This window comes from Stegostoma tigrinum, chromosome 34 (genome assembly GCF_030684315.1).
Source record: "Stegostoma tigrinum isolate sSteTig4 chromosome 34, sSteTig4.hap1, whole genome shotgun sequence".
NCBI classification, from domain to species: Eukaryota; Metazoa; Chordata; class Chondrichthyes; order Orectolobiformes; family Stegostomatidae; genus Stegostoma; species Stegostoma tigrinum.
The window spans coordinates 14399815-14470571 of NC_081387.1; the positions used below are offsets into that span (position 1 = coordinate 14399815).

Consider the following 70757-nt stretch of genomic DNA (forward strand, 5'->3'; position numbering starts at 1 on the left):
ATAACTTAAATAAATAGCAAGACTATAAACAGTTTCTGCAACAAACACAGGAAATGCTGGAGAACCTTAGCAGGTCTGGCAGTCTCTGAAGTGGAAAAGCAGTTAACATTTTGAGCTAGGTAATAATCGTTCAGATCTGAAGTTCACACAGGATTAAATATCATTACTTGATGTAATTTTTCACATCGCGGCATCCAGTACCTTTTTTATAAACAGGTTGATAGCTAATATATAAATAAAAGTACAGATAAATACAGAGATGAAGTGTGTCAGTGAAATGGAGAGAGATGGAAAAGGAAAGTGACAGGTCGAGAGAAGCACGTAGACAGGGAGGAAGGAGATAGCAGTGTCGGGGGGGGAGAGAGAGATGGGGGAGAGAGAGAGATGGGGTGGGACAGGAGGTGGGGGAGAGGAGAGAGAGAGAGTTGGGAAGGGGGGAGCGCGAGTTGGGAAGGGGGGAGCGCGAGTTGGGAAGGGGGAGCGCGAGTTGGGAAGGGGGGAGCGCGAGTTGGGAAGGGGGGGAGCGCGAGTTGGGAAGGGGGGAGCGCGAGTTGGGAAGGGGGAGGGGGAGTGGGGAGGAGGGGAGGGGGGACGGGGCGAGGTGGGGGGTGGAGAGGGGGAGGAGAAGGGGGAGGAGAAGGGGGAGGAGAAGGGGGAGGAGAAGGGGGAGGAGAAGGGGGAGGAGAAGGGGGAGGAGAAGGGGGAGGAGAAGGGGGAGGAGAAGGGGGAGGAGAAGGGGGAGGAGAAGGGGGGAGGGGAGGGGGGAGGGGAGGGGGGAGGGAGGGGGGAGGGGAGGGGGGAGGGGAGGGGGAGGGGAGAGGGGGAGGGGAGAGGGGGAGGGGAGAGGGGGAGGGGGAGGGGGAGGGGGAGGGGGGGAGGGGGAGAGGGGAGGGAGGGGGGAGGAGAGAGGGGGAGGGGGGGGAGGGAGAGAGGGGGAGGGGGAGGGGGGAGGGGGGAGGAGAGAGGGGGAGGGGGGGAGGAGGACAGCGGGGGAGGGCAGGGGAGGGGGAGGAGAGGGGGAGGGGGGAGGAGAGGGGGAGGGGGGAGGAGAGGGGGAGGGAGAGGGGGAGGGGAGGGGGAGGGGAGGGGGAGGGGAGGGGGAGGGGAGGGGGAGGAGAGAGGGGGAGGGGGATGAGAGGGGGAGGGGGGAGGAGAGGGGGAGGGGGAGGAGAGAGGGGGAGGGGGAGGAGAGAGGGGGAGGGGGGAGGGAGAGGGGGAGGGGGGAGGGGGGAGGGGGGGGAGGAGGAGAGAGGGGGAGTGGGAGGGGGGGAGGAGGAGAGAGGGGGAGGGGGAGGGGGGGAGGAGAGAGGGGGAGGAGAGAGGGGGAGAGAGGGGGAGGGGGGGGAGGAGGGGAGGGGGGGGGGAGGAGGGGAGGGGGGGCGGGGGGGGGGAGGAGGGGAGGGGGGGGAGGGGGGGGGGGAGGAGGGGAGGGGGGGAGGGGGGGGAGGAGGGGAGGGGGGAGAGGGGGAGAGGGGGTGGAGGAGGGGGGAGGAGGGGGGAGGAGGAGGGGGGAGGAGGAGGGGGGAGGGAGGAGGGGGGGAGGAGGAGGGGGGAGGAGGGGGGAGGAGGAGGGGGGGGAGGGGAGGGGGGAGGGGGAGGAGTGAGGGGGAGGGGGGAGGAGAGAGGGGGAGGGGGGAGGTGAGAGGGGGAGGGGGGAGGAGAGAGGGGAGGGGGAGGGGAGAGAGGGGGAGGGGGGGAGGAGAGAGGGGGGTGGGGGGGAGGTGGAGAGAGGGGGGAGGGGGGGAGGTGGAGTGGGGGGTGGGGGGGAGGAGGAGTGAGGGGGTGGGGGGGAGGGAGGGGAGGGGGAGGGGGGGGGGAGGGGGAGGGGGAGGGGGGAGGAGGGGGGGGGAGGGGGGGGGGGGGGGGGGGGGGGGGGAGGGGGGGGAGGAGGGGAGGGGGGGGAGGTGGGGAGGAGGTGGGGAGGGGGGGAGGGGGGGGAGGGGGGAGGAGGGGAGGGGGAGGGCAGGGGAGGGGGGAGGAGAGGGGGAGGGCAGGGGAGGGGGAGGAGAGGGGGAGGGGGAGGAGAGGGGGAGGGGGAGGAGAGGGGGGAGAGGGGGAGGGGGAGGAGAGGGGGAGGGGGGGAGGAGAGGAGGGGAGGGGGGAGGAGAGGAGGAGAGGGGGAGGGGAGGAGAGGAGGGGAGGGGGGGAGAGGAGAGGAGGGGAGGGGGGAGAGGAGAGGGGGGGAGTGGGGGGAGGTGGAGAACATAGAACATAGAACATTACAGCAACAGTACAGGCCCTTCGGCCCTCGATGTTGTGCCGACCTGTCATACCGATCTCAAGCCCATCTAACCTACACTATTCCATGTACGTCCATATGCTTATCCAATGACGACTTAAATGTACCTAAAGTTGGCGAATCTACTACCGTTGCAGGCAAAGCGTTCCATTCCCTTACTACTCTCTGAGAGGAGGGAGAAGAAGGCAGAGAAGGCACCAGAGAGAGAGAGAGACAGAAACAGACTAACAGGATGAAGGCGGGGAGAAAGGAGAAAGAAAGAGACAGGGAGGGGGAGATAAAGACACAGAGATGAAGAGAGACAGAAGGGCAGAGGCAGACAGGAAAGAAGTGCGTGTGTGTGTGCAGGGTGGGGGGGGGAAGGGGGAGAATTAGAAAGAGGACAACAGGGTGACCGTCAGTCCTTGCCCCCTTCATGTGCTGCACAGAGCCAGAGTCTCCCAGCGCTCAGAGCGGGCGACGCTCAGGGTTTCGCCGGACGATGGCGGCACGAAGCAGGGGTGAAGGCGCTCGGAGCTCTTGCTGGGCACAGTGAAGATGTGGGACATGTCCCGGGCATCGTAGAAGGAGAGGTAGCCACTGTCGAGGTTGAGGAAGACTCCGATGAGCTGCGGCTTGCTGCTGGCGGCCAGGGTGTGCAGCGGGTAGAAGCACTCGAACGCCCCGTTGTGGAAGGTCAGCGGCCAGTTGCCGGCCTGAGGTGCCAGGGCCAGTCGGCCGCGTTCTAGCGCCGAGCGGCTGCCCACCCCCACTGCCCAGCCCTCCCCCGCCACCGACACCTCCCAGTAGTGGCAGCCCCTGCTGAAGCCCTGCGCCGCCAACGCGCACGGCTCCAGGCTGAGCCGGCTACACACGACCTGCGACAGCTGGGGCGTTTTCAGCCGCACCGAGCTCCCGTCTGCCGAGATCTCCAGGTTCGGGTGGGCGCTCTCTGCATCCAGGCTGAGGGTGGACGGCACTGCGGGACGGAGAGCGGGAGAGACAGAGACTGTTAGTTCCGCAGCCGCTGGGCTGGCTATCATGCACGATGCAGAGTCGCGACCCACACTCACACGCAGTACAGCCTTTTGTACAGAGTTGACGTTCTGCCCTTCACAGGAGTGTCATCAACAAATACGTCAACACTGATCCAGCTCTTTGCTCACCGGACCCCCGCCCAACCCCAACACATCCCCCGCTTTCCTTCCTCTCATCTTTCTATCCCCTCCACCTACCTTTCCCACTCCTCCACCGATATCCCCCTCCAATCTCCTCTCCTTTTCCTCCCTCTCCCTCACACCTTCCGCTCTCTTCTCCCTCTCTTGACCTTCACTCCCCTCCTGTTCCCTCTCCCTCTCCCTCTCTTGACCTTCCACTCCTCCCCGTTCCCTCTCCCTCACTCAACCTTCCACTCCCCCCACCGTTCCCTCTCTCAACCTTCCACTCCCCCCCGTTCCCTCTCTCAACCTTCCACTCCTCCCCCGTTCCCTCTCCTGACCTTCCACTCCCCCCGTTCCCTCTCCCTCTCTCAACCTTCCACTCCTCCCCCATTCCCTCTCTCGACCTTCCACTCCCCGTCCCGTTCCCTTTCTCTCTCTTGATCTTCCACTACCCCCCCGTTCCCTCTCCCTCTCTCAACCTTCCACTCCTCCCCCGTTCCCTCTCTCGACCTTCCACTCCCCGCCCTGTTCCCTTTCCCTCTTTCGACCTTCCACTACCGCACCCCCCCGTCTCCCTCTCCCTCTCTCGACCTTCCCCTCCTCATCTCTATCTCTTTCAACCCTCCCCTGTCTCTCTATCTCAACCATCCCCTTCACCTCATCTCTCTTTATCCTCCTCATCTGTATTCACTGTCTCAGAGTGGGACCAACATGGTTTCTCCAGGAAATGGCTTCCGAGAAGGGTCTGACCTCAAGGGGCTTGTACGGACGGGTAGAGTGATTAAAATCGGTGAACGCGCTCAAGGCTGGATATGGAAGAGCACAGAGATCTCACAGACAGGGAAGGCAGTGAGGCAGGAGGATGTCACAGAGACGGGGAGGCAGGTGGCTGCAGAGATAGGGAGGGGTGTGGACGATGTTGAAGGTTACACAGATGTGGAGCTGTGTAGCACTGCAGGTGGTTTCTTTATAAATGATTTCATGGGTATGGGCCTCAATGGTTAGGCCACAGTCAATGACAGTGTGTGTCTGGAATCTCTGATAGGCCAGATTAGGGAAGGATGGCAGATTTCCTTCTCCCAAGGATATTAACGAACTGGATTGTCACTTTAAAAAAACACTATCTTTAGTACTAAGCTCACATTTAGTTCCATGTCTTATTCAATTCAAATTTCGCCAGGATTCGAACCACGCACCCCAGAACATTACTCTGGGCATCTGGATTACTGGTTGAGTGACGCTATCGTTATGTCATAAGATAAGGAGCAATGCAAGTCTGGAAGAGGTGTGGACAAGGAAGGGTTTGGGACTGGAGGAGGTTATGTACAATGCGTGAACAGATGAGGTAGTAGAAGTAGGCACGAGAAGTAGGGGAGGCGATGGCCTAGTGATATTATCGCTGGACTGTTAATCCGGAGACCCAGGTGAAGGCCTGGGGACCTGGGTTCAAATTCCACCACGGCATTGGAATCCAATAAAAATATGGAATTAAGAGGCTAATGGGGACCATTGCTGGTTATCGGGGGGAAAACCCATTTGGTTCACTCACATCCTTTGGGGAAGTAAACCACTGTCCTTACCTGGTCTAGCCTAAATGTACCTCCAGACCTGCAGCAATTTCCATGAATCAATAAATAAAAAGTAGGCCGCTCGGCCCTTCAAGACCGTTCTGTCATTTAAGCTGATCTCACTGTAACTTCAAATCAACATACTCGCCTCTTTTATTTCCTTGCATGCCAGGAGTATATCTACCTCCCACAATGTGCCTGCACTGGCTCTTCTAACGAATGTCACTATGGACTGCCATTCTCCTGTTCTTACCCCATATCCCTGCACACTATTTTGATCCAAATAATCATCCAATGCCTCCTGAATGTCTCAACTGGGCTTGCCCCACCACATGGAGTGCAATGCACTCCGGACCTGAGCTACTTGCTGAGTGACAAAAGAAAAATTTCTCTTATCACACTTGCATGTGTTGTAAATCTATAGCCCTGCTGTTCTTCTCCAAGGAAAGTAGCTTCTCTCCATCTGCTGTATCCATCCCGCATCTCATTCTGAAAACCTCTATTGGCTGCCTTTTCCCTGAGGAGAACAATCTCAGCTTCTTCAGCTGATCCTCGGTGACTGAGATTTCTACAACTCTGGAACCACTTTTGTATTCAGTTCAATGCCTTTGCATGCTTCTTATAATGTGGCACCATCAGGGAAAGAATCTCCCATCTGTGCCAAAAAGTTGTGACCACCGGTTCTACTTTCTTCTCCCAAGAGGAAGCATCTGTTTCACATCTATCCCACCAACTACTCCTCAGGATCAAAAGTGTCTCAATTAAGGTGCCCTTTCCTCTGCTAGACTCCAGTGGGTAGGAATCCGGCCTCTCCTCGTAAGATAACGTGGCCTGTCCATGAATTAGTCTTATAAAAGGTTTCTTAAATGTTGACACCAATATTGTACATATCACCCCGACATGTGGAGTTACTAATGCCCTGTACAAATGAAGCAAAATCTTCCGAGCATTCTCAATTCCCCTCACAATAAGCTCTAACTATCCATTACCTCTCCTCATTACTTGCTGTTCCTGTGTTCTAACCTTTTGCAATTCATGCACTAGGTCACTCAGATTCTTCTGCATCTCACAGAATTCCCACGGTGCAGAAAGAGGCCATTCAGCCCATCGAGTCCACATGAACCCTCCGAACAGCATCACACCCAGATCTACCCTAACCCTGAAACCCTTCATTTCTCATGGCTAATCCACCTAGCCTGCATGCCATGGGCAATCCACCTAGCCTGCACACCATGGGCAATCCACCGTGCCTGCATGCCATAGGCAATCCAGCTAGCCTGCACGCCATGGCCAATCCACCCAGTCTGCACGCCATGGCCAATCCACCGACCTGCACGCCATGGCCAATCCATCTAGCTTGCATGCCATGGCCAATCCACCTAGGCTGCACGTATTGGACAATCCACCTAGCCTGCACGCCATGGACAATCCACCTAGCCTGCACGCCATGGCTAATCCACCTAGCCTGCACACTATGGGCAATCATACTAGCCTGCACGCCATGGCTAGACCACCTAGCTGGCACGCCATGGCTAATCCACTTAGCCTGCACGCCATGGGCAATCCAACTAGCCTGCACGCCATGGGCAATCCACCATGACTGCATGCCATGGCTAATCCACCTAGCCTGCACGCCATGGCTAATCCACCTAGCCTGCACACCATGGGCAATCCACCGAGCCTGCACGCCATGCCTAATCCACCTAGCTTGCACGCCATGCCTAATCCACCTCGCCTGCACGCCATGACTAATCCACCTCACCTGCATGCCATGGCCAATCCACCTAGCCTGCACGCCATGGCCAATCCACCTAGCCTGCACGCCATGGCCAATCCACCTAGCCTGCATGCCATGGCCAATCCACCTAGCCTGCACGCCATGGCCAATCCACCTAGCCTGCACGCCATGGCTAATCCACCTCGCCTGCACGCCATGGGCAATCCACCTAGCCTGCACGCCATGGGCAATCCACCTAGCCTGCACGCCATGGGCAATCCACCTAGCCTGCACGCCATGGGCAATTCCCCCAGCCTGCACACCATGGGCAATCCACCGAGCCTGCACGCCATGCCTAATCCACCTAGATTGCACGCCATGGCTAATCCACCTTGCCTGCACGCCATGGCTAATCCACCTCACCTGCATGCCATGGCCAATCCACCTAGCCTGCACGCCATGGGCAATCCACCTAGCCTGCACGCCATAGCCAATGCACATAGCCTGCACGCCATGGCTCAACCACATAGCCTTCATGCCATGGCTAATCCACCTAGCCTGCATGACATGGCTAATCCACCTAGCCTGCATGACATGGCTAATCCACGTAGCCTGCACGCCATGGACAATCCACCTAGCCTGCCCGCCGTGGCTAATCCACTTAGCCTGCACGCCGTGGCTAATCCACCTAGCCTGCACGCCATGGCTATTCCACCTAGCCTGCACGCCATGGCTCATCCACCTAGCCTGCACACCATGGCTCATCCACCTAGCCTGCACACCATGGCTCATCCACCTAGCCTGCACACCATGGCTCATCCACCTAGCCTGCACACCATGGGCAATCCACCTAGCCTGCACACCATGGGCAATCCACCTAGCCTGCACACCATGGGCAATCCACCTAGCCTGCACACCATGGGCAATCCACCTAGCCTGCACACCATGGGCAATCCACCTAGCCTGCACACCATGGGCAATCCACCTAGCCTGCACACCATGGGCAATCCACCTAGCCTGCACACCATGGGCAATCCACCTAGCCTGCACACCATGGGCAATCCACCTAGCCTGCACACCATGGGCAATCCACCTAGCCTGCACACCATGGGCAATCCACCTAGCCTGCACACCATGGGCAATCCACCTAGCCTGCACACCATGGGCAACCCACCTAGTCTGCACACCATGGCTAATCCACCTAGCCTGCACACCATGGGCAATCCACCTAGCCTGCACACCATGGGCAACCCACCTAGTCTGCACACCATAGCTAATCCACCTAGCCTGCACGCCATGGCTAATCCACCTAGCCTGCACGCCATGGGCAATCCACCTAGCCTGCATGCCATGGCCAATTCCCCCAGCCTGCACACCATTGGCAATCCACCTAGCCTGCACGCCATAGCCAATGCACATAGCCTGCACGCCATGGCTCATCCACATAGCCTTCATGCCATGGCTAATCCACCTAGCCTGCATGACATGGCTAATCCACCTAGCCTGCATGACATGGCTAATCCACCTAGCCTGCACGCCGTGGCTAATCCACCTAGCCTGCACGCCGTGGCTATTCCACCTAGCCTGCACGCCATGGCTATTCCACCTAGCCTGCACGCCGTGGCTATTCCACCTAGCCTGCACACCATGGCTAATCCACCTAGCCTGCACACCATGGGCAATCCACCTAGCCTGCACACCATGGGCAATCCACCTAGCCTGCACACCATGGGCAACCCACCTAGTCTGCACACCATGGCTAATCCACCTAGTCTGCACACCATGGCTAATCCACCTAGCCTGCACACCATGGGCAATCCACCTAGCCTGCACACCATGGGCAACCCACCTAGTCTGCACACCATGGGCAACCCACCTAGTCTGCACACCATAGCTAATCCACCTAGCCTGCACGCCATGGCTAATCCACCTAGCCTGCACGCCATGGGCAGTCCACCTAGCCTGCATGCCATGGCTATTCCACCTAGCCTGCACACCATGGCTAATCCACCTAGCCTGCACACCATGGGCAATCCACCTAGCCTGCACACCATGGGCAATCCACCTAGCCTGCACACCATGGGCAATCCACCTAGCCTGCACACCATGGGCAATCCACCTAGTCTGCACACCATGGCTAATCCACCTAGCCTGCACGCCATGGGCAGACCACCTAGCCTGCACGCCATGGGCAGACCACCTAGCCTGCACGCCATGGGCAGACCACCTAGCCTGCACACCATGGCTAGTCCACCTAGCCTGCACTCCATGGCTAATCCACCTAGCCTGCACTCCATGGCTAATCCACCTAGCCTGCACGCCATGGCTAATCCACCCGGCCTGCACGCCATGGCTAGTCCACCTAGCCTGCACACCAAGGCTAATCCACCTAGCCTGCACACCATGGGCAGTTCACCTAGCCTGCATGCCACGGCTAATCCACCTAGCCTGCACGCCATGGGCAATCCATCCAGCCTGCACGCCATGGGCAATCCACCTAGCCTGCACGCCATGGCTAATCCACCCAGCCTGCACGCCATGGCTAATCCACCTAGCCTGCACGCCATGGCTAATCCACCCAGCCTGCACGCCATGGCTAATCCACCCAGCCTGCACGCCATGGCTAATCCACCCAGCCTGCACGCCATGGCTAATCCACCCAGCCTGCACGCCATGGCTAATCCACCCAGCCTGCACGCCATGGCTAATCCACCCAGCCTGCACGCCATGGCTAATCCACCCAGCCTTCACGCCATGGCTAATCCACCCAGCCTGCACGCCATGGCTAATCCACCCAGCCTGCACGCCATGGCTAATCCACCCAGCCTGCACGCCATGGCTAATCCACCCAGCCTGCACGCCATGGCTAATCCACCCAGCCTGCACGCCATGGCTAATCCACCTAGCCTGCACGCCATGGCTAATCCACCTAGCCTGCACGCCATGGCTAATCCACCTAGCCTGCACACCATGGGCAATCCACCTAGCCTGCACATCTGTTGGATTGCAGGAGAGAACCACAGCGCCTGGAGGAAACCCACGCAGACACAGGGAGAATGTGCAAACTCCGCACAGACAGTCACTTGAGGATGGAATTGCACCTGGGTTCCGGTGTTATCATCAAATACTTACTTTTAAATAAATAATTTCCTGTCAAAGATGACAATTTCACATTGTTCCACATTATATTTGCCAGATCTTTGCCCACTCTAAAACTGTCTCAATATCCCTTTTGTAGCCTCATTATGTCCTCTCCATAACTTACATTCCTACCAATGTTTATGTCATCAATAAATTTAGGTACTATACCTTCCATCCCTTCATCCAAATCATTGATATACATGTAGAAGGTTTGACGCCCCAGCACCATTCCTTGTGGCAGACCACTCGTTACCCCATTCCTCCCCATAAACAACTATCATCCACAAACAGAAGTAAAATTGCGAGACTTACATCAGCTTCCACTCATACATCACCTACCTGTGTCCACAAACTTCCTCAGATTTTTCCACACTTTATATTCTGTGGGTCCTGCAAACTTCCCAAACGGCACCTTGTGCATTATCAGGACTGGGGTGGGCAGAGTGTGGGCCAGTCTATAAGACATGTCAGCAAATGGGTTAATATTGTGAAGGATCAGACCAGACCTCTCAAAATTTTGAAGATGGTCAGACCCTAACTTTTTCCTATTTTTAAAGGTGAACATAAGGTGTTGCATTTTGGGTGCAATTCGATTGGTCAAACTACTAGATTTAAAACACTTATCGTTAAAAATACAGCAAAAGAAAGAAAGAATTGGAATAACTTAACTCTCTTGGGAAACCTTAACAGAATAACAGACACAGTAACCATTGCTAATTAACTGTTCCCATATCGCAATATCCCATTAACACACCCTCGGCAAAAGGCACATTCCGAACAGGTTGTCTCATGTGCAACTCCTAAACCAAGAAGAGAATCTCTAACTTTTGGCCATAATCTAGCGAGGAGAAAAACAAATAGCTTTCTCTTCTTCAAAACTCCCAGCAATGACTGCTGAAAGCTAAATCTAAAATCCCTTGAGGTGTGGGAGCTTGACCACACTCATTCAGGCTGTTTCTATTGTTCCAACTTCTTTAAGGAAAAAGAGAGCCTGCGGCCTCACAAGCTGTTTACTTTCTTACAGGCGGCTCGTTGCCTCTCACTCAATCTCTCCCTTAATAGTAACTATGACAAAAAGCTTTTAAACCCATCATTACCACCAAGGTGACAAAGTAGTCGATGCAGTTCCATAGTTCTGGTGACTCGGGTTCAAATCCCAACACAGAAGCCTGCTCTGTTGTTTGCTGACTTGGCTGAATGAGACTATTTACCCATCACCACGCCTCAGGATTAAGGGATGCCAGTTTAAGGCTAAAATGAGGAGGAATTTCTTCTCTCAGAGGGTTGAATGGCTTTGGTACACCTTGCCTCAGAGAGCTGTGCACGCAGAGACCTTATGTATATTGCTTGCTGATCAGTTGGGGAATCAAGTTTATCTTTTTATTCATTGATGGAATGAGGATGCTGCCAGCTAGGTCAGCAGTGACATCCCATCTCAGAGGGATGTTATGAGTTAGCCACAGCACTGTGGGTCTGCAGTCACATATAGTCTAGACTAGGTAAGGACGGCAGTTTCCTTCCCCCAATGGGCATCGGCGAATCATATGGGGTTTTCCCCTCAACGTTTGTGGACATCATCAGACTCATAATTCCAGATTTTTACTGAATTCAAATTCTACACCTTCCGTGGCGGGATTCGAACCCAAGTCCCCAGAACATTACCTGGGTCTGTGAATTAACAGTCGAGTGATAATACTGCGAGGCCATTGCCTCACCACTTATGAGGAAAGTGGACATGAAGAGTGTTGAATCAGCCATGATCCTATTGAATAGCAGAGCAGACTTGAGGGGCCTAAAGGCCTACTGCTGTTGCTATTTCTCATGGTCAGAGTTCATGCTGGCTCTCCGAGCAATCAGAGTGATCCTGCCTTTGCTTAATTTATCCAACTCCTCCTGATTTGTGGTCTTGGTCTTACTTCTCTCCATTGACGCCCAAACCTAACGCGGGCATGTCCCCCTTCCGAGCCTGTGTTCAGTGTTGTGTTTTTACTGCAGCTGCCGTCTGGCAAAACATTGCCCGCTCCTGCATGTCCGTGCGCCTCTCCCACACTCTTAGGTGTGAAACAGCCCGTCTTCTGACAGACAGCCCAGAAAATCTAACTTATCTGTTGCAGCTTATCTGCTCTCCATTTCAGCCCCACTTCAGCAGTGGGTCTCCTTCCCCCAACAACTCACTGGGGCATTTTCAGTGGCCCCCCGTCGACCCAAACCACCCAGAAGGAGAAGGCTTGCAGGTTGACAGACCAAAGACTTCACAAGATTCCCAAAGTAGGCCTGTTAAAATGGCCCTTTCATGGACCAGCTCTTCCATTACCCTTTCAAGATCAGAAACTTCATTGCAGCAAACAGCGTTGCTTCATGCCACCTTCTGCTTGCATTGCCAAAGCTGATGATCAATGATTCTGCCAGTGGAACGGGATTTTCCTTATTCCCTCCCACATACAGTCGGAGAGATGTACAGCACGGAAACAGGCCCTTCGGTCCAAATTGTCTGTGCTGCCCAGATATCCTGAATTCATCCAGTCCCATTTGCCAGCATGTGGCCCTTTTCCCTCTAAACCCTCCCCATTCATTACCCATTCAAATGCCTTTTAAATGTTGTCATTGTGCCAGCCTCCACCACAAATTCTGACAGCTCATCCCATGCACCCTCCGCGTACACCTTGTTATCTCAGATTCTCCAGCATTGGCAGTTCCTACTATCTCTTTGCTTTCGTACTTTATTCGTACAATCAAACGATCATATTGGGTCATCTTAGGCAGGCTCCTTGACTCCATTTCCACCACCTTAAAGATCTTTGTATACATATCTCTCCCGGGTCTCTCTATTCCTGCACCTCTTGAACATTTTACCATTTAGTTCACATTGTCTTTCCAAGTTGTGTCATGTTTGTCTGTATTTAATTTCATCTCACCTTGCTTGTATGTCCTTTACACCCTGGAAAATAGAGAAGCGAAAGTCCTTTGTTAGTGCCACTGAACTGTGGGCAAAAGGGCATTTTGAAAAAGGAAGAAGATTCAGTTAAAATAAAACAAAGAACTGCGGACATTGGAGATCTGAACCAGAACAGAAATTGCTGAATTTAAAAAAAAAAGACTCAGCTGCTCTGGCAACATCCGTGGGAAGAAAACAGCGAATTCCAACGAAGAGTCACTGGACTCGAAATGTTAACTCTGCTCCCTTCTGCAGATGCTGCCAGAGCTACTGAGTTTCTCCAGCAACTACTGTTGTTGGACAAGATGCAATGTTGTACCCATTAACGTTCACTAAACCTTCTGCCATTAAAACCAGGCCGCCTTAAATCACTTGTGTAGTCAAGGTGGTGAGTGTTGGAGGTGTAGTCACTGTTGTAACATAGCAGCCAATTGATACGCAACAAACTCTAACACACCAATAATTCATGTCTTTTCTGGTACCGTCTGAAGGGTAAGTAGGGCACCAGGCATATCTTTATTGCCCTCCTTTGTAGCTATGCCTTAGTTCAGGTCTTTAACTATAACAGCTCTTAAGACAAATGCGGAGAGGTTGGCCAGGGGAACACCATCACCTGCAAGTTCCCTTCCAAGCCCTTCTCTGTCCTCCCTTGGAAATATGTCACCGTTCTGTCGCTGTCACTGGATCAACTCCTAGAATTCCCTCTCTAAAGGCACTGGAGGTCTACCTACAGTGCATGGACTGCAGCAGCTCAAGAAGGCAACTCACCGCCACCATCTCAACTGGCAGCCAGGGACGGGCAATGAATGCTGCCCCAAACAGTGATGTCCACATCCCACATGTCATGAGAGAATATCACAAAAAAAAACTTAAAAGTTGCCTGGCTTGGTTATATGCCCAGATAGATTAGCCAAGAAGACCTGCCCCAGTCAATCCACATTGACTATGCTTCATAAAACCCTGTTTTTGTTTCAAACTAATCTCTCTGACTCTCAAGATGGTTTCTATTATCCGGTCTGTCCACAGATGTCAGGTCTCTAATGGTTTGCAGGGTTTCATAACTCACTTCTGCAATGCCAGTCACAGCCCAGTGAGCAACTCTTCTGTCTCTGACCTAGGAGGTCGTGGGTTCAAGTCTCGCTCCAAAGACCTGAACACAACAATTGCCTGAGGGAGTGCTGTACTTCAGCTGCCAATTGAATAAGGCATCAAACCGAGGCTCAAGAGATTCAACATCTGAATTTCAAAGAAGGGCAAGAGAGTTTTTAACCATTGAACCCTTGACTTGTTCCAACCATTTTCACAAAAAAAAATCATCTGATCATTCTCACGTTGCTGTAAAGCTTGCAGGTTATCCCCTGTAATAACGTGTCTGAACTGACGACGCCATCCACACACACACACACACACACACACACACACACACACACATCAGGGCAATAATTGCTGACCTAGCCAGCGATCCCATAAACTTATAAAAAAGAAAAATCACAATTGTCCATTTATGAGTTAGCTAAATACTTTTTTGATCTGAGTAGATTTTGCAAAAGGTCCCTTTGCACTTAATTATTTTAAGTGCCTTTGGGAAGAGCTACAAAAAAACACCATCAGCAGAGGATCATGCCAATTAATCCACAGGATTATTCAGGTAATAGGACAGAAACACACCATCAAACACTTAAATGTCCATTTTAATGCTGCATTTGAGCTTCTTCCCTAATACTCTGTCATTGTAACCATGTTTTTCCTCCTCCCTCACACACAGTGACCTTTTCCCTGAATGCTTTGCATGGTTCACAATCACTTTCCCAATTCGGCAGCATGGTCTACATTCTCACTCCTCTTTGGAACTTACATAGGGCCCATTATTTTGCTTTTATCTTTAAACAAGTTCCGCAGAACTGAACAGTTTGGCTCCCCCTGCCCTGCCCTGTGCCTCCTCACATGGATCGGTGACCGGTTTTATTTGATAAAATAAGCCCTGTGAAGCTTTCCCGTGACATTAAAGTTGCCACACAGACTCAAGTTGTAGCGCACGGTGTGTGCATACACGTCATCCCGAGGCATAGGGGGTTTACAGCACGGAAACAGGCCTTTCGGACCAACATGCCCAGGCCGCCCAGTTTTCACAATTAATCTAGTCCCATTTACCTGCAAATCCCTCCACACCAGCCCCATCCACGTACCTGTCCAATTATTACTTAAATGACAAAATTGTACTCGCCTCCGCTACCACCTCTGACAGCCTGTTCCAGACACTCAACAAACGGTGTGTGAAAAAAATTGCCCTTCTGTACGCTTTTGTATCTCTCCACTCTCACCTTAAAACTATGCCCTCTCGTTTTAGACTCCGCCACCATTAGGAAAAGCTATCTCTCTGATCTATGTCTCTCATGATTTTATAGACCTGTGTAAGGTCATCCCTCAGACTACTATGCGCCAGATGTCACTAGAACCTAGCAACAAGACCTGGTTGTGCTTTCCTGCCAGCAACAGCCCCTCTCTCTCAATCTCTTCTCCTTAAAGTTCTCCCTGCAGTTTCTAAATGGAGAAAGTCTTTGGAAATCTCAACGACAAAGCTAACACGGGAGTCCTCTTAAGGTTAACATGCAGAGCTATTTGGCAGTTAGGAAGGTAAATGCAACGTTGGCATTCACATCTAGAGCAGAGAAGTATTGCTGAAGCTGTAGATGGCTCTGGTGAGATCGCATTTGGTATATTGTGAGCAGTTTTGGGTCCCGTTCCTAAGGAAGGATGTGCTGGACTTAGAGGGGTTCCAGGGGAAATTTACAAGAATGATCCTGGGGCTGAAGGGTTTGTTATATGAGGACTCTGGGTCTGTATTTCACAGAGTTTAGAAGGATTGGGGGCTCAGGGGAGGTGGGATCTCATTGAAACGTACAGAATATCTGGATAGAGTGGATTTGGAGAAGATGTTCCCACGAGTAGGAGCGGGGCCCAAGAGCAGGGCCTCACAGTGAAGGATGACCCTTTAGAGCTGAGATGAGGAGGAATTTCTTCAGCCAGAGGATGGTGAATCTGTGGAGCTCATTGCTGCAGAGGGCTGTGGAGTCCAAGTCGTTGAGTGTCTTTAAGACAGAGATAGGTTCTTGATTAGTAAGGGGATCGTGAGTTATGGGTAGAAGGCAGGAGAATGGGGGAGACAGAGAAACATATCAGTCATGATCGAACAGTGGGGCAGACTCAATGGGCCGAATGGCATAATTGCCTTCCTATATCTGAAGTCTTACGGTCCCTAAGCATTGGAGAAAGACCCTCCTTCTCCAATCTCCTCAGGATACTTCAGTGAGGTCATTGCTTGTTCCTCTAAACTCCAACAGATATTGGCCCAATCTGATCAACTTCTCCTCATAAAAGAAGCTTTGTGTGGAAGAGGTTTCTACTGATTCCAAAACCGGTGAATTCTTTGTTTTTTCCAAGAGAAAGAGACAGCTGGGCCATGTATGCTATTACATGCAACCTGGTCTCCCTAACAATCGTGCAGCCACTAATACTAGCCACTAAGCGGCCAGAAACCCAGATGGGCTGGTCCAGAGGGGACAGAATGCCGACATAGAGGTGGGGACAGCCAATGGGCAGATCCAAACTCAGAGGGCAGGAATTTTAAAAATGGAGGGAACATTGGATTGGGAGCCAGCACAGGTCAGTGAGTGCTGGCAGGGCAGTTTGGGAAGATGAGGTTGACTGGTGGAGCAAGGTGTGCGTTGGGATAGCCAGACTTAAATGCAGCTGAAAAGGTATGGAGGAGAGTCATAGCAGTTGATCAGCCGAGGAAAGGTACCCAGATGTCAGCAAAGGAGAAGCTTAAGAGGGATGGGGGTGGAGGGGGGAATCCATCCATTCTGGATTTCCCTTAGGAAGCCCCAACGGACTGTACCTTCAGGTCGAGGATGCCATCCTGCATCTGCCTCTCGACTTCCTGGATGCTGCTCTGCAGTACCCTCAGTTCCTGGAACACCTCCTCAGTCATGTTCTGCAGCTTGCGGCTGGAATCGCGCTCCTCCTGCCGAACCTGTTGGATCAGGCTGCTCTCCTCATCGTTCAAGTAGACGTGCAGTTTACGAAATGAGTTCTTGATCTGGCTCTCTGTCTGCCGCGCCCAGTCCTGCAGCACACACCGACAATTGGTCACATTTAAAAGGAATTAATGGACTTCCTTCTGACCGACGTCTGCTCTTAAAACACTTCTCCCTCCCTGGCCAGCTCTCAGAGAGCAGCGGACAATTTTGAACATTGGTCGGTGATGGGTGATGTTGAATGGTCACTTGACTCACACAACAGCCAGGAACAGCAGACTATCCAAGTCAACTCATTATAAATAGCTAATGTCATTATCTCACTTTGCAATTCCCTCAGTACTGGCCCTCTGACAGTGCGGCACTCCCTCAGCACTGACCCTCTGACAGTGCGGCCCTCCCTCAGTACTGACCCTCTGACAGTGCGGCGCTCCCTCAGTACTGACTCTCTGACAGTGTGCTCACCCTGTTATAAGAAGGACATTATTAAGCCGGACAGGGTTCGGAAGAGATTTACCAGGATGTTGCCAGCAATGGAAGACTTAAGTTGTAAAGAATGGCTGGGACTCTTTTTCCACTGGAGCATCGGAGGTCGAGAGGTAACCTTATACACAGATTTATAAAACCATGTGGAGTACAGACAGAGTGAATTGGAGGTGTCCTTTCCCTCGGATGCACGATTTCAAGAGTAGGGGACATATTTTTAAAGCGAGAGGAGTGAGATTTTAAACAAAGACACAAAGGGCAAGTTTTTTTTACACAGAGGGTGTTTTGTGTGTGAAACAAACTTCCTGAAGGAGTGGTGGATGTGGGTACAGTTACAATGTTTAAAGGACACTCAGATAAGGACATGAATAGGAAAGGTTTGGAGGGATACAGACCAGGAGCAGGCAGGTGGGACAAATTTAGGCTGGGATTACATTCGGCACAGACTGTTTGGACCAAAGGGTCTGTTCCAATGCTGTATGACTCTATCTAGTCTTGGGTGCCACACTTCAGAAAGGATGTGAACACATTGAATCGAGTGCACAAGAGGTTAATGACTGTACATACATATCGATGGATCTAGGGTTGAGGAATTTTGGGTACGGAGATAACTTGGAGAAGTCGAGACTGTTTACCTTGGAAAAAGGCTGAGAGGATGTCTGATCAAAGTTCTGTCTTCGAGATCAGGAGAGATCAAAGAGGGCGAAAATGTTCACATTCACGAGAGGATCGGTAAGCTGGCTCAGAATTAAAGTAAGTAGTAACAGAAGCGATATCAGGGCTCCCTCTTCTGATGCCTGACTGCATTGTACATTCAGTTACCTGTAATCTTGCCATGTACTTCTCCGATTTAATTTTCAATGCTTCGCATTTGCTTTTTCTGTCCTGAAGTGACTTCAGCGTATTTTCTATTTCCTCCTAAAATCAAAGGAAAAGAGTGGTTTAATCACTGGTCACATTCCATGCGATGACTTCAAATAATTCCAAAAAAAAATCTGACCCCAGGAGCAGGAGTAAACCATTCAGCCCCACTTCTTCCCTGCTGTTATTAGACTTCTGAAAAGCCCTCTCAAATTTCAGATCTAATGCTGGTCTTGCTTATTGTGCACCTTCTTTGCAGCCATAACTCTGTATTCCTCACTCTGTTCTATCACCCTGTGATCTTTGTGTCTTTATACGTTAAGATGTGCCTGTACTGTACACAAAATAAAACTTTTCACTGTATTTGGGTACAAGAAACAATAGCAAATCAAATCAATTATGAGTCTGTTAATCCTTCTCTGAACTACCTTCAATGCATATAATACTTCCCCCTAAATAAGGTGAACAATACCGTACACAGTACTGTAGATTGTACACAGTCCCCTCCTGATAATTGATAACATTCCATGAGCTTTCCTAATGACTTTCTGTCGCTGCACACTAACCTTCTGCAGTTCATCCACCAGGTTTCCTTCTGTATCTCGAGGTAATATACCAACGTTTTGGCATTATAATCCTTTTTTATTCTTTCTGCTAAATGGACAGCTTTACATTTTCTTGCATTGTATTTCATTTGCCACATTCATTCGTTTAACTGATCAGCATCTGTTTGTAACCTTTTGATGTCTTTTTCGTAATTTTCTTTCCTTTTGTGTCATCAGCAGTTATGGTGGCCCTACCTTCTGATCTCTCATCCAATGAGTGAGGTCTCAGCATTGATCCCTGTGGCATACACTCATTTCATCTTGCCAACCTGAAAAAGGTCCATTTGCAGCCACTCTCTGTTTCCCGTCAGGCTGCTAATCTTCTATCCATGCCAATATGCTACCCCCTACTAAGGTCGCACCTTACTTCAAATGCCTTTTCGAAATCAAAGTACGGTATATTCACTGGGTCTCCCTTATCCACAGCATAGGATTTTCCATAAAGAACTCCAGGGGATTGGTCAATCCTGATTTCTCTTTGAAAAAGCCACGTTTAACTTGGCTAACTTATTTGACCTTACCAAACTGACCCTCTGTGACTTCTTTAATCATAGCTTCCAACACTTTCCATCTGACAGATGTTAAGCAAACTGGCCCGTAGTCTTCTGCTTTCTGCTTTCCTCCCTTTAGGAAAAATTGAATTACATGCCAGAGGAAGTGGTGGAGGTGGGGACAGAGTATAACTTTTAAAAGGCATCAGGATGGGTACAGAAAGAGGAAGGGTTTGGAGGGGTATAGGCCAAATGCTGGCAAATGACATTGGATTAATTTAGGATGTCTGGCAGCATGGACAGGTTGGACCGGAGGGTCTGATTCTGTGCTGAGCAACTCTACGACTCTATTCACTATCTTCCAGTCTAACTGGACAATTCCCGAATGACAAGAGTTTTAGAAAATTGAAAATGGAAATGGAAGCCAATGAATCAGTTATCTCACTAGCCACCTTTTTTTCTCACAAATGGGAAGCACGTGGCTCGGTGGTTAGCACTGCTGCCTCACAGTGCCAGGGACCTGGGTTCGATTCCACCATCAGGTGGCCGTCTGTGTGGAGTTTGCACATTCTCCCCGTGTCTGTGCGGGTTTTGTCTCACAGTCCAAAGACATGCAGGTTAGGTGGATTGGCCATGGGGAATGCAAGGTTACAGATACAGGATAGGGGCCTGGGTCTGAGTGGGATGCTCTTTGGAGAATCAGGATGGGCCTAGTGGCCTGCTTCCCCACTGTAGGGATTTGATCCTATTCTGTTCTAAAGCTGAGGCACCCTGTTCAAAAAAATTGCTATTGCATTTATTCAACAACAAATACATTCACAGTATCACGATCATCCCAGTAATAGATGTCAGCTGCAAAATCAAGTTTATTAAATAAAGACATTCAAACCATTAGGATTCTGTTTATTGTACAGTCTTTCCTTGACAACTAGGCTCAGAATTTCAAGTTTTGTTTGTTACCCATGTTGTGCAATGCACAGAATAATAAATCCACAGCGGTTGCCAACGTTCATTTCAAACGTGACACTCTGCTGGCCTTCTAAACAAATTGTGTTTATCTAGCGCCTTTAACATTATTTAAAAAACTTCCCAAAGCACTTTACAGCAGCACTGTGAGACCAGGCCACATGAGCAGATATTTCCAGAGTTTGTTAGAAATGGTGGGGGGGGGGGCGGAGTGGTGCTGTTAGGGAGGGCAGAAACCTGGCTACGTCAGATGGGAGAGTTCCAATGAGTGACGACAGTCAGAGGCTGTTGAGCAAGGAGAGGAGTGGAAGAGGTTAAAGAAAAAGGCAGCATGAGTGAATGCTTTGCCACAAGTAGTAGAGCAGAGAGAAAGACACACACACACACACACACACACACACACACACACACACACACACAGACACACACACACACAGACACACACACACACAGACACACACACACACACACAGACACACACACACACACAGACACACACACAGACACACACAGTGAATTGCGGAGAGACACAGGCACAAACACGTAGAGATGGAGAGATACAGACACAGCGATAGACCGACAAAATAAAGAGAAAGAAGGACTGAAAGACCACATTAGAGGCATTTAAACAGTCCTTGGATAAGCATATGGATAATGAAGGGATAGTGTAGGGGTAGGGGCTTACATTAGTTCACAGGTCAGCGCAACATTGAGGGCCGAAGGGCCTGTTCTCCGCTGTATTGTTCGATGTTCTATGTTCTAAATCATGAAAGAGACGGACAGCCAGAGATACAGAGGGAGATAGATATACAGAGATAGAGAAAGTGAGAGACAGATAATAAGAAACAGGCAGACATAGACAGTGAATGATAGTAAAAGAGACAGAGATAGTGATACAGAGACAGAGACACAGGTAGAGTCAGTGAGAGGGAGACATGCACAGAAACATAGAGAGTGGGAGATACTGATAGGGAGACAGAGGCAGATAGTGCGAAAGGAGGGACCATACATACAGAGACACAGAGTGAGAAACACACGGATACTGACAGAAAAGACAGACAACAGAATCGGGCAGGCAGAGAAGCAGAGGAAGAGGGCTGCAGAGAAAATTGCACATGAGAGATGGAAATGTGGTGTAGAAACCCCATCCTATTGACATTACTCAGGGTAACTTTCAAACAAGGAGCTCTATGTTTAACCCACGCACTCTATGAGTGTATTTCTGCTCAACCTGACAAAAGTGATGATACTTCTGGGAAAGTGGTTAACCAGCTGTCAGGCACTGTGCGCAGTTCTGAGTTGATTCTGTATAAACGTAAATCGAGATTTCTTACTGGTACAAATTCACCAGGCAATCAACCCATAGGCAGAGAAGGCTGAAGTATAACAATAGAAATTGAAGAAAAAAAATTAAAATTAACGTTTCAGGTCTGGAACTGGAGTGCTATGAGTGAGGGTCACAGGACCTGAGACGTTTACATTTTCTTCACAGTTACTGCCAGACCTGCTGAGCTTTTCCAGCAACTCCTGTTTTTGTTCCTGATTTACAGCAGCTGCTGTGCTTTCGGTTTTTATGAGTAATTGAAAGACTGGGAGACATGCATTTGGGTGGAAGCACAGATATGGATGCAAGCGATTGTCGAGATGAACTGAATCACACTTAGACATAAAGACTGCATGGGGGGTGGGGTCGGTGTTGAAATATTACAAACAGGCAAGATCTCAGAACACAGTGAGAAATGTTCACAAACCTAGGGAAGCTGGAGTCCATTTCAAGCTTTCAAATCTGTTTTAGTGTTTAATGAAGTGTTGTTTAGTCTGTACCCCAGACCCACATATCCAGCTTTGATCTTTATCTTGGGACACACTTACCAATTATCATTTGACCTATAGCTCACGGACCCTGCCCTCCCCCCCGACTTGGCATTCAGTATAGGAAGGAGTTCCTGATTTCTAGTGACCATTTTGCGAACAACTTTGTTTTTAGAAGTTCCTATCTTCGAAACATGGTCTGAGCCCCAAAATACATGAATGTAAAATTAGATTTTATTAAAGTGGATGCTAATGCCAGACAGTATTTTCTGTTGCATACCAACCTATCTCACCTTGTCCCAGCTGCTTCTCCTTCCATTCCCTTCTCCTGCATATGGTTCAATTCACACAACCATACTTGGGCTAAAAGAGCTCACTCAAAAACAAAGGACAAAATCGGTTCTGTGGTAGGAGAGTGGTGATGCAGGGTTGTTTTTTTTTTCCAGACTGGAGGCTTGTGGCTAGCGGTGTTCCACAGGGAATGATCCACCTTTGTTTGTCATTTATATAAATGATTTGGATGAGAATATTGGTGGCATGGTTAGTAAGTTTGTGGATCTCACCAAAACTTATGGTATAGTGGACTGCGAAGAAGGTTATCGAAGATTACAAAGACATCGCAATTGGTTGGGTCAATGGGCTGGGGAGTGGGAAATTAAGAAGGCATTTGGCACACTCGCCTTCATTGCCCAGACCTTTTAGAATAGGAGGATGGGACGTCATGTTGAGGCTATAAGGACATCGGTGAGGCCTCTTCTTGAGTACTGTGCACAATTCTGGTCACCCTGTTACAGGAAGGACATTATTAAAACGGAGAGGGTTCAGAAAAGACTTTCCAGGATGTTGTCGGGAATGGAGGTTTGACTTATCAAAATAGACTGGAAAGGCGTCATTGGAGCATAGGAAGTTGAGGGGTGATGTTACTGAGGTTCATAAAATCAGGAGGAGGTATGTGCAATTTTCTCTGCAGCCCTAAAGTGGGTGAGTTCAAAACTAGGGGGCATATTTTTAAGGCGAGAGGAGAAAGATTTAACATGGACATTTGGGGCAGAGAGTGGTTCACATGTGGCATGAGCTACCAGAGGAACTGTTGGATGTAGGTGCAGTTACAATATTTAAAAAATGTTTGGGTAAGTACATGAAAATAAAATAAATAGGAAAGGTTTGGAGGGATATGGGCTACAAGCAGGCAGGTGGGAACATGGTTGACGTGGACTAGTTGTACCAAAGGGTCTATTTCTGTGCTATCTCTACAACATGTTGCTTTAAGTAGGTGCCCTTGAATTCTGGGGGAAAAAAAAGTAAAAGGTGATCTCCTGATGGATATAGTAAGAACTGCTGATGCTGGAATCAAAGAAAACACAATGATGACTCCTGGAAACTGGAGGAGCAGCACCTCATGTTCTGCCTCGGGAGCCTACAACCCAATGGTCTCAATGTCATTTTCACCACTTTCAAAATTTCGCCACCCTCAGCCTCATCCCATGACCAACCCTCCCTCCTTAACCTGACACAATCTGTCCATGTTCTCTCCCACCTATCCGCCCATCCCACCTCACTGACCAATCCCGATCAGTGCCTATCTGCACTCACCTATCACCATCCCACCCACCTTCCCCGGACCCACCCCTCCTCTCTATTTATTTCAAAGCCCCCTTCCCTCTTTCTGAAGAAGGGTCCTCACCCAAAACTCAGTTTTTCTGCTTCTCTGCTGCTGCTGCCTGTCCTGCTACGTTCCTCCAGCTGCACAGTATTATCTCCAAATGGAGGTGTTTTTGATGATCAAAGCAATTGATACGAGTAGATTAAGGGATAGGATTTCCTCTGATGAAATCAGTTGTATTTTTCAAAGAATCTGAAAATCTCTCAAATTGGCCCTGCTAAAAAAAGTGGAATCTTGAAAGCGTTAACGCTAAGAGGATGGAGCGGAGGGAGGCGAGGGACAGAGAGAGGGATGGTCCCAGGGACAAAGGCTTAACATATGAGGAACGTATGAGGTTGCTGGATCTATACTGATTGGAGTTTAGAAGGCTGAGAGGGGACCTAATTGGGGGGGGGGTCGATGGAGGGGATGAGAGGGGTAGACGGACAGGGTGAAGGTGGGGAGAGACGGGGGTAGACTGAGGGGCAATGGGGGTAGACGGAGGGGAAGAATGGGGTATGGGGTAGCTGGATGGGGTGGGTAGACAGAGTGGGAGAGGGGAGATGGGGAGGGGTGAAGGGGGAGATGGGGGGGGACAGTGAAGGGTGTGGAAGCTAGTGGAGATGGAGGGGGTGAGGGGGGGTGACAGGGAGGTGTGGAAGCTGGTGGAGATGGAGGGGGTGAAGAGGGGAGGATGGTGGAGATGGAGGGGGTGAAGGGGCGAGATGGTGGAGATGGAGGGGTGAGGGGGGAGATGGGGGAAGACAGGGAGGGGTGTGGAAGGTGGTGGAGATGGAGGGGGGGTGAGGGGGGCTGGTAGATGCCGTAAAGCAGCAAACTCTTATTCCTCTTCAATCTTGCTTCCTCTTAAAAGACGTCGACATATCGAGTACATCTGACTGTGGGACAGAATAGTGAGGGTCTACTTCCCAGGTGGGTGTCCCAGCCACCAACACCTCACCTTGTAGCGGGCCTTAGCGTCGGTGATGCCCAGCACCGTGTGTCCCTGGTGGCGAGGCGAGTCCCTGCACTGATAGCACAGCAGCTGCTGGTCGTCGCAACAGTAGAGACTCTTCTCCAGATGGTGGGCAGCGCAGAGCTGCACGTCCTCACGCTGGCGGAGCGAGTCGAGGACCCCGGCCAGGGCCCGGTTCCTCAGCAGCTGGGCGGACGGGCAGACCTTGCGGCACAGCGGGCAGATGTTGCGCCGCTGCTGGCCCCAGAACTGGAGCACGCAGCGACGGCAAAAGGTGTGCTCACAGCGGGTCAGCACCGGGTCCTGGAACAGGTCCAGGCACACCGAGCATGTTAGCTCAGCTTTGATGCCCGAGCTGGAAGCCATGGAGAAGCGGAGCTGTGTGTGTGCGTATGTGGAGGATCAGCAGGCGTGTGGTTCCTGCCCCTGTTGCTCCCATTTGCCTGTAGGCTCCACCTGGATGTTAAGTTTCGGTTTCCATTTCTTGATTGAAGCTTCAAGCGGAAGGTCAGAACTGAAACTTCAGTCAGCTCCAGCATTTTCCACATTTCGCACTCCGGTCCCCGCCTCCCACCTTTAACCGTACACGTGATATTTCTGGAGAGGCGTGTGGGCCATCTGCCCTTTCCTTTAAATGCATTCACCCGCCCCTCCCGGTGACTGATCTCTCTGCTGAGTGAAAATGCCCTTTGCTTTTTATCTTATCCGAGACCCTCGTAATCACAGTCATGGAGATGGAGGCAGACCCTTCGCTCCAGCTTGTCCACGTCGACCAGATATCGGATATTAACCCAGTCCCATTTGCCAGCATTTGGCCCATACCCCCTAAACCCTTCCTGTTCATGTACCCATTCCTCTTAAATGTTGCAATTGTACCAGACTCCACCACTTCCTTTGGCAGCTCATTCCAGACACTCACCACCCTCTGCATGAAAAACTTTCCCCTTTTAAATTTCCCTCTAGTTTTGTACTCCCTCTAACTGGAGAGAACATCTTGACTATTTCACCCCATCCATGCCCCTCATGATCTGATAAACCTCTATAAGGTCACCCCTCAGCCACTCATGCTCCAGGGAAAATAGCCCCAGCCTATTCAGCCTCTCCCTGTAGCTCAAAAAAGCTGCCCACCCTGGCAACATGCTTGTAAATCTTTCCTGAGCTCTTTCAAATTTAACAACATCTTTTCTGTAGTGGGGAGACCGGAATCATTTTTGTGCCCCTTTCGTACCCTTATCTAACCAACAAATGCCCAAGCCACTTGGTATCCAGAGTCATCTAGACTCAAAACGTTAGCTCGCTTTCTCTCCACGGATGCTGCCCGACCCGCTGTGATCTCCAGCAATTTTTGTTTTCAGTACAGATTCCAGCATCTGTGGTAATTTGCTTCTCCAAAGATTTCTTGGCAGATTACCTATGATACCAGTTTGCAGCCGTATGTTTGATCCTTAAGTAATGTTAACATATAAACATAGAAGATAGGAGCAGGAGGAGGCCATTCAGCCTTTCAAGCCTCCCCCACTATTTATCACCATCGTGGCTGATTGTCCAACTCAACAGCCTAATCCTGCTTTCTCCCCATAACCTTTGACCCCATTCACCCCAAGTGCTACATCTCATTGTCTCTTGAGCACATTCAATGTTTTGGCATCAACTACCTCCTGTGGTAATGAATTCCACAGGCTCATCAATCTTTGGGTGAAAAAATATTTCCTCGTCCCCATCCTAAATGGTCTACCCAAAGTTCTCATACTGTGAGATAATAAAGTGTGAAGCTGGATGAACACAGCAGGCCAAGCAACATCTCAGGAGCACAAAAGCTGACGTTTTGGGCCTAGACCCTTCATCAGAGAGGGGGATGGGGTGAGGGTTCTGGAATAAATAGGGAGAGAGGGGGAGGTGGACCGAAGATGGAGAGAAAAGAAGATAGGTGGAGAGTAGAGTATAAGTGGGGAGGTAGGGAGGGGATAGGTCAGTCCAGGGAAGACGGACAGGTCAAGGAGGTGGGATGAGGTTAGTAGGTAGGAAATGGAGGTGCGGCTTGGGGTGGGAGGAAGGGATGGGTGAGAGGAAGAACAGGTTAGGGAGGCAGAGACAGGCTGGGCTGGTTGTGTGGTGCAGTGAGGGGAGGGGACGAACTGGGCTGGTTTTGGGATGTGGTGGGGGAAGGGGAGATTTTGAAGCTGGTGAAGTCCACATTGATACCATTGGGCTGTAGGGTTCCCAAGCGCAATATGAGTTGCTGTTCCTGTTCCTGCAACCTACGGGTGGCATCATTGTGGCACTGCAGGAGGCCCATGATGGACATGTCATCTAAAGAATGGGAGGGGGAGTTGAAATGGTTCACGACTGGGAGGTGCAGTTGTCTGTTGCGAACCGAGCGGAGGTGTTCTGCAAAGCGGTCCCCAAGCCTCCGCTTGGTTTCCCCAATGTAGAGGAAGCCACACCAGGTACTATGGATACAGTATACCACATTGGCAGATGTGCAGGTGAACCTCTGCTTAATATGGAAAGTCATCTTGGGGCCTGGGATAGGGGTGAGGGAGGAGGTGTGGAGGCAAGTGTAGCACTTCCTGCGGTTGCAGGGCAAGGTGCTGGGTGTGGTGGGGTTGGAGGGCAGTGTGGAGCGAACAAGGGAGTCACGGAGAGAGTGGTCTCTCCGGAAAGCAGACAGAGGTGGGGATGGAAAAATGTCTTGGGTGGTGGGGTCGGATTGTAGATGGTGGAAGTGTCGGAGGATGATGCGTTGTATCCGGAGGTTGGTGGGGTGGTGTGTGAGAACGAGGGGGATCCTCTTTGCGTGGTTGTGGCGGGGGTGGGGTGTGAGGGATGTGTTGTGGGAAATGTGGGAGACGCGGTCGAGGGCGTTCTCGACCACTGTGGGGGGTAAGTTGCGGTCCTTGAAAAACTTGGACATCTGGGATGTGCGGGAGTGGAATGCCTCATCGTGGGAGCAGATGCGGCGGAGGTGGAGGAATTGGGAATAGGGGATGAAATTTTTGCAGGAGGGTGGGTGGGAGGAGGTGTATTCTAGGTAGCTGCGGGAGTCGGTGGGCTTGAAATGGACGTCAGTTACAAGCTGGTTGCCTGAGATGGAGACTGAGAGGTCCAGGAAGGTGAGGGATGTGCTGGAGATGGCCCAGGTGAACTGAAGGTTGGGGTGGAAGGTGTTGGTGAAGTGGACGAACTGTTCGAGCTCCTCAGGGGAGCAAGAGGCGGTGCCGTTACAGTCATCAATGTACCGGAGGAAGAGGTGGGGTTTGGGGCCTGTGTAGGTGCGGAAGAGGGACTGTTCCACGTAACCTACAAAGAGGCAGGCATAGCTGGGGCCCATGTGGGTGCCCATGGCCACCCCCTTTGTCTGTAGGAAGTGGGAGGAATCGAAAGAGAAGTTGTTGAGGGTGAGGACCGCACCACATCCCAAAACCAGCCCAGTTCGTCCCCTCCCCCCACTGCACCACACAACCAGCCCAGCTCTTCCCCTCCACCCACTGCATCCCAAAACCAGCCCAGCCTGTCTCTGCCTCCCTAACCTGTTCTTCCTCTCACCCACCCCTTCCTCCCACCCCAAGTCGCACCTCCATTTCCTACCTACTAACCTCATCCCACCTCCTTGACCTGTCCGTCTTCCCTGGACTGACCTATCCCCTCCCTACCTCCCCACCTATACTCTCCTCTCCACCTATCTTCTTTTCTCTCCATCTTCGGTCCACCTCCCCCTCTCTCCCTATTTATTCCAGAACCCTCACCCCATTCCCCTCTCTGATGAAGGGTCTAGGCCCGAAACGTCAGCTTTTGTGCTCCTGAGATGCTGCTGGGCCTGCTGTGTTCATCCAGCCTCACATTTTATTATCTTGGATTCTGCAGCATCTGCAGTTCCCATTATCACTCCTACTGTGAGCCCCGGTTCAGGACACACCCACCATCGGGAACATCCTCCCTGCATCTACCCTGCCCAGCCCTGTTATTCATAGGGGGAAAAATATCAGAAAATACTTGGTAATCAATGCACTGGAGCTCCATTTTGAGGTATACAAGACCACATGGACTAGTTCACATTTCATTATCTTTCCAAGTTAGGAGTTGAACCTAGACTACCTTGCCCATATGTTGCAGACAGTACCACTATGCCTCTTGTACATACCCCACAGTTTTTGGACTCTTGAGAGGTAAGAGTGACTGAATGCCCAGAAGGCTGCTTTGTGAATTCATAGATGAAAAGTCAGAAAGGTTTGCGCAAAATTTGCAGTAGACCTGACTGAGCTCAGATATAAGACTTGGAGAAAGACATTAGTTCAGAACTGCGAGTAAATAAGTTACCTTAGTAATTTAAAAATTCAAGACCATGCACGTTTGGGCAGAACCCCGCAGCGTTATTTGAAACTTAAGCAAGTTTAAGATTGGTTGTGTGCATAATTAACGATAAAATCACCATTGCCCCAGAGGACCGCTCTCTCATTAGAAAGAGGCAACTCGGTGGTGGTTTAGAGATAATGGGAACTGCAGATGCTGGAGAATCCGAGATAACAAAGTGTGGAGCTGGATGAACACAGCAGGCCAAGCAGCATCTTAGGAGCACAATAGTTTTTGGGCCTAGACCCTAGGTGAGGAGAAAGGTTGAGAAGGAGAGTCCTTTGTGGTAATCTCAGTCAGGATAGGAATTAAAGTCACACCCTTAACATCACTCTGCATTTCAACCAGCTGCCAATCAATTGAGTAAACACGCATCCTGTATGTAATTAAGGAGGAGACTATATGTTCTCAAGATCAGGAAAAAGAGACAGTTAGATCAACCCTGTAGATGTGTTAGAAAAGGGAACTCTCTGATATTTGAGTATTGTAAAGTGATGGTGTTCAGACAGAATTTTTTTTGGCTAGGTGTTTTGAAATTTTTCACTTTGTATTATGTCATTAGTTTGGTTTGTACTGCTTTGTCTTCATTTCTTAAGTGTAATTAATTTCAGTTTTATTATTAAAAACAAATTTGCAGCATTGTATGCTTGTGGCAGTGTTAAACCATCATATGGGGAAATGGAAAAAAAACCACATGTCACAAGTCAGATTTCAGACTTGTCAAGTGGAAACTTCAGCTGGGATCTTAACAGGATGTCTCTTGCAAGATTTGCTTTCATTGGATTTAAGAGGGAACTGTGTCTTTTGTTTTAAAGCGATGAGAGTCTGTGGAGGTTCAGGATATAAAATGATTGTGTTGAAGTGGAGTTTATTGCATGGATTTTAATGTTACTTAGAGTTTACTGTAAGTGAAGACTATAACAGTGGATTATTTCAAATCTTAAGCCAACAGAGCTAGTGGATAAATTGAAGGTACAAGCAAAAAGCAGGATTTCGTAGGGAGGAGATGCTCCAAGTAATTTTAGATTTGGAAGAAGTCAACCTGAAATTTAGATGTCGCAGCTGGAATTAGCTAAGATTTAGTTAGCGGTTGCAAAAAATACTTGAACTAGAAAGAGAGAAATGAGAAGTCTTGTGTTGGAGGAAAAATAGTGTGAGATGGAAATGAAAAGAAAGCCTGAACTCCGACGAAATAGGCAAATGAGACAATGTGAGCTAGCCACAGAGCACTTTGGATGAAAGAAGAAAAGAAGGAAGTTGGATTACACACAGTTGGATTAAGGAGTAAATTAGTAAATTTAGGGGGAGTACCGAGAGAATTCTTTTTGAAGAAATCGGTTTTACTTTGGGAAATAAATTGGCCAGTTCAAGACTATAGACTTCACCGAGGTTGGTGGCACAACTATTTTGGAGGTGGAGGGAACAAAACGAATTAAAATGTTATAGAAACCACATCCTGGATTGTTTCCTGACTGTACTGTGACCATATCTCAGGCTCCTGCAATTAGATAGGAAGACGGGGAGTCCATGAGACAGGGAATGATTTCAAAATTCAGTTACTGAGGTGACACAGTGCAAGGGACCCGAGTTCAATTCCACCTTTGGTTGTCTATTTGTGTGGAGTTTGCATGTTCTCCTATGTCTGTGTGGGTTTTCTCTGACAGTCCAAAGATGTGCAGGTTAGGGTGGATTGGCCATGCTAAATAGCCCATAGTGTCCAGGGATGTATAGGTTAGGTGGATTAGCCATAGGAGGTGCATGGTTATGTGGTTAGAGTTGGGGGTGGGGGGAAAACTGGGTGGATGCTGTTAGAGGGCTGGTGTGGATTTGATGGATTGAATGGCCTGCTTCCCCACTGTAGGATTCTTAAGAATTTTTCAAACTTTAATTAAGTTAAGATAGAGAGAAATGAGGCTGATATGTTTACACCAACTTCGCTAATAGAAATGCAACAAACCGATCCTGAATTAGAAGAGTTACACTAAACAACTCAGGAACGGAATCAGAAGCAATAGCTGGGTATTATTACTTCAAACATAAACTCCTAAACTGGAAACGGAGACCGTCCCAAATACCAGTTGATGAGGAATGGCAAATGCTCTATCTGGTGGCTCTAAAACAGAGATTACTGGAGAAATTTAACAGGTCTGGTAGCATCTGTGAAGAGAAAAACAGTTGACATTTCGAGCACAGTCTGACTCTTCTTCAGAAATGAAGAAAAATGTTCTGAAGAAGAGTCATACTGGACTTGAAACGCTAACTTTGTTTCTGTCTCCACATGTGCTCTGCATTGATTCTCCAGTCACTTGCTCTATGAGTCTCAGATGCAGGTCCTCATGTACAGAGGAATTGTCAGTGGGTTGGGACTTTGGGTTGGCACACAGGCTCAATTGTTAGCACTGCTGCCTCACAGCATGTTCTCCCTGTGTTTGCGTGGGTTTGCTCTGGATGCTCTGGTTTCCTCCCACAGTCCAGAGATGTGCTGGTTATGGGGATTGGCCAGGCTAAATTGCCGCGTAGTGTTGAGGGAGTGTAAGTTAAGTGGACAGCCATGGGGTATGCAGGGTTTTAGGGTAGACAGGTGAGTCTGGGTGGGATGCTCTTCAGAGGGTCTGCGTGGACCAATGTGCCAAATGGCCTGTTTCCATGCTTTAGGAACTCTATGATTCAGTAACTTCCCACCAAAAGTGCTGATGATGTGCACCAGAACTGACTGCACCATTATCCAAGCTGTTCCAGTACGGCTACAGCACTGGCATTGACCTAATAATATGGAAAATGGTCGCGGTATGTCTGTAAAAAGCAGGACAAGTCCATACCATCCATTTACCAGCCCATCATCTACCCTTGATGTTCAGCAAAGAGGTGGAAAGGGTCATTGACAGTGCCAAGAGGCACTTACTCAGCTGTTGGTGTAGTGGCAACATCGCAGTCCTTTGGAGGACTCTACTGTTATATTTCTGTAATTCCCTTTATTTAAGTAGAAGAGACATCTTTCAGACCCACATTACTCAACTTGAAGCTGAAAATTAAGTTCTATCATGTTATTATCATTCTTGCCAAGAGGATACTTTTGATGAGATTATTGATTATCCCACTTCATTATGTACTACCAGGTTGAAATTCCCTGGCACAGAAGGTATTGTACTAAGAAACCATCCTGAATGCATTCTATGAACACATTTCCACGTCTTCTTTCATCAATTTGATTTATGTGAAGATTAAAATTATTCACTCACAGGGTTAGAGAGATACACAGCATAGAAACAGACCCTTTGATACAAATCGTCCATGCCAACCAGATGTCCTAAATTAACCTAGCCCATTTGCCAGCATTTGGCCCATATTCCTCTAAACCCTTCCTATTCATGTACCCATCCAGATGCCTTTTAAATGCTGTAATCGTACCTCTTCCTCTGGCAGCTCATTCCATACATATACCACCTTCTGCATGCAAGACTTGCCCTTCAGGTCCCTTTTAAATCTTTCCCCTCTCACCTTAAACCTATGCTTTGTACTTTTTGACTCCCCAGTCTGTTCCCCCAGTGATTTTATAAACCTCTACAAGGTTACACCTCCGATGCTCCAGGGAGAACAGCCCCAGTCTATTCAGCGTCTCCCTATAGCTCAATTCCTCCAAACCTGGCAACATCCTGGTAAATGTGGTCTTAACCCTTTGAAGTTTTGCGACATCCATCCAACAGCACAGAGAACAGAAATGCAGCATTATTCCAAAAGTAGTCTAACCAATGTCCTGTTCATGACATCCCAAATCCTATCCTCAAGGCACTGAGCAATAAAGGCACCAATTGCCTTCTTCACTATCCTGTCGACCTGCAATTCCACTTTGAAGTTATTGCCTTTGCTTTCTTGCAAGCTTCGGTTATTTAATCATTTATATACTGTCCAACATAGTTCCCACAGTTGGAGGACAAAAACTACTATTCCCACAAAAGCCTTCTTTCATTTGCTATTTCCAATATTTCTGCGCAAACTGATTCAATACCTCAATCTTCAGAACCACAATAACTTATCGCTGCTGTACTGGTAACGTCGTGTATTGAGAGTGTTACTGTATCAAGACTGCAAAGCCTCATCGTGGGTCATGACGTTCATTGTGGGAAGCTCTAGCCAATTCCTGTAATCTGACCTGACACATCCTTCTGTTCTACAATCATTGATGAATATTGGTATCCATGGAAACAAGCTACCTCAAAAAAGCATACCCCCCTCAAATTGCCTTTATTGTGATGTCGGTCAATTCTGGGACCAAACACGTCAACAGTCTAATTTGGGCAGTGAGCCGCAGGTGTCGAGGCCAGATAGAAACTGGAAGTTGTGTAGGAGCAGTGAGAGCACTGGGGGTAGGGAGCCACCGTACCTGGAGCTGAGGGTGAGTATTGGGGGCTGGGAGAGGGAGTACCAGGAGAGAGCATTGGAATTGGGAGCTGACGGCATATAGGTGGGGGTCGTGCGAAGGCTGGCGCAGGGCGTTTGGGAATTGGGAGGGTAGATAGCTGAGGGAAAGGCTCATTTTTGTCTTATTTAAGCAGAGTCCCCACTTACACATACACAAAATTAGTAAACGATAAATAGGTTATTTATTTGTGGGCTAGAGTAGTTTGGACATGCCACAGGAGAGCTCAAAAAACTACTCTAGGATTTAACATACGTACACAAACAGACAGACAGACACTCACACGGACACACACACACAGACACATGCACCCATGCACACCCATAGACAGACAGACAGACAGACAGACACACACACACACACACACACACACACAGCATCAACCATGGCTGATTCTAACACAAAAATTTAGCTTGCTGGTCACATGCTGCTTTACATCTCCATAAGATATGTACATATAGTCTGCATATTCACTTAAAGTGATATCACTGCATCAGATGAAGAGACTACAAGGGGATGAGAGTGTGTGCAGTGGGATATGGTGCTGATTACCTGGAGTTGAGAGAGTAATGAGAGATTGATGGTAAGGGCCAGGAATTGAATGTACCTTGAACAGCTGGCTCATATTGGGAGCCAGAGAACAGAGTGCTGAGAGCCAATTTGGCTGAGGGCAAGGGAGGGGAACAGTTCAATTTCAGAAAGAGGACGGAGGGTGTGTGGTGACCTGCAATAGTTCTAGGAGACCAACCTGGATTTCAGGAGACTATTCACACTGCACAGGAGGTCGTTGTGTGTATAGGGGGGAGGGGTTGGTGCTGAGGCCATGATGAGAATGTGGGCGGCAGGAGAGAAAGAGAGAGAGGCATGAATTACTGATTAACGTGGAGGGTTTAAAATGTGTGTGTGTGTGTGTTGTGAGGTGTCTTCGTGTTGTGAGGTGTATGTGTTTATCTGTGTGTTGTGAGGTGTGTGTGTGTGTCTGTGTGTGTTGTGAGGTGTGTGTGTGTTTGTCTGTGAGTTGTGAATGTGTGTGTTCTGAGGTGTGTTAGTGTGTCTGTGTATTGTGAGGTGTGTGTGTGTTATGATGTGTGTGTGTGTTTCGTGAGGTGTGTGTGTTTATGTGTTGTGAGGTGCGTGTGTGTCTGTGTGTGTTGTGAGGTGTTTGTGTGTGTGTGTGTGTGTGTGTGTGTGCCTGTGCATTGTGAGGTGTGTGTGTCTGTGTGAGTTGTGAGGTGTTTGTGTGTGTGTGTGTGTGTGTCGGTGTGTGTTGTGAGGTGTTTGTGAATGTGTGTTGTGAGGTGTGTGTGTGTGAATATGTGTTATGAGGTGTGTGTCTGTATGTTGTGAGGTGTTTGTGTGTGTGTCTCTGTGTGTGTGTGTGTGTGTGTGTGTGTGTGTGTGCACGTGTGTGTGTGTTGTGTGGTATCTGTGTGTGTTGTGAGGTGTGTGTCTGTATGTTGTGAGGTGTCTGTGTTTTGTGAGGTGTCTGTGTGTTGTGAGATGTGTGTGTGTGAATATGTGTTATGAGGTGTGTGTCTGTATGTTGTGAGGTGTTTGTGTGTGTGTCTCTGTGTGTGTGTGTGTGTGTGTGTGTGTGTGTGTGTGTGTGTGCACGTGTGTGTGTGTGCACGTGTGTGTGTGTTGTGTGGTATCTGTGTGTGTTGTGAGGTGTGTGTCTGTATGTTGTGAGGTGTCTGTGTTTTGTGAGGTGTCTGTGTGTTGTGAGATGTGTGTGTGTGAATATGTGTTATGAGGTGTGTGTCTGTATGTTGTGAGGCGTCTGTGTGTTGTGATGTGTCTGTGTTTTGTGAGGTGTCTGTGTGTTGTGAGATGTGTGTGTGTGTGTTGTGTGGTATCTGTGTGTGTTGTGAGGTTTGTGTCTGTATGTTGTGAGGTGTCTGTGTTTTGTGAGGTGTCTGTGTGTTGTGAGATGTGTGTGTTGCGAGGTGTGTGTGTTGCGAGGTGTGTGTGTGTTGCGAGGTGTGTGTGTGTGTGTATTTCCATTGTGAGTTGTGTGTGTGTTGTGAGGTATGTGGGTGTGTGTGTGTGTGAGATGTGAGTGTGTCTGTGTTGTGAGGTGTGTGTTTTGAGGTGTGTATGTGTGTTGTGAGGTGTGTGTGTTGTGTAGTATGTATGTGTGTGACGGTTTGTGAGGGTGTGTGTTTGTTTGTGTGTTGTGAGGTGTGCGTGTGTTGTGAGGTGTGTGTGTGTGTGGTGTGTGTGTGTATTTCCATTGTGAGGTGTGTGTGTGTTGTGTGGTGTCTGTGTGTGTTGTGAGGTGTGTGTGTTGTATAGTGTGTATGTTGTGAGGCGTGTGTGTGTGAGAGATTGTGGGTGTGTGTGTGAGGTGTGTGTGTGTGTGAGATGTGAGTGTGTCTGTGTTGTGAGGTGTGTGTTTTGAGGTGTGTATGTGTGTTGTGAGGTGTGTGTGTTGTGTAGTATGTATGTGTGTGACGGTTTGTGGGGGTGTGTGTCTGTTTGTGTGTTGTGAGCTGTGTGTGTGTTGTGAGGTGTGTGTGGTGTGTGTGTGTATTTCCATTGTGAGGTGTGTGTGTGTTGTGTGGTGTCTGTGTGTGTTGTGAGGTGTGTGTGTTGTATAGTGTGTATGTTGTGAGGTGTGTGTGTGTGGGATGTGTGTGTGAGGTGTGTGTGTGTGTGAGAGATGTGTGTGTGTGTGTGTGTGTGTTGTGAGGTGATGGTTTGTGAGGGTGTGTGTGTATGTGTGTTGTGAGGTGTGTGTGTGTGTGGTGTGTATGTGTGTTGTGAGGTGTGTGTGTATTTCCATTGTGTGTGTGTGTGTGTGTGTGTGTGTTGTGAGGTGTGTGTGTGTGAGGGTGTGTGTGTGAGGTGTGTGTGTGAGAGATGTGTGTGTGGTGTGTGTGTGTGAGGGTGTGTGTGAAGTGTGTGTGTGTGTGTGTGTGTGTGTGTGTTGTGAGGTGTGTGTGTGTTGTGAGGTATGTGTGTGTATTTTCATTGTGAGGTGTGTGTGTGTATTTCCATTGTGAGGTGTGTGTGTGTTGTGAGGTGTGTGTGTGTGTGTGAGGGTGTGTGTGTGTGAGAGATGTGTGAGGGTGTGTGTGTGTGAGGGTGTGTGTGTGTGAGAGATGTGTGTGTGTGTGTGTGTGTGTTGTGAGGTGTGTGTGTGTGTTGTGAGGTATGTGTGTGTATTTCCATTGTGAGGTGTGTGTGTGTATATCCATTGTGAGGTGTGTGTGTGTTGTGAGGTGTGTGTCTGTTGTGAGGTGTGTGTGTGTGTTGTGAGGTGTGTGTGTGTGAGGTGTGTGTGTGAGAGATTGTGTGTGTGTGCACACATGCGTGTGCGCGTTGCCCCAACCCACTTACCCACCCACTCCCCCTTTACCGTCACTTTGCTCTGACCGGAAACACGTTGTCCTTCTCCTCCTCAGGCTAGCGAGTGGGCTTGGAGATGGAGTGGAAAAGCGTGAAGGTGCCAACAGCGTCCATTGGGCACAAAGCCTGGCGCGAAAGGGCTATCAAAGCAGTGGGGTTGGCTGAGGCCGCCATCGAGATCACAGCCCACCAATACCAGGACACCCCGTTCCGCTCGGCCACCCTGTACGAGAACCAGGCCCGGCGCCTGGCCAGAAGGAAGGGCTGCAAGTACTTGCCTGGAGTGCTATCGGAGAACCCCGAATCGTTGGAGAAGTTCAAGGCTCGCCAGGACAGGATGCAGCAGCAGAAGGAAGCCCAGATTGAGGCCAAGAAGAACGTGTGCAGCGTCTCACCCTCCAAAAAGGACCCGAGTAGCGACATCCTCTACAAAGTGCCCGAGGGCAAGGACACAGGCTGGGGCTTCAAGATTGAGATGGAGCTGCTGCCCTTCCTGCGGGACCTGTGTGCCATGCAGAGCAATGAGCAGATTGGCAGCTACATGCTGCAGACCCGCTCGGTCATCGGGCACCTCCTGGACCAGATCAACCGCGTCAACAGCGAGATATTCCGGCTGAAGGAGACCCGGGACAAGCTGAGGTTGGCCCTGGCTGACATCCGCAAGGGCCTGGTCCTCAACCGCATGACCAATGATATGCGCAAAATGCGGCCGGCCTTGGAACGGGTGAGTGGGCGTGGCGGCCGGGCGCTACTTGGGGTAACCCCCCTCCCCTTTCCCCCACTCCCCACAGATAAGGTTGGCCACAAACCACCACCCCCATATTGAACAGACAAAATGGGCTGAATGGCCCTTTCTGCTGCTCCGAGCTAGCTCTTATGGGCCAAGGATGGTCCAGCGTGGAAAGAGGCCTCACGGCCTGCTGAGCTGGTACTGGCTCGCTCTCTCTTTCCTCAAGGGTGAGGGTTATATTGGACAACCTCAGCTTCTCCAATCAGGATGGCTCAGTGGTTAGCCCTGCTGCCTTGCAGTGGCCGGGATCCCAGGTTTGATTCCACCCTTGGGCAACTGTCTGTGTGGAGATTGTACGTTCTTCTTGTGTCTGTGCAGGGTTTCCTCCAAGTGCTCCAGTTTCCTCCCACAGTCCAAAGATGTGCAGAGATAATAGTGAACTGCAGATGCTGGAGAATCCGAGATAACAAAGTATGGAGCTGGATGAACACAGCAGGCCAAGCAGCATCTTAGGAGCACAAAAGCTGAGGTTAGGTGGACAGACCATGCTACATTGGCCCACAGTGTCCAATAATGTGTAGGTTAGGTGGGTTAGCCATGGGAAATGCAGCGTGACAGGGATAGGATAAGTGGGTGTGTGTGTGGATGGGATGCTGTTTGGATGGTCAGTATAGACTCAGGCTGAATGGTCTGCTTCCACACTGTAGGGATTCTATGATTATAATCAACCCTCATGCTCGTGGGAAATCCCACATCCCTTGAACCATTCTTTGCATTTCCTCCACCTATCAATACCCTTCCCACTGTGCTCCTAAAGTGCAGCTCACAGAATTGGACCTAATGCTCTCATTGATGCTAAACCAGGATCACAATCTAAGGATATGGTGTAGGCCATATAGGACAGCGATAAGGAGAAAATTCTTCATCCTGAGGGTCTTGAACCTGTGGAATTCTCCTACAGAAAGGAGTTGAGGACAAATTGTTTAATATTTTCAAGAAAGAGATAGATATAGCTCTGAGGGCTAAAAGGATATGGGGAGAAAGTGGGAACAGGGTGCTGCGTTGGACGATCGACAATGATCATATGGAACGGTGCAGCAGGCTTGAAGGACTAATCCTGCATCCATTTTCTATGTTTCAATGTTATAAAAGCTCAGTACAACTTGTTTATTTGTGTCATCTGTGCCATTCTGATAAAGTTCAGGATCCCGTATACCTCATTATTAACCTGTGCTGCCTGTGTTCAATGGTGTGTCCAGATTTACGCTGGGATGCCCAACCACTCATCTTGTTCCGAGGTTACGTCCATGGCTCTGGAGAGGGAAAGGACACAGCCTCTGAGGCACTCCATTGCTGGTCGGCACTGCAGGGACTGGAGTTTATTATCTCTCCCCTCGGGACATTTTAACCTAATTTCTTCTCCTTCCCTCAAAGCTTTGATGCTTTTTGACACAATGTCCCATAAGAGTCTGTCAGTCATTTATTTGGTTTGCCGTGTCTTAACCATTTTCTCAAAAGAGTAGACCATCCGTTTCTGTGTTCCTGCAACTTGTTCCAGGGTGAGGATGGTGTGCTCTGCATAGTCTTGGCCAAAATCAGGAGAGGGAGGGATGAAAGATATCTATTATACTTTTAATCTAAGGCTTTCTTGGCTTTAAAACGTCCTAGAGCATGTTGAGTCCCACTCAATATTCTTCATTTGGTGTTGTCAGTTTAACCATCTGACTGCATGCCATCGCTGAAATAATGGAGCCCAAAAGCATTAGTGCTTACACTCAACATCGTAGAGTCATATAGCACCCTATGTTCCAACTTGCCCATGCCAACCTGGTTTTCCAAACTAAACTATTCCCATTTGCCTGTATCTGGCCCACATCCCTCTGAACCTTTCTTATTCATGTGCCTGTCCAAATGTTCTTTCAAATGTTGTTACTGTACCTGCATCCCATCACTTCCTCTGGTAAAAACCATCAGAACTGCGGATGCTGTAAATCAGGAACGAAAACAAAGTTGCTGGAAAAGCTCAGCAGGTCTGGCAGCATCTGTGAAGGAGAGAACAGAGCTAACGTTGCAGGTCCAGTGACCCTTCCTGGGAACTGGTACTTCCTCTGGTAATTCATTCAACATAACAGCCACTTTCTGTGTGAAGAAGTTTCCCCCTCAGGCCTCTTTCTCCTCTCAGCTTAAAAATATGCGCCCCAGCTTTGAACTCGCCCCACCTCGGAAAAGACCCTTATCTATGCCCCTCGTGATTTTATAAACCTCCATTGGGTCACCTCTCAATCTCCCGTGCTACAGGGAAAAAAAAATCCCAGCCTACCCAGGCTCTCCCTATGACTCAAACTTCCAGCCCTGGCAACATCCTGGTAAATCTTTTCCGCACCCAGTCCAATTCAATAATATCCTTGCTATAGCAGGGCAACCAGAACTGTGCACACAGTGCTCCAAAAGGTGGCCTCACTAACATCCTCTACAACCTTAACATGATGTCTGAACCTGCCCAAGCCTGAACATTCCTTTAAGCTTTTGTGCTCCTGAGATGCTGCTTGGCCTGCTGTGTTCATCCAGCTCCACACTTTGTTATCTCGGATTCTCCAGCAACTGCAGTTCCCATTATCTCTCATTACTTTACATACTGCAGCTTTCTGACTGACATTCTGATCCCAGTTCTACTCACATTTACTTTTCAAAGCTCCTGCCCTCCCTCACAGTGATCAAATGATTCTGTCTGACTGGGGGATCTCCCTTCGATCACATCAGAACAGACCAGATTATGGTGCAGAAATAGGACAGTCAGCCCACAGTGCCTGCACTATCCAGTCCAACTTTATTCTTCAGTGGTGCCTTTCCCCCATCTCCCTGCATGCTGTTACTATCCAAATAGAACACTGCAGCAAGCCAGAGATAGAGATGTTGCCGTAAATGCTCTGCTTGCGGAAAATACCTGCCACTTTACTGCACCACCCTGCTCCCTGGCCAACATCTCTGTCACTGGCTTGCTACAGTGTTCCGGTGAAGCTGGAAGAACAACACCTCATTTTCCGCTTGGGGACCCATAGCCCTCCAGACTCAATATTGAGTTGAATAATTTTAGGGCCTAAACTCTCCCATGTCCCAGCCCCCCGCCCCACACACCATGCCTTGTTACCACAGCCTGCCACTACACACCCCCCGCCGTTAGTCACTAACAGTCCCCATTAACAGCTACTCACCCTCCCAGCCTGATCGTTAACAACTGTCTGTCCAACAGCTCTTATCTCTCCTTGGGATCTATCCTATCGTTTACTCCCTACCCCATCCCCCTCCCTATTTTCTGCGTATAAACTGATGCTTTCCCAGCCACCATCAGTTCTGAGGAAGGGTCACCAGACCTAAAACGGTTTTTTCCTTCACAGATGCTGCTGGACCTGCCGACCGTTTCTAGCGACTTTGTTGCTGATCCCTTTAACCTTTGGAGAGGGGATGAGAGAGTGAGAGAGACAGGGGGATGTGCTGATCCCTTTAATTTTGGAGAGGGGATGAGAGAGTGAGAGAGAGGGGGAGGTGCAGATCCCTTTAGTATCATGGGGAACGGTGGGGAGGGGAACACAGAGAGAGGTGCTGATCTTTTTAATATTGAGGACTGGTTGGAGAGAAATGCTGACCCATTTAATATGGGGGTGGGGGGAGATGCTGATCCTTTTTAATATTGGGGGGGAGAGGGGAGAGAGTGAGGCGGTGATCTCTTCAGTGTTGGAGGGAATGAGGTATGAATCCCTTCAGTGTTGGAAGGAGAGAGTGAGCCATGGATCCCTTCAGTGTTGGAGGGAGAGAGTGAGGCATGGATCTCTTCAGTGTTGGAGGGAGAGAGTGAGCCATGGATCCCTTTAACAACAAGTGGAGGAGGGTGGCAGGAGGTTTGTAAAGATGCCAGCAGTTTTCCCTCCAGCGTTGCGCACTGGTTCTCACTTGTTGCACTCATCTGGCTGTGTCCTGGCCTGTGCAGGAACCCGATGGAGCAGATTTGCTGATTGGCCTGGAGAAGAAGCATCTGTCCGAGATTAAACCGAGCCTGGAGAAGCCTCTGCACACGATAAAGGACGTGCTTCAGGTTAGCAGCTGAAAGGGTCCGGCTGGCCTGACAGGAGCCCGGTCCCCTGCCTTCAGTTTTTACTCTTGCAGCTTTCACCTCTTGCTAGTGGCACCCTCCTTGTTAACTTCACCATCCACATGTTCACTGTCCCTCAGTGAAGGCAACCTGCTGTCTTTCTCTTGTCTGATACTGCCTGTGACACTGGCACCACTGTGATTGCTTCTGATCTCAGGGCCTCCCTAATGTCTCTTGTAACGCGCAAGTTGTGTACACCTGTCGAGAGGCGGGTTCGTTACCAGCAGAGGAGAGCTGTACATACCAGCCCATCTAGTGTCTCTTGCAAAAGAAACATCAGGAACAGCACAGGGTTCGATACAGACGAAAGCTCCTTTGATAATGTCCCATCAAACACTCCCAGGACAGGATAGCATGGGATTAGAAACGGAGTGAAGCTCCCTCCACACTGTCCATCAAACACTCCCAGGACAAGGACAGCATGAGGTTGGATATCGTGAAGCTCTCTCGACACTGTCCCCATCAAACACTCCCAGGACCGGACAGTGTTAGATAAACAGCTTTATTTTGTCTAATCTTTTAAACTGCAAGTAAAGCTTCCTCCACACCATCTCCGTCAAACACTCCCAAGACACAGACTGCATGGGGTTAGAAACAGAGTAACGCCCCCTCTACACTGCCCGTTAAATGATTTCTTGTCAGGGACAGCACGAGGTTAGATATTGAGTAAAGCTCTCTCCTTGTTGTTAGAAACAGAGTAAAGCTGCCACCACTCATTTAAATCAAAAGCAAATGTCCATCAACATTGTCCCAACCAAACACTGCCAGGAAAAGGGACAGAATGAAGTTAGTTACAGGTTAAAACTTCCTGTGCACTCTCTCCATCAAACACTCACTGGAAAGAGAAAGCAAGGGGCTGATTATAGAGCAAAGCTCTCTCTACTCTGTCCCATTAAAGAGTCTCAGGTTGGGGACAGCATGGGGTTAGAGACAGAGTAAAGGCCCCCATTAAACACTCCTGGTGTAGCAAAGCATGGCTAGATGCTACTAATGATTTGCTGTCCATCATTTAGTCTAATGACCCTTCACAGGATACAAATGATCGGTGCTGAATTACCTAATCACAGGTCGGGTAATAGTAATCCCTGTGAATGTTTCATGATGAATCTCATTCCCCACTGCCACATTACCTCGGGGCATGGAGATTTTCATGTGCTGAGCAGTAGACCTGTATTTCAGGATAGAATAACCCCCAGAGTCTTGCTCGTGCCTAAAGTCACGATGAGATTACAGTAAATGTGTGTTGTTTAAGTTGTTTCAGAAGCAAGCAGTGCAACATTTCTGGTAATCTACTCTTTCGCGGTGGTGTGTGCATGTCCTCCTGTTCCAGAAACTGGATGCTGCTCGAATAAAATTGCAAGAATGCTACAAAGAGCGAATGTTGGTTATTGATCTGGTCCCTCAGTTATTGAGCCAGACCACCAAAGAAGCCAGAACAGATTGTCTGACTCCGAGAATAACCAAGGCACTATCAGAAGTCAGGGATGTAGACGTGTTGCCCTCACCAACTCCGACCGGCCCATATACTTACGGTAAGGCGAGAAAGAGCTGCACAATATAGAATGTCCAACACAGTGCCAGGGACATGTGCCCATGTGGTGAGGATTTTATCCCAGCGTCAGGAATAACAGTCGACATGGGGACGACTGTATCACAGAGTCAGGAATAACAGTCGACATGGGGACGACTGTATCACAGTGTTAGGAATAACAATCCACATGGAGATTACAGTATCACGGTGTCAGGAATAACAGTCAACATGGGGAGGACTGTATTGCAGTGTCAGGAATAACATTCGACATGGACAAATCTGTGTGACTGTCTCAGAAATACCTGTCCACTTAGGGAGGCCTGTATTGCAGTGTGAGGAATAACAGTCGACACAGGGAGGGCTGTATCACACTCTCAAGTGAACCGCACTATGGAGAGGGCTGTATTCCACAGCAGTGGCAGGTTCAGAGGCAAGCACGCTACTCAGAGAGAGAATGGCCTGGTGGTATCATCGCTAGACTATTAATGCAAAGAAGCAAGTGATTTTTCCAGGGATCCGTGTTCGAATTCCACTGTGCGGATGGAGGAATTTGAATGCAATAGAAACCTGGAAATCAGATGGCCATGAAGCCGTTGTCGATTGTCAAAGTAAAAAACAAAATCACCTGGTTCACTTTTGTCCTCAAGGGAAGGAAAACTGCTGTCCTTATCTGGTCTGGCCTACATGTGTCTCCCGACCCATAGCAATGTGGTTGATTCGAACGTGCCCTTAGGGATGGGCAATAAATGCTGGCTTAGCCAGTGGAATAATTCCACAGAGGCCGGTATCCCATCACCAAGCCTCACTTTATTTACGTGCGGAGAGTCCTTGACACTGACTCGACTCCCTCAGAGCCAGCTGTCAGAGTGAACAGGGTGTCTGACACTCCTGCTCTTATCCTTCAGCTAGGGCTCCCTGATTGGACCAGGTGAAAAAGCCTCAAACAGGGAACTCATATGATGTTCTCTGAATGACCTCGTTATAATCCTTCCAGCCAGCAGCACCCATAGCCTGTGCATGAATCAGAGAAACACAGCTAAGATCTCCAGTGATGAATGATTGGACTGAGTGTATGGACCATGCGCTTGCAAAGCACTCTGTAATGGTTGCGTCGCTGTGTTTGGTGATGCGATGAAATGAATGGTCCTGTCAGTCCTGGTTCTCGGGACCTGGACTGAGGTGAAGGATAGTGAGTGCCCTGAAAAAGCCAAAGCAAATCTTTCCCGTGAATACGGGTGATGTGCAAGTAATGATCAAATCTCGTCCTGTTACCAGCTTGCGATAAGGCGATGAATAATGCAAAAAGTGTCATTGTCCAGTCCAGGATTCTGCGGGAGAAGAGTGACAAGTTAATAGAGGACTCGGTTGTGGTCATCAAAGGGGCGCAGAAATCCGTCAACGATGGGCTCACTCAGAAAATGGCCGAGAGTGTAGCCATGATGGTAAGAACCAATCACCCAAGAGCAGGCATATAGCTGTTTTTTTTGCGACGTCTGTCTTCTCCTCCTCCCTCCCTCTCCCTTTTTTCTTGTTTACCCATCAGCTTTGCTCCTCCCTACTTTCTGAAAAGTGATGACACTCTTCTGGGCACCTACCAGCCACCAATCGTTATGATGTCACAATTTCTTTGATGAACATGGGTGGCACAGTGGGCTCAGCAATTGGCACTGCTGCCTCTCAGCAACCGGGGACCCGGGTTCGATTCCAGCCTCGGGTGAGCGTGTGGGTGGAGTTTGCACGTTCTCCCCGTGTCTTGCGTGGGTTTCCTCTAGGTGCTCCGGTTTCCTCCCACAGTCCAAAGATACGCAGGTTAGGATGGACTGGCCATGCCGTAGAGTCCAGGGATGTGCAGGCTGGGTGGATTAATGCAGCAGTGAAGTAATGACTAGTATTGAGCTACGTTAAGTCGAAACTTTGCACAGAGAGAGTTGGTTCAGATCCATGGACGTTACCACATGTGATGCTTGTGGAACTGAATTGAATTTCTACTGGAGTTAGTGTAGAACGGTTAATATGGCAGTGTCTCAGATGCTATTATTATATAGACTTCCAGAAGCTGCTTATTAAAGCTTTCAAAGACTATAATGACAGTCTGGAATTGTGACCCCTGACTGAGAGATAAATGTTGATCACTGGGGAAGTCCCCGCTCCTCACTGAAGTAAAGCTTCACCTGAGACTGAGGCTTAATATTTCGCCCTCCGTCAACACAGCGGACGTCAAACCCAAGTGCGCAAGTTCCCAGAGTGAGGATTTAATTCATCACCTTTCAATCCTGAAGAGAGAGTGTGCAACTGGCAAGTGGCTCCTGACCGTCTCTGGGTGATGCTGTCAGAGAGGTCAGTACTCTCTACGTTACACGGTATAATACATCCGTCAGTACAGAGTACCATATCCATAACCCATCACAGCTACTGCTGCAGTCTGCTGGTAAACATTGTCCAAAACATAAACGGGCTGTCAGAGGAGGTGTGGAGGCAGCTATGGTTATGACATTTAAAAGGCATCTGGATGGGTACATGAATGGGAAGGTTTAGGGGGATGCGTGCCAAATGCTGGTAAATGAGGCTAGGTCAGTTTAGCACAGCTGGTTGGTGCAGACAAGATGGACTGAGAAGGTCTGTTTCCGTGCTGTACATCTGTGATCTCAGCGGAGCTGAGAGTAGAACGAAATGTTGCTACGGTTTCAACGTGGGTGGTGGGGGTGGGGGTTCACTAGCTAACTCATGTTGGCTTGAGTTTTCCCTCTCTTTCAGCAACATATGGAGGTCAGCTCTGGGGAAACACGAGCTGCCCTTCAGCGCACGCAGCGCTGGTACGATGACATGGAATTGGCGAGCGGTATCGTTCTGGTAAGTGGGAACCCATGGGAGGCGTGGGGAGAGCTCTAGAGGGTTGTTGGGGTTCATGGGGGGGCTGGTGGTGGTGCAGAATCAGGGAGCGGTGAGATCTGACCCAGCAAAGGCATCGGGGCCAAGAGGTCAACAGAGGGCACCATGAGCCTGTGCGTCTCTGCCTCAATGAACTGCCCCAACCACCACCCTCTCCAGATGACCTCTGACCCTTCCAATGGTCAAATTGCCCACTCTCTTGAAACAGAGGTGTACTTTTACACATTATTACTCTCACTTTTTAAGACGCAGCCTACACAGAGATGACGATTATTGACCACAGCCTGCAGAATTTCCCCTGTTCGCTTTGTGTCCATTTGGCTGCTGCTGGTGATGCCCCCTTCAGAAAAGGTCCCTCTCTCCAGGCAAGCGTTAGTGGGTCAACCTCATCCTAATCCTGCCTTCCCTCTTCAATGTTCACCGTTCAAACACTTTCCTGTTCGGTCTTTCTGGAATTTCACCGTATTTTGTGGTTAAATACTCACTCGCCGATCACGAGCCTTCAGTTACTGGGCCGGCATTTGTTGACCATTCCTGAGCGCCACTGAGAAGGTGGTGGTGAGCTGCCCTCTCGAACTGCTGCAGTCCTTGGGGTATGGGTACACATTCCCACAGTTTTGTTAGGAAGGGAATTTCCATTTTGTGACCCACCATATTAACTGTGACATGAACTGGTTAGCTCAGTTGACCGGACGGCCGGTTTGCGATGTACAGTGACACCAACAGTCCAGTTCCTGTGCTGTTTGATGTCACCAGCAAGGTCCCTCCATTTTAAACTCTCCCCTCATTTGAGGCGTGGTGACCCTCAGGTAAAGCCACAAACAGTCCTCCCTCCCTCTCTCTGTCATGAGAAGCAGCCCGAGGGGGACTATTAGCTCGGTGATTAACACTGCTGCCTCACAGTGCGAGTTTGATCCCTGCCTTGGATAGCTGTCCATGTGGAGCTTGTGCGTTCTCTCCATCGATGTGTGTTTCCTTCATCAGTCTGAAGATGTGCAGGTTTGGGTGGATTGGCCGTGCTAGATTCCCACAGTGTCCAGGCTGCGTGGATTAGCCGTGGGAAGCACAGGGTAGGGATGTGGTTCTGGGCGGATGGTCTTCAGAGGTCCGGTGTGGACTCGATTGGGCTAACAGCCTACACCCTGGGGATTCTGTACTATGATAGTGATGTTATGTTTACTGCAGTTCCAAAATGTGTGACTTTAGAGTTCTTGCACTCCTTCTTTGATCTAAAGCCCAAAGATCAGTGACATGAGCCAGGCATTGGCTGATCTCACTCATGCCTAAACCTTTGAGTGCTTGTTTTCTTACACTTTTTCCATCAGGGCCCAGTGGACAGCAGGCACTTAATGTTGCGTGAACGGCTAGACAGGCCATTGGTGAAAGTTTACCAACGCCACCCAGCGACCCAACTTCCTGAGGCAGCAACTCTTGTCAAGGTCAGTATGCAGTGCAGCAGAAAAATCTTGAACTTCCTTTCCTCCCAGAGGGAAAAGAAAATAGGTCCAGGACAAACTGGGAACTTTCAAAACCTGGGATTATTGCGCTTTCCTTCAGGGAAGGTATGAACGGAACTCGGGCAAAAAGATGGGATGGATTTGCCATGACCTAACTCAGTGGCGATGCAGACCCGAGGGGCTGAATGTCCACCTCTGTCTCAGGCAGTAAGGATGAAAATACGCCATGGAACGTCCTGCCAGAAACAGAGGCAGAATTGGTATCTTCGTGTGGATTTTTGTTTTTTGTTTTGTGACGACCCTGATGAAGAATTAAAACGGAGAAATGGTGGGGTAGGGGTTGGACTGAAAAGGCAGGGACTGATACTAAACTCTCCCAGGAAGCCAGAACGAGAGATCTAGCTCCTGTTTCTGCTGTACCCACTGTTTGATTTAGTGTTCTGTTAGCTGTCGAGCCCTTAGCTCGAATTTTTAGTGAAATTCTGGACTCTCAGGAGATTGTGTCATTGTTCTGGGTATAGCATTTAGTATCTTGTCGTGTGAGTCATACAGCACAGAATAGACACTTTAATCCAACCTGTCCATACCGACCACATTCCCTAAACTGAACTAGTACCATTTGCCTATGTTTGGCCCATATCCTTCTAAACTATTTCCATCCATGGACCTGTCCAAATGTCCACCTATTTGCGGCATACATGCACCACCGTCTTCTGTGGAAAAAGTTGACCCGTAGGTCCGTCTTACATCTTTCCCCTCTCATCTTAAACCTATGCCCATTAGTTTTGGACTTCATGATCCTGGGGGAAAGACCTTGACTGTTCACCTTATCTATGTCCGTCATGATTTTATAAAACTCTACAAGGTCACCCCTCAGCCTCCGATGCTGCAGGGGGAAAAAATGTCCGAGCTTTTTCAAGCTTTCCTCGGAACTCAAACTCAAATTCTACAGTCCCTGACACATGCTGGTAAATCTTTTCTGCACCTTCTCCAATCAGAGAGAATCCCCTGCTGTTCATTCCTAGAATTGAAAAGTCCAGAACTTTTTGAGAAGCGTGGTTTCGCTACCAATTGGAAAGCAGGACTAGAAATGTGAAACGAAAACAGAAAATGCAGGAAATGCTCAGCAGGTTGTGACAGCCTCTGCTAAGAAACAGGGCAAGAGAAGCAGAGTCGTTGTTTAAGGTCTGACCTTTCAGGGCTGGGGGAAGTGAGAGATTCGATGCTGTATGACTCTATGTTGTTAGTTCTGAATTGGGGGGCAGGGGGATTAGGGACAAGGACAGAGGGAAAGGTCATCAACAAGGGCGAAAGACTCAAGAGATCCAGTGATGGGATAAAAGGAATGGAGATGGGACCAGAAAAGTTGCAACGATACAAAAGGTGTGCATGGAGCAGGTGTGTTGCTGACTGAAAACGGAAAACATAAATCCCATACATTTGGGCCACACTAGAAGACTGTGCTGCTCTGGTTTTCGTCTGCTAGAAATGATTTTAAGGCAAAAAAGGAGGTGCAACACAGATTTCCACGGATGATACCAGAACTGAGACAATTTTTTGGTGGTATTTCCGGGAAATGGGGGCCAGTCTGGTTACCATCACTCTATTTCCCTTGAGCAGATGGTGGTGAGCTGCATTCTCGAACTGCTGCAATCTAAGTGGTTCTAGGCAGATCCGTATGTTATTGCAAGTCAGGGTGGCATGCGGGTTGGCGTGGAGTTTGTCAGAGATGGTGTTCCCATGCACCTGCTGCCCTTGTTCTTTTTAGATGACGAGAGGTGGTGAGTTTGGAAGGTGCTGTCCGGGGAGAATTGGTGAAGGTAGGGGTTGAGCAAAATGTTGCCACTTGCGTCTGAAGAGCATCTTTCAACTTAACCCAATCTCTTTTACTTCCCCATCCCTACAAACCAACCCTCACCCCTCATCACCAACTAGGGTATCGGAGTGCTAAAAGACGCAATGGCAGAAACCAATCGAAACATTGAAATGTTGAAGATTGCACGACAGCGACTAAATGAGAACATACAGGACAAAAAAGCTGGAATCCGCGTCGATTCGGGGATAGTCCGATTCCGCAGGCTGAAAGCACCGGCACGGATACATCTGGATGAGTCAAAGCCGCTGAGCAGCAACTAAACGGAGGACCTGGGATATATTTATGTCTTGCTAAGTGGTTTGTGTCCCTTTTCATGGGCAGTAATTAAAACATTTTAATCACTTGTTCCATAATGATTCTTTGCACTGAATTTTGTGCATTCAGTTCCGTCACAATCCAAATGGAGTACAGTTACACCCTGAGCTGGGTGGCAGTCATTGCCATGAGTGTTTTTTCTGTTTGTATTCCCGGTTAATTGCCAAGTTTGCTGTTCCACACTCTCCTGGTCACTTGCGCCGATCACGTAACAATGCAATTTCGAAAGTGTAGACCAGGCTCGATTTCTCGTCGAAAATAATGAATGGACCTCCCCACCTCTTCCCTCCCTACACATGACGTTGCTCAAAACCCTTGCTGCCTGACATCCTTAGCTGCACCAAACCCCCTCTGTTACTCATTGCTGTGTTCACTGGCCTGCACTGGATTCCAGTCAAGCAGTACCTCAAACTCAAAATTCTCATAAGCTGTAATCTCCTTCAGCCCCCAAATCCTCTTGAGATATCTGTGCTTCTCTAATTCTGCCCCCTTGAGCATCTTTGATTTGAAACACTCCAGTACTGAAAGTTCTGCTTTTGGTTAACTGTGAACAAGGCACTCCAAGTTGCTTTAAGACCTTCCTTAAATGTTCAACTTTGACAATTTGTACTAATATCTCCTTTTGTTGCTTGTACTCAAATTTTGCTTCTGCGTTCCTGGCTGTAGAGACTTTATGATTGTTAAATGAATGTAGGTGGTTGGGAGGTGACATTGAGGAGGTTTATAAAATCATGAGGGCTATAGATAGGGTTAAAGGAGGTATGTTTTCCCTAGGATGGGGGGTTTCAAGACACGGAGGGCTTATTTTTAAGGTGAGAGGACAGATATGAAAAAGACATGAGGGACAATTTTTTTAGAGAGTTGTTGGCATGTGGAATGAACTTCCTGAATTGAATTGAATTGAATTAGAATTAGAGGGGGTAAATTTAAAACGGAAATGAGGAGACATTTCTTCAGCCAGAGAGTGGTGGGCTTGGGGAATTCATTGCCACGGATCGCAGTGGAGGCCGGGACGTTAAATGTCTTCAAGGCGGAGATTGATAAATTCTTGATCTCACAAGGAATTAAGGGCTATGGGGAGAGTGCAGGGAAGTGGAGTTGAAATGCCCATCAGCCATGATTAAATGGCAGCGTGGACTTGATGGGCCGAATGGCCTCACTTCCACGCCTATGTCTTATGGTCTCATGGAATTAGCTTTATTGTCACGTACTCAAATAAGTGCAGTGAAAAGTTTATAATTTGCCACTTACAGTGCCATCTTAGGTCCAAAGGTACCTTGGCCTGCTTTCAGTTACATTAGTTACAGTGTAACAATGTCACCAACACACAGCACCATCTTAGGTACACAATGCTGAGGTATAATCAAAAGTCACAGAACAGAACTTACATTGCACCTATAACCATAGGTCAGAAAAACAAGAAGCGAAGTTATAAAGACGACATTACAGTCTCTTTCCAAGGAGTCTATTCAGTAGATCAGTGCAGGAAGTGGTGGATGTGTGTACAGTAACAACGTTTAAAAGACATTTGGATAAGTTCATGAATAGGAAAGGCTTGGAAGGATATGGGCCAGGAGGAGGCAGGTGATTGGACTAGTTGGACAGAAGTGTCTGTTTCTTTGCTGTATGACTCTAAAGGCCTGCTGCGATACAATGTTGTTTTTGAGCGGGCCAGCCCGCCCAGAGGGTTGTGGAAAGTCCCATAGCACTGACATTGAAGAAAAACTGTTGTGGTGTCCCCAGTGTTGTTTCCAATGTTTTCCTTATGTATTCAAAAACAAGTGACAGAGTCGTCATCAAATCGACGCTTGCAGGATCTCGCTGCACTGCTTCCGAAGTTAGGACATTGCAAAAACGCATTACTTTAAGCAAAAATCTGAAATCCAAGATGGGAACACCGGTCAGGTCTGGTAGCATCTGAGCAGAGTGGGATGACAGGTTGTGGATCTGAAACATGGAACAGGGTTTTTCATAGCAGGGTCTGCACTCTGCCCTCAGCACCCTGGTAATATACAGCCTCTGTCACTGGCCTGAAGTGGTGGATCTCCCTTCCAAATGGCAGTGAGGGGCAGCCTCCAAGGACTGCAGGGGTTCAAGAGGATAGATCACCACCACTACCTTCTCAAGTCAACGGCAATATATGACAGTGACAACCCCATCTCGTGAATGAATTCTAAAAAACGAGGTAAAGATCAATCGTTTTTTTGGACGAGGCTATTTCTAGTCGCCCACCACCTCATGGCCAGTTCCCAACCTACCCACTTCCAGGAGAGCGCCGCGCTGATTCCCATTTGCCCCGAATAAAGATGGCGGCAGGCTCCAATGCGCACACTCCATCCCCGCGCGAAGGCGATATGGAGCCCTGTAAGTGGGTGACCATATGATAGATGGCCGAGCTGAAGCCATTTACAGAACGGCGCATGCTCGCGATCTTTTCTTTGCCAAGCTCTCTGAATGGTCCCGGAGACGTGCTCCGCGGAGCCGGCGTTAGCGTGGACGGGGGGGGTGGGACGGCCCCTGCTTTATGATCTCGGTCGAACCCGTAGACGGTCTTTTCGGCGGCGGATCGTGAGCGGAGCAGGTGGGGTAACGGAGTGCGGCGAAAGGCCTGGATCTGGGGCTAGGCCGTGGCCCCGGGGGTACGAGGGAGAGGATCGGGCCTGGGCCCTCGTACCCGACAGGACAGTGTCCCAGGGACAGGGAGAAATTGAGGGTCCCGGCAGGGCCTGGGCCGCGCTGCCCGTGAAAAGTGTGTCCACAGCCTTCGAGCTAGGCCCTTAGCCTCGGAGTCCATTGGACGATCAAAGGGACTGGGGTTTGTTGGGGCTGGGGGCTTGTGTGTTCGCCACGTGCATCGGGGCTCGCTTTCTTCCTGCTCAGAAACTGAACCCTGATTATTCCAGGATCACCGTGACAGGCGAAGGCCCCCAACCCCTTCCTCTCTGACATTCCCCCCCCCCAACCCCTTCCTCTCTGACATTTCCCCCCCCCCAACCCCTTCCTCTCTGACATTTCCCCCCCCCAACCCCTTCCTCTCTGACATCCCCCCCCCAACCCCTTCCTCTCTGACATCCCCCCCCCAACCCCTTCCTCTCTGACATTCCCCCCCCCAACCCCTTCCTCTCTGACATTTCCCCCCCCCAACCCCTTCCTCTCTGACATTTCCCCCCCCAACCCCTTCCTCTCTGACATTTCCCCCCCCCCAACCCCTTCCTCTCTGACATTTCCCCCCCCCAACCCCTTCCTCTCTGACATTTCCCCCCCCCAACCCCTTCCTCTCTGACATTTCCCCCCCCAAACCCCTTCCTCTCTGACATTCCCCCCCCAACCCCTTCCTCTCTGACATTCCCCCCCCCAACCCCTTCCTCTCTGACATTCCCCCCCCAACCCCTTCCTCTCTGACATTCTCCCCCCCACCCCTTCCTCTCTGACATTCCCCCCCCAACCCCTTCCTCTCTGACATTTCCCCCCCCAACCCCTTCCTCTCTGACATTTCCCCCCCCAAACCCCTTCCTCTCTGACATTCCCCCCCCAAACCCCTTCCTCTCTGACATTTCCCCCCCCCAACCCCTTCCTCTCTGATATCCCCCCCCCAACCCCTTCCTCTCTGATATCCCCCCCCAACCCCTTCCTCTCTGATATTCTTCCCTCACTCCTCTTCTTCCCCCCTCACCCCCAAAATCCCAGTCTCCACCTTCTTCTTCAGCCCTCTCCATGGCTTGCTCTGAGCCACTTTCCCTCCACCCTCCTCAACAACCAGCTACAAGTGACAAGTGCTCAGGGCTGCCTTCTTCTAGAAAACGTAGATAATCCCATCAACTAATGCACACCACTTGTGTTGCAGAGATTGCTGACCAACCTTGGATTTGCTGGACCCTTATTTTTAAGCCCTTGTTCCAAGCCCTGCATTGTTTGGCATTCAGGAGCTGTATGTGTTACTCCAGTGCGCTCAAAATGTCATTTGGACACGCAAGCATCGTACTCTGCTTCCACTGGACACTGCCACTAACCCCCAGTTCAGTCTGTGCTCCCCATGCCCCTTAAATTTTTTGTCTGGTGAGGGTAGACCGCTCTTGAATCATAGATCATGGAATCCCTACAGTGTGGAAACAGGCCCTTCAGCCCAACAAGTCAGCATCGACCCTCAGATCATCCCACCCAGTGCCATACCCCTATAACCCACCTAATCCACAGATCCCTGAACACGGGGCAATTTAGCATGGCCAATCCACCTAACCTGCACATCTTTGGACTGCTTGTCTTGCACACCTAAGGTTTTCTCTGCTACAGCGCTGAACTTGTTCTTGTTCACTTCTATGCACCTTGATACCTTCTCAACGTTTCCTCTCTGAGACTTATCTCCTGTTCCCACCAAAACAGCCCTGACAGTCTTTTCACCCTCGCCCGTGTGTTATCTGATATCAGAAGGAACGTCCTTTTGTGTTGTCCCTCTTCCCTTTAAATCTGGCATCGTCAGTCCTCCCATCAAAAATTGAATTTATCAGATTGCTCGTATGACCTCCAGGATTGGATGAGTTGGTAGTTCCTTCAGTCAAATATTGGGTAGGCTGATACCATTGTTTTCAGTCCCTCCTTCAAGCTCTCCCCTCTTCCTGAGAGCAGTCATTGCTGTTGTGTTAATAGTGCTGTATAAATTGTAATTTAACTGGCAGATCAAAGCCCTTATGGGCTTAGGTTATCTGTGAGAGGGGAGGGGTGGGGAGTTTGGACAAATGGTTCTCTCTGAATCCTCTTTGTACCTGCACACAAGTACAAACAAATGAGATGAAGCATTTCTGGGAGTGGGACTGCAGAGAGATCGCTTGGAGAAACTAATAGTGAGAGTGATGGATGTGAAAGGCACAGGCTGCAGCAAAATAGACGAGAGAATTTACTCTGCTGCGTGGGGTTCACCTGTTTCGCTATCTCTCAACTTGAATTAGGCTGATGTACTTTTTTGATCTGTCTTCCTGCAGAATGACTGAGTGGGAAGGTGTGCCCGCAGTCGCGGAGACCCCTGAGATCAAGCTGTTTGGCAAATGGAGCACAGATGACGTCCAGATCAATGACATTTCCCTGCAGGTATGTGGGACTATACCTTATCCCTACTTCTTTATTGAGCGGGTTTGCCCATGTTTTTAGATCCCTACAGTGTGGAAACAGGCCCTTCGGCCCAACAAGTCCACACCGCCCTTTGAAGCATCCCATCCAGACCCATTCCCCTATAACCCACACACCCCTGAACACTACGGGCAATTCAGCACGGCCAATCCACCTAGCCTGCACATCTTTGGACTGTGGGAGGAAACCGGAGCGAACCCACGCAAACACGGGGAGAACGTGCAAACTCCACACGGGCAGTTTCCCGAACCCAGGTCCCTGGTGCTGTGAGGCTGCAGTGCTAACCACTGAGCCACTGTGCCGCCCTAATTTTTGTGTGGTGTTGTCACAGCTATAATGTTGGAAACAAGGCGGGCAGTTTGGGCACAGTGATACTGTGTTTATGTGCAGGCAGTAGCTATTATCCGGGATGGTGGGGTAAAAATCGTTTTTCTTCCTCCAAGTATCACCATAGGGGCTTTTATACCAGCTTGAGATTGCAGGCGATACCTTGGCTTGCTTACTGGTCTGGGAGATGCTGGCGGCAGCAGTTTAGATGGTCGTGATCAGTCTATGGATTGAGACTTGAATACACAGCCTTCTGACTCAGAAGTGAGGATGCTCCCAAATTAGCTACGTTAGTGCAGACCTGTACTTTAGCTAATATTGTCCCTCACCAAACCTGTGGCAGCCGATTTTGGTTTCAGGGGTTTCTGACTCAGTGCCTGGATGCAGCACCTCCACCCAGCACCTGGCTGAGCAATGATTTCTTGCCATGTTATGAGTGCTGCCAGGCACTACTTGAATTAGGTCTGATGAGGGGTCTAGGCCCGAAACGTCGGCTTTTGTGCTCCTAAGATGCTGCTTGGCCTGCTGTGTTCGTCCTGCTCCACACTTTATCATTTGACCTCTTGAGCCTGTTTTGCTATATATGATAATCTGATCTTTTTTTCCCCCGAATTCCATCTTCCCAAGTGCCCCAAATCTTCTCCTGGACCAGAATCTGATTAACCTCCACTGCATTTCGAGGCAGACTGTTCTAAAGTCACAAAATCCTCAGAAAAAAATTCCCTCATCTCTCCTGAAGTTACAGACCCTAATTTTAATATGGCCTCGCCTATGCTGAACGTAACCGAAGCATTACATTCTGACTTTGTGTCCAATTGTAAAAAGGATAGCATCCCATTTGCCGCCTTGATTCTGTGCTGTACTCCCATAAGAAGTTTCTAATTTGTGCACTTGAACACTTAAATTCCTCTGTACCTGGGATTTCGGCAGTCATTCTCTTTGCTTCTTTGTTCTTTCTGGCACGTGAATCATCTCAAATTTTTCTGCCTTATGCTCCCATCTGCCAGCTTTCTTTTCGATTCAGTCAACCTATCGATATCCATCTGCATCTTCATTATGTCATCTTCACAACATCATTTCCTACCTAGGAGCAAATTACTGCAGATGCTGAAATTTGTCTTGCTGTGATCTCTAGCATTTGAGATAATAGGAACTGCAGATGCTGGAGAATCCGAGATAACAAGGTGTGGAGCTGGATGAACACAACAAGCTGAGCAGGAAGGCTGGGGTTTCGGGCCTACACCCTTCTTCAGATAAATGATGAAGGGTCAAGGCCCGAAACATCAGCTTTCCTGCTCCTGAGATGCTGCTTGGCCTGCTGTGTTCATCCAGCCTCACATTTTATTATCTTGGAATCTCCAGCATCTGCAGTTCCCATTATCTCTAACTCCAGCACTTGTTGTTTTTCAGTACATTCCTATCTCTTTGGTGCTGTCTGTCAGTTTAACTCCCATGCTCTTGGTGTCTCATGGAGGTCGTTGCAAAGTTTTTAAAAGCTGAAGCCCCATTATAGACCCCTTTTTAGACTCTCACTTGTTTCCTGCCAGTCAAACAGAAGCCTACTCTGCTTTCTGGCAGCCAGTTAATCTTTTGGCCCTGTTAATATGTCACTACCTGTGCTTTCATTTTCTGCAAAATCTTTGTGGCATCTTTATCAAATGCTATGTGGAAGTTCAAATATATTACATGAACGTCGCAGCATGTTATATTTCAAATAACTCTGATAAATTGGTTAAACATGGTATGTCATTGATGAGAGCATGCTGACTCTCCCCGATAACCTTGTTTTTAATGCAACGATCTCTTTAATGTTCAATTCTAACATCTTCCACATTTCAAGCTAGCTGGTCTGCATTTGCCTGCTTTCTGCCTCCATCCCTTCTTGAAAGGTGACTTGTATTTGCTATTTTTCATTCGGATAGAACGTTTGCTGAAACTAGGGATTTTTGAAAACGCAGCTATTACCTCATTAGTGACCTTGTTTAGACCCTAGGGTAAAATCTATCTGGACCAGAGATTCGTCAACCCTCAGTGTGCTTAATACCATTTTCCTTTAGCCAAGTTGCACTCTCTAGTCTTACCGACTTACACCTAGTGCAGACACAGCTTTTGTGTTTTCTGTACTTATACAGAAGCAAAATGTTTGTCCGTTTTGTGTGCCATCATTCCTTTGTTATCTAAATTCTCCATCCTCGCTCTCTAGAGGAACAATACTTAGTACCTTTTCTCCTTTTTAAATACCCTTTAGAAAATCTTGCTATCCAATTTTGCAGTCCTAGCTGATTATTTAATTCTGTTAGTTTCATCTAATTTTACCTCTGAATTAACTTTCACGTCATTACTTGCTGTTTTTCATATTCTGACAAATCATCTGACCTGCCTGTCATCTTGATGATTTCCTTAACCTCTTTAATTAACACAAATGGTGGGTGTCATACCATAGGACGTTTTTTGAGAGTAGGACTATATATATTTGTGTATTCTGGATGTTCTGAAATGTCCCCTTAAATGTCTTCCGCTGTGTCTCCATTGACCCACACCCAAACTCGCCAGTAATAGACAGTCACCTGTTTGCTGCCTATGAGTGCCTGTACTGAAAAGTATAAGCTGTTCTGTGTTTACCTGTACAATAGGCTTCTGGATGTTAGGACGTTTCGTGTATCTTTCTGGCTGTTTGTGTGCTAAGCGTATCTGCTGCCCATTGAGGTCCCAGTGCATTACAATAGTAAATGCTGACCCTGAGTGGCAGCACCTGGAACCCTAGTTATTGGGACATTTTCAAATGAACAGAATCTGCATCTAGAGGTACTGGAACTTCCAGCTCTACCAGTTGGTAGACCATGTTGGATAAAGCATTTGGACTTTTTACAATGATCTACTTTTATTTTTCAATCTGTGCTCGCTTTTCCTAGCAGTTGGAAGACCTGCAACTTCAGGCCAGTGATGTTTTAACCTTGGTGGAGGGGAGACTTCCAGAAACATTAGTTGGGGACAAAATGAATAGTTTCTTGAACAAATGTGACTAAATTAAGCAAAGTTGCCATAGAGGTTTTTATTTTGAAGAGATAAGAGGGTGATGAGGCCAGTGCTGTTCGTATAGCACACGTGGGATTCCGAATGAAAGGGGCAGTAGCGGTGAGAATATGAAATTGGCTAAGTGACAAGGAACAGGGTAATGATTAGTGGGAGATAGTAGGAACTGCCGATGCTGGAGGATCTGTGATGACCAGGTGTAGAGCTGGATGAACACAGCAGGCCAGGCAGCAACAGAGGAGCAGGAAAGCTGATGTTTCGAGCCTAGTGGGTCTGTTTCAGTTTGGATGAATGTTTATAGTTTGGTTACCTAGTGTTGTGTTTTGGCCTTCATGACATTACTGATGAGCTAGATTGAGAACCTCGAGGCATAATTTCAAAGCAATGTATGTGCATAAGTCATTGAAGTCAGATAGGGCAAGTTGAGAGAATGTCTAAATATACAGCATCCTGTGTTTATTAGTAGGGTATAGAGTATAAACTTAGGTAAAACAATGACTGGATCTTGAGTGCATTGTTGTATCCAGTTCTGGGTGCCACACTTGATAAATGATGTGAAGACATTAGAGAGTGCAAAAAAAAATAGGAGCAGTTCCTGGTATGAGGAGGGTCAGTTATTCAGGTTGGAGAAGTAAGGACTATTAGAGGTCTCGGCAGAGTGAATGGGGAAAGATTCACATTGTCAGAAATATTGAGTGTACCAATTTAAGCTAATTGGCAAAAGAAACAATAAGAATTTCTTTCTAATCATACCAGGAGTGATTGAAATTTAGAATGCACAAATGTCAAGGTATTTCAGAGGAGGTTGCAGCTCCTTGTTGTTTTCAGAAAAAGAGAAACGTATGGGGTTGTGAGATGAGGCCGAAGGAATAAACAGTATTATGTTCTCATTTGCAGAGCATGTTTTGATGTTTTTGTTGTAGCAACAGAATCTTACTTCCCTTTGGAAAAAATTTGCCAGGTATGGATTGCTGTTGGATAATGGTGGATCTCTGGGTAGGCCCTGACTTCTGTCAAATTCCACTGAGTCATTCACAAACCCTAAATGGAGATGCGATTTCTGTCACAGCCTGTCCTCTTTTGCTATTTACTTTTGTCAGTAGCCACTGGTTCTCCTTTGCATCTTGCAGATCAATAACTGCCTCTAGTTGGTGCCCTCTGTTTAGGAATGTTCTGCTAATAATTCACTGCATTGTGTTAATACTTCCATGTTTGTGTTGGTGTTAATGCCTCTGGACGTGTTGACTGGGTGAGGTAATTGGTGACCCACTGTGGGACTACTTTCCACTTGTGAAGAGGCTGTTTGGCTGATCATGTCTGACCTGGCTCTTTGGTGAAGCTGCCCTTTTAAGTCTTGCTCTTTCCTCACCACTGGGCATAACTTTATTTGGTTCAGCTATTGAAAATGACTATAGAATCTGCTTCCATTGGCATTGTTTACCAGCAGCTCGCTTGAGAGACTTGTATTTGTTGGAGGAACACAGCAGACCAGGCAGCATCAGCAGAACAGGAAAGCTGATATATCGGGTCAGGACCCTTTGTTTTTGAAGAAGGGCCCCAAACCGAAACATCCGCTTTCCTGCTCCTCTGATGCTGCCCGGCCCCTGCTGTGTTCCTCCAGCTCCACACTGTTATCTCTGACTCCGGCATTGGCGGTTCCTACTGCTATTCATATTTGTTAGTTGTCTTCAGTTGAGTGCGGTGCCTTGCTGAACCCCCTCTCTTTCTCACTCTTCCCTCAGGATTACATAGCTGTCAAGGAGAAATATGCCAAGTACCTTCCTCACAGCTCTGGGCGCTATGCTGCAAAACGTTTCCGTAAGGCTCAATGCCCCATTGTGGAACGTCTCACCAACTCCATGATGATGCATGGGCGGAACAATGGCAAGAAGCTTATGACCGTACGGATTGTGAAGCACGCCTTTGAGATCATCCATCTACTGACTGGTGAGGTGAGTGACGCCCCCTAGTACAATTAGGAAGGAAATGCCAGTAAGTCTGGCAGCATCTGTGGAAAGAGAGGGAGGGGGGATCCAGTATGACGACTCTTCAAAACTGAAAGCAGCTGGAAGATGGTTTTTAATGCTGTGCATAGGGGGGAGGAGCAGCATGTGAATCAGGTTGGAACGATACCCACAGCAAAAGACAGAGAAAATGTTGGTAAAGGGGGGATAGCTATGGAAATTGGGCATAAATGTTCACTGTAAAATGAGAAAATGGGTCTGTTCTGCTCAGAGCAAAGTCATCACGATGTCGGGGATGTGAGAAAAATCGAATGCAGAGGTTGTGCTCTGATTAATGTTAACAGTGAGTCTTAGAGACCGAAAAGTGCATAATTGGAACCCGAGGGGTTGTCCCTTGATCTTGCATTGTGCTTCGTTGGAAATTTTAGCAAGAAAGCAAGGTGATTTATAGAAATAACAAGCACTTGCACAGTTGAGGTCAGGCCTACGGACAGAGCGGAGGTGTTCCAAGAAGTGATCACCCAGTCTGAGTTTAGAATCAGTGAATCCCTGCAGTTTGGAAGCGAGTCATTCAGTCCATCGAGTCCACAACGACCCTCCAAAAAGCATCCTAACCAGACCCACCTCCCCCACCCTATCCCTGTAAACCTGCATTTCCTGTCACTAATCCACCTAAACTACACATCCCTGGGCATTATGGGCAATTTAATATGGTCAGTCCACCTAATGTGTGCATCTATGGGGCGAAGCTGATGCAGACACAGGGTGAAAGTGCAAATTCCATAGAGAAAGTCACCTCAGAGTGGAATCGAATCTGGGTCCCTAACACTGTGAGGCAGCAGTGGTATCGCCTGATCAACTGTGCTGGTGGGTTTGGTATCACAAATATAAAGGAGACCATATTGTGAGCAATGAATACGGGAGACTAGATTGAAAGAAGTACCAATAAAATGCTGCTTCACTTCACATTTGGGATCTTGGACAGTGAGGAATGAGAAGATGAATAGGCAAGAATTAACCTGCGATTGAGTTGGGGCAGGGGGTAAGCTCCTTGCAAAATGAGGAAAATGATGACAAGTCAGGTACGCTGGTGAAAGATACCATCATAAAAACGTCTCTTACGGAGAAACTGATGGATTAGAAGTGGACCGTGTAGATAATTGTGGGAGTTGGTGGGTTTATATTGGATGTTGGCAGACAGCCTGTTACCAGAAATGAGAAAAGTCTTCAAAGAAGGAAAAGGAAGAGTTGGACCAGTTGGAGGTGAGAAACGGGTGGAAGTTGGAAGCAAAACTTTGAATTTGTAGTAGCGCTGATGTTGTCATTGAATCAAAGGCTCAAGCAGGACTGGAACAGAAAATAGTCCTGTTAAATTCCCTGTAAAGAGATGGACCCTTGCGGGGTACATGTAGCTGCACCTTTGACATGTAAGAGAAAGCCATTTGAGTTAATGGTGTTGTTGCTCCCGTGCGAATGGGAATGGCTAAGCGTAGGAGGGTGTTGGCGGTGGATTGGTGCTATTGAGGCTTGCTTGTTTATTTTTGCTTTCGGTCAACAGCACACTTGCTTCACTGCTGCATATGCTTTCTGTTCCTTTCCTTGCCCAATCTCCATTCCTTTGGTGTTGAGAGAGTAAATTTTCTGTCATGGAGCCATAAAATCATACAGCATGGAAATACACCCTTGGGGCCCAACTCGACAATGACGACCAGGTTTCCTGAACAAAATTAGTCCCATTTACCTGCATTTTGGTCCATATCCTGCTAAACATTTCCTAGCCATCTACCTGTTCGAATGTCTTTTAAATATTGTAATTGTACTGTTTCCACCACTTGCTGTGGCACCTTGTTCCATATACTGCATGAAAATGTTGCTCCTTGGGTCCCTTTTTAAAATTTTTCCCCTCTCACCTTAAATCTGTATGCCCTCTAGTTTTGGATTCCCCTGCCCTGGGGAAAGACCTTGGTTGTTCACCTTATTTAGGCCCCTCATAATGTTATAAACCTCTAAGGTCACCCCTCAGCCTCCCCTGCTCCAGGAGAAAAATGTCCCAGACTCTTCTTACAACCTCCAGTCTCTGATGTTCGTGTAAATTGTTTTTGCATCCTTCCTAGAGTAGGGTGACTAGAATTTTACGTGGTATACCAAATGTAGCTTTTCCAATGTCTTCTACAGCTGTAACATGATGTCCCAATTCCAGTACCCAATACTGTATTCAGACTGTCCTGACTTCCATCCTTCGACAGACCTTCCTTTTACCCTTGTCCCACTCATGCTTTGCTTTGTCCCCTGTGGTTCTAACTTGTTCTTAGTATTGATGAGCAGTCATGCAGACCTGAAACATTAATCCTGCTTGTCTGTCCACAAATGGTGCCTGATCTACTGATTTACCAGTTTAACCATTGAAATATGTTGTAATTGTCATGATGCTGTTTGGGAGGTTACTGTGTATAATAGGTTGACGCTTTTTCTAAAATGTAATTGCAGAGGTCTCTTAAATTCTCAACTGAATTCACAATTTACCAGCCCTCCAAATATTAAGAGACCGCCCCAGACAAAAGCTTGTTTTTTTTCTTCTTTAAAATCCCTACTGTCGGCTCATTCCTTAGCATTTTGGCGGCACAGTAGCTCAGTGGTTAGCACTGCAGCCTCACAGCGCCAGGGTCCCGGGTTCGATTCCAGCCTCTGGTGACTGTCTGTGTGGAGTTTGCACATTCTCCCCATGTCTGCGTGAGTTCCCTCCGGGTGCTCCGGTTTCATCCTGCAGTCCAAAGATGTGCAGGCTAGGTGGATTGGCTATGCTAAATTGCCCGTGGTGTTCAGACCAGGGGGATGGGTCTGGATGGGATGCTTCAAGGGGCAGTTTGGACTTGTTGGGCCGAAGGGCCTGTTTCCGCACTGTAGGGAATCTAATCAAATCATTCTCTCTGTCGTGAAACTGATCAGGGTCTAGCAGGTAAACAAGATGGCCCTTGGGCATGAGCAGTACCAACCAGTTCACATCTGTCCCCAGGGATCCTGGGTGACAGTGGACTGCTGCTTGGCTATGCTCGGGCTTAATCCTGGGTTGTTTCAACTTGCTTCTGGTGTGGCATGAAGCTCAGTCTGCTCTGAACAATGTTTTTGGCCTGAGGCTGGGTGTTATTTGGTTAACCTTTTCGGACTCTGTTAACCATGTCTTTGTGCTTCTCAGAACCCGCTGCAGGTACTGGTGAATGCCATCATCAACAGTGGACCCCGTGAAGACTCCACCCGTATTGGCCGAGCCGGCACTGTCAGAAGGCAGGCTGTTGATGTGTCCCCACTGCGGCGTGTTAACCAGGTATAGGCATTGGAGGGGGTTCGTTTTTAAAGTGCTGTTTGCATTTTTGTTCATGTGAATTTGGGGCATACACTTTGTCCTGGGACATCCCCATTTTGTACTGTGTGTTTCTCATCCAGACAAAATTGAGTTGCGGTTTGAGTCCTGACAGATGTGCTTTTTGCGCCTTCTATTGACCACTCACTGTACTTCTGTATTTGGGGAAAGTATTTTCGTGGCCCATAGAGGGAGCTCGTTGCCTATATCCACTCATCAGTAAGACAGGTAGCTGTTCATTTGATGTAGGAAGTTTGATATTTAATGTCTCTTTTTTTAATCCACTTGCATGTCTGCACAGAGCCATAATCTTTCAGAATCAAGCATTTTTATTAATCACTAGGAATGTGGATGAACTTACTCAGTTGTTTGAATCTATTCTTTCAATCAGGTAGACCAGGGCTGATTGGTATCATCAAACTGTCATTTGCCCACCTTGTTTCTGTTTCCATCAGTATCCTAGCCCATCAAATATTTGTCTGAAATTTACCTGGCAGAGGATTTGACAATGTGGTCTGACACTTCTCTGTTGCACTGAGAGAGAGCTGCGTTGTTAGAGGTTCTGTCTTTCGGGATGGGCCTGTTGGACTGAAACCTCCAGCTGCCTGTTTGTGGTCATGATGAAAGATTTCTCAATGCTTTTAGATCTAGTTTGTGGCAGTTTCCTTTGTCTCTTGGCTGAGCACTGACTGACGTCGCCATCCCAGATCAATCAGTCATTGCACTTGCTTGGTGGGACCTTGTCATGTTAAAATTGGGCTCAAAGTGCTTTGAGGCCACCTGTAGATTTGAAAAGCGATATATAAATGCAGTTCTGTTTTCTGATGTGCCCTGGAACTGAGAAATCTAGTGTAAGTGTGAGTTTGTTCTGATTAACTTCGCTGTCTGCTGGATTAAAGTAGGAACTAGCTGCTTGAGATGATTGCGCCTCTAAAATGGGACTGAGATGCTCTCAACTGAGTGTCTAACTTTTTTATTTTTGTTCTTTTTGTGTGCAGGCTATCTGGTTGCTATGTACTGGGGCCAGGGAGGCTGCATTCAGGAACATTAAAACCATTGCAGAGTGCCTCGCTGATGAACTCATAAATGCTGCTAAGGTAAGTTGTGGTCACAAAGAGACTTCCTGTTTATTTTAAAGAACAAGGCCCTTTTTTGTAGTGGAATGCTTGAAGCATGGGGTGGATCGCCTTCTGCATTGCAGGAATGGAGAAGGATCTTTTGTAAACAAAGGAGAGCCTGCATCTGAAAGGGTTTTTTGGCCCGATAAAAGGCCTGAACTAAATAACCAAGTTTTGCTTAGCCTCTCAAAGGACTTGCTGTGTCATTCTGAATTTCTATTTGTATAAAACCAGCTTTTGTGTTTAGTGGAGCTGCATTTGTCAGTTATGTAAATTGAAAACCATTGAATGACTGGTTGTGCATCACTGGGAAGGCAACTTTGCTATAATTAGTATTAAGAAAAGAGACAGGTTGCTGAATGTCTTTTTTTCTCGTTTATGGGTTTTAAAAATAAAAGAGAGGCTTGATAATAGTGTTTTACTTTTAAATTCATTCACAGGATCTGGTTGCCACTGGCCAGACCAGCATTTATTACCCCATCCTTAATTGCATTAAAGGTAAATCTCATTACTTTGGGTCTGGAGTCACATGTAGACCAAGTAAGGATGGCAGGTTTCCTTCCCTAAAGGATACTAATGAACCAGATGGGTCTTTCTTAACAATTGTCAGTGGTTTCATTGTCATTATTAGATTTCTAATTCCAGATATTTATTGAAGTCAAATTCCATCATCTGCCGTTGCAGGATTTGAACATTATCAGGGTCTCTGGATTAATAGTGATTAATAACACTAGGCCATCACCTCCCCAATCCGGGAATTTTAATCCAGGTGATTGTGATTTCTAACACAGTTTGTTTGAATGACAATTGGAAAGTTTACTGATTATTGAAACTTTTCATGGCTTGGGCAAAGCTGTCTGGAGTGAGTCTAACTAGATAGCTGTTGTCAAGATTTTTTCAGTGGATTGAATGCCCTCAATGCTGTAACTAAGAAAGGTGGCGGTAAACTGAAAAACACTGTGGATGCTGTGAATCAGGAACAAAAGCAGAAGTCGCTGGAAAAGCTCAGCAGGTCTGGAAGCATCTGTGAAGGAAAAAAATCAGAGTTAACATTTTGGGTCCTGTGACCCTTCCTCAGAAGGTGGTGGTAAACTCAGTCTATTCTGCTTTTTGAGTAGTTTTTGGTTCCCTTATTTAAGGGAAGACATACTGGCAATGTCTGGAGAGGGTTCACTGGTATTGATTCCAGACATGGTGAAATTTTAAGGAGACTTGAGAAGATTGGCCCTGTAGTAATTGGAGATTAGCAGAATGGGGGATTTGAAACACACAAGATTCTTCAGGAACTTGACAGGGTAAGTGCAGAGAGGTTTCTTCCTCTTGTGGGAGAGTCTAGGACCAGGAGATACAAACTCAGAATAAGGTTTAAGGTAAGTGAAGGAGAATTCCTCTGAGGGTAGTGAATCTGTGGGACTTTGTTACCATAGAGGGCTATTGAGGCATCATGTTAAATAGCTTCAAGGCTGAAATGCACAGGTTATGGGGGAAAAAGGCAGGGAAGTAGAGTTGAGGATTATCGTGATGGCATTGAATGGTGAAGCAGACTCAGTGGGTTGAATGGCCTGCTCCTACTTCTTATGGGGCTGTGTTCTGGGATAGACTGAATTCTGATTTTAAACTTCCTTCTGTTTTGTCTTAAGATAGTATTTCTGCTGGCTTTAATGTATAGACTGGGTTGTCATCTCACAATCTAGGCAACCCACCCAATACTCAACGCACCCTCTGAATAACTAGCATATGGGAAAGCAGCAGGTGCCACAATAGGGATGTTTGTTTAAATGGTTGTCAAAAGCCCTGAGGCATTTGTTGAAAGGGCAGTGAGTTTATTGAATGTTCTGGCTAACATTCCTCTTGCCAAACACCATTTTTAAACGATAACCTGAATGTGTCATGTATTTTGATACTTATCAAACTTACCATGTATTTACTGAACTGGTTGGCTGCCCCTCCTAGTTTATCACTTTCATCGAGTTTTGGAGCCAGTTACTGGAGTGGCTTTCCTAGTTTCACACTTGCCCATGATGGACTTGTCAGCTCTGAAATAATTCCCCTCGTGAGGTTTCATCCCATTTGATCCCTTGCATGTTGGAGAGAGCCTGTGTGAGAGTGTAAAGAAGCTGAATAGAAGATCCTATCTCCTCCAGAAAGGTGCCTGATCTGGATTGTTTGGGAGCAAGTGTGAACTATGTCAGAAAGCTGTGCCCATTTTTCTGAAATTCTGATGCTGTGGCAATGTCTTTATGTAAATAATCCTGGCATTTCTATATTCGAGTTTTTGGATATTCAGCAAGGTCAACTTCAGGGAATGCGTTTAGGGATTTAGAGCTTTCTTGGGGAAAAAAAACATGGCTCAGGAGGTGTATCCAGTCTGTGCCAGCAGCGAGATAACAAAGTGTAGAACTGGATGAACACAGCAGGCCAAGCAGCATCCTGCCACTGTGCTGCTTGTCCTGCTGTGTTCACCCAGCTCTACACCTTGTTATCTCAGATTCTCTAGTATCTGCAGTTCCTACTAGCTCTGTGCCAGCAATGCTGTGGTTATTAATGATTATTTTTTTGTTGTTTGCAGGGCTCATCCAACTCTTATGCCATTAAGAAGAAGGATGAGCTGGAGCGTGTGGCCAAGTCTAACCGTTAATTTTGTAATGTCTGCCATCTACATTCTCTAATAAAGCTATTCAAAAGATAACCTTGACTCCCATGTACTTCATAAGACAACAGTTCAGAACATTGACAAGGGATGGAGGGGAAATGGATGGCCCGTGTTCTGGCTGCAGTACTGTCACTTTGGTTGCATATCAGTAGTGGCTTCGTTCTCACCTTGTGAGATTCCAAGTTCAAGTCTTAATCTAGAACTTGAGCAGAAAGATCTAGACTGATGCTCCTCTTCAGGGAAAGGGCTGCCCTTTGGGTAAAGGCTTGTTAGATGTACATGAAAGCCACCATGGCACCATATTTCAGAGAAGACTGGGGGAGTTATCCTTGGTTTTCTGGTCAATGCACGTCGCAAAAGCAGTTTATCTGACCACTTGTTGTATTCTGGTTATGGACAGTTCTGCTTTGCTTACTGTAAGCAAAAGAAGCAGTGATGACACAAGGAAAAGCATTTTTTTCTTGTCCAGCAGGTGGTTACAGTTGGGAATGCGATACCAAGTGTGGGTGGAGGCAGATTCAATTTTGAAAAGTCAAGTTGCTCTTACAGAGAACCAGTACGTGTAGAATGGCTGCTTCCTGTGCTGTAATGTCTCAGTTATTTGATAATGCAAAATGTGCTGTACATTCTATTGCACATTGCAAAAAGTTACAGGGAGACTAGGGGGGAAACCTTTAAGCTGTAAATGTTTAGGATCTGTAATGCTTTACCTGAGTGTGTGGTGTCAGTCGATGATCGCTTTGTTAGCGAAATGAGGGCATCTATCAAGTACTGCATCTTGTTTTTATCTTTCCCTTTTTTTATAGTTTACTAGTATTTGTATGCATCACATACTCCAAACCATCAAAAACAATCAGCAGGAAGGTTGATAATAACCAATTGGTTGAGCCAATCTACAGGCAACACTAAAAGTGAGATTTGTCTATTCTAGATGTTTGCAGCGACCTGCCTGATTTTTATCTGGGGTTGGGATGGGGGGAGCGGTGTGCTTTGTTTGAGGAACAGTAGGGCGGCATGGCGGCTGGCACTACTGCCTTGCAACACCAGGGACCTGGGTTTGATTCCACCCTCAGGCAATTGTCTATGGGGATTGCTCATCCTCCATGCGTCTGCATGGGCTTCCTCTGGGTGCTCTGGTTTCTCCCACAATCCAAAGATGTGTAGATTAAGTGAATTGGCCATCCTAAACTGCCTGTAGTGTTCAGGAATGTGTAGGATAGGTAGATTGGCCATGAGAAATGCAGGGATATGGTAGGGGGTCTGGGTCTGGATGAGATGCTGTTTGGAGGGTTGGTTTGCATTGGGTGGGTCAAATGACCTGTTGCACACTGTATGGATTCTATGATAAATAAACAACTGGGCCAGCACCTGCAGTGTCTCTTGGTTGTAGCCTCCAGCGTTTTGGTGGAAGGCTCGGAAGAGGTGTAAGTGTGGAAAAGGGATGTACTGTCATTTGTAATAACCCACTACATGGGTCAGCACCATAAACTATTCTTTGTCAGATACAACAGCAGGTCAATGATGTGGTCCTCTTGATCTCTGTGGGCTTTTAACTCTGGCCAAAATCTTTGCTAGTATGGAATGCTAACTTAAATCTGATGCAATTAATCTGCTGATGCTATGATTGGCATAAATTTTCTTTGCTGTATGTGGCCTGCTTATTGTGTTGTGCATTTCACTTTAAGATTGCTGTGTAGCTGCAGGTTCTGGTTATTGAAGGGACAATTGTCTCTGCTGTTAGTATTGGCTAGTTCTGATGGGTGGAGTGCGTTTAAATATCTGTTGACTTACATCATATGGTCACAACAAGGACCTGCCCAGGAGAAATCCTGCCAGTTCTCCCTTTTTTATTATGTATGTTCACATGATATTTAATGATACGAGAATTTTTTTTTAAATGAGTTGTGATTAACCTGAAAAAGTGGTGAATGCTTTCTAGTAACTACGAGATGGGAGTGGAATAAATTCGCATGACTGTGGGGAAGAGAGCAAAAGAGGTTAATTCAATAACTTGAGAGCCTTGGCCTAAGTCAGAACAGTCTCTGTGCCATATAATAGAGCTGGCTCACTTGTTGACTGCCAAGATATCTGGGGTTTAATGCTGTTTTTTGCAGTAGTGTTGCGAGTCAGAATTAAAATATGATTGCACAGATCTTTGTCGGGTGGGTCATTGGTCAGCACTGCAGTCTCACAGCACCAGGGACCTGGGTTTGATTCCACCTTCAAGCAACTGTCTGTGTGGAGTTTGCATGTTCTCCCTGTGTCTGCAGAGGTTTCCTCAGGTGCTCCAGTTTCCTCCCACAATCCAAAGATGCCCAGGCTAGGTAGATTGACGATGTTAATTTGCCCATGGTGTTCAGGGATGTGTGGATTAGGGGGATGGGTGTGGGTGGGATGCTCATTGATTGGTGTGGACTTGTTGAGCTGAAGGGCTGTAGGGATTCTACGAAAACAAAACCGTGATCTGATTACATTTTGTATTCTTTCAAGGGATGAGTTCTGCTAGCCATTGTTGGCAGTCTGTAGTTGCCCCTTGAACTGAGTATCTTGTTTGACCATTTAAGAGTCATCTGCATTGCTGTAGACCTGGAGGCTCATGTAGGGCCAGACCAGATAGAAATGGCAGATTCCTCCCCCCACCGTAGCGACATCAGTGAACCAGATCAGACTTCTTTCAGCAACAGTCAATGTTAATTTAGTGATGGACACCAGCTTTACTGACTGAATTTAAATTCCACCAGCTGCAGTGATGAAATTTGAACTTTCCTTTTAGGAATTAGCTTGATTATTCTGAATTTCTTTTGCCTGGCGACATTGGCACTATGCCATTGTCTTTTTTTTAACCCACCCCACTCCATCGTTAAGATTTTTAGTTGATTGAAGGATCCAATTGGATGGATAGAAACTGTTTCCTTTGGCATAGAGCTGTTGATGACAACATAAGAGTTAGTGTTTGTTTGGCTGTTAAGAGCTGACATCAGGCAACATTCTCCCATATGAAGGGGAGACAAAAGTGTAGATGAAAGTGCCCCTGCTAGCAATTGTTAGCCGACTGTTGAGACAAAACTGCAGATAAGTGGATTTTTGGTGGAGAAATGGCATCAACAGCTACAAAACTTGGAGCAGCTTGAGGTAAAGCAACTTAAGTGGGCCTGAGGAGCTAAATAGCTATTTTCTGTTAGTAAAGAATTGGTTACTTCTAGGAAAGAGAAGCCAGGATTTGGAAATCTTCTCTCCTCAATCCCACTCCACTCAACCCCGTCCCAAATCCTTCGGACGAAGCCGAAGACCTGTGCCACCACTACCTTGCTCCCCACCTGTTAGCAAATTGGTCAGAATGGGGAAGCAGGTTTACTCCAAATATCTTGCAACCCGTTCAAGATTTCTGCTGTCTGCTGATGTTTTCCCCTCCAGCCATGCAGTGATCTGCGACTTTATTATCCTACAGGGCTAGAATGCAGCTGGTTTAGTTTTGTCACTTTTGAAGGAGGGGCAGAACACATGA

General features: G+C 48.2%; 3 protein-coding genes across 3 annotated transcripts; 2 read left to right on the forward strand and 1 right to left on the reverse strand.

The window, feature by feature from the left end:
• Positions 1-2171: 2171 nt before the first annotated feature.
• On the reverse strand, positions 2172-25175 carry LOC125446306 (E3 ubiquitin-protein ligase TRIM39-like). The gene is made up of 6 exons (XM_059639533.1): positions 24601-25175; positions 18085-18180; positions 16638-16865; positions 12720-12742; positions 10144-10259; positions 2172-3197 (listed from the first exon to the last, which is right to left on the reverse strand). Exons 1-6 carry the CDS (start codon positions 24979-24981, stop codon positions 2653-2655), a joined length of 1389 nt encoding a protein of 462 aa, XP_059495516.1. The 5' UTR covers positions 24982-25175; the 3' UTR covers positions 2172-2652.
• Positions 25176-44548: 19373 nt separating this feature from the next.
• LOC125446343 (coiled-coil domain-containing protein 105-like) lies at positions 44549-49624 on the forward strand. The gene is made up of 4 exons (XM_048519844.1): positions 44549-44583; positions 45896-45991; positions 47356-47469; positions 49423-49624. The coding sequence occupies exons 1-4, from the start codon at positions 44560-44562 to the stop codon at positions 49621-49623; spliced, it is 435 nt and encodes a 144-aa protein (XP_048375801.1). The 5' UTR covers positions 44549-44559; the 3' UTR covers position 49624.
• Positions 49625-52127: 2503 nt separating this feature from the next.
• On the forward strand, positions 52128-67288 carry rps5 (ribosomal protein S5). The gene is made up of 6 exons (XM_048520364.2): positions 52128-52259; positions 54655-54760; positions 59902-60111; positions 63317-63445; positions 64480-64578; positions 67169-67288. The coding sequence occupies exons 2-6, from the start codon at positions 54656-54658 to the stop codon at positions 67235-67237; spliced, it is 612 nt and encodes a 203-aa protein (XP_048376321.1). The 5' UTR covers positions 52128-52259; position 54655; the 3' UTR covers positions 67238-67288.
• Positions 67289-70757: the final 3469 nt, after the last annotated feature.

Bases quoted from the DNA above. Each gene is read 5' to 3' on its own strand.
- LOC125446306 (XM_059639533.1), bottom strand. From the start codon at position 24,981: ATGGCTTCCAGCTCGGGCATCAAAGCTGAGCTAACATGCTCGGTGTGC. The intron at 12,743-16,637 runs GTACAGTCCGTT...TCTATTTTCCAG, and splicing joins ATGGCATCCTCGACCTGAAG to GGTGTAAAGGACATACAAGC. The intron at 10,260-12,719 runs GTGAGATGAAAT...CATGTCTTATAG, and splicing joins GTAAAGGACATACAAGCAAG to ACTGGCCCACACTCTGCCCA.
- LOC125446343 (XM_048519844.1), top strand. From the start codon at position 44,560: ATGGCCGAGAGTGTAGCCATGATG. The intron at 45,992-47,355 runs GTAAGTGGGAAC...TTTTTCCATCAG, and splicing joins TGGCGAGCGGTATCGTTCTG to GGCCCAGTGGACAGCAGGCA. The intron at 47,470-49,422 runs GTCAGTATGCAG...ATCACCAACTAG, and splicing joins AGGCAGCAACTCTTGTCAAG to GGTATCGGAGTGCTAAAAGA.
- rps5 (XM_048520364.2), top strand. From the start codon at position 54,656: ATGACTGAGTGGGAAGGTGTGCCCGCAGTCGCGGAGACCCCTGAGATC. The intron at 60,112-63,316 runs GTGAGTGACGCC...TGTGCTTCTCAG, and splicing joins TCCATCTACTGACTGGTGAG to AACCCGCTGCAGGTACTGGT. The intron at 63,446-64,479 runs GTATAGGCATTG...TTTTGTGTGCAG, and splicing joins CACTGCGGCGTGTTAACCAG to GCTATCTGGTTGCTATGTAC.